Source organism: Seriola dumerili, unplaced genomic scaffold, assembly GCF_002260705.1.
Source record: "Seriola dumerili isolate Sdu_G_001 unplaced genomic scaffold, Sdu_1.0 BDQW01000111.1, whole genome shotgun sequence".
NCBI lineage: Eukaryota > Metazoa > Chordata > Actinopteri > Carangiformes > Carangidae > Seriola > Seriola dumerili.
Window position 1 is genome coordinate 2,626,569 of NW_019174366.1, and position 72,089 is coordinate 2,698,657.

At 40.5% G+C, this 72,089-nt stretch overlaps 2 protein-coding genes across 4 annotated transcripts in view; one reads left to right on the plus strand and one right to left on the minus strand.

Annotated features, from left to right (window-relative positions):
- Window positions 1–30,545: 30,545 nt before the first annotated feature.
- Window positions 30,546–58,587, minus strand: nat16 (N-acetyltransferase 16 (putative)). Of its 3 annotated transcripts, XM_022747784.1 has the most exons (5): window positions 58,459–58,587; window positions 33,527–33,752; window positions 31,475–31,699; window positions 30,972–31,315; window positions 30,546–30,798 (listed from the first exon to the last, which is right to left on the minus strand). In XM_022747784.1, the coding sequence occupies exons 2-5, from the start codon at window positions 33,740–33,742 to the stop codon at window positions 30,570–30,572; spliced, it is 1,014 nt and encodes a 337-aa protein (XP_022603505.1). In that variant the 5' UTR covers window positions 33,743–33,752; window positions 58,459–58,587; the 3' UTR covers window positions 30,546–30,569. The 3 variants fall into 3 exon arrangements, 1 of the variants encoding a protein (XP_022603505.1); XR_002665179.1 differs by lacking the exons at window positions 30,546–30,798; window positions 30,972–31,315; window positions 31,475–31,699; window positions 33,527–33,752 and adding exons at window positions 46,460–46,621; window positions 46,725–46,827; window positions 46,916–47,138; XR_002665180.1 differs by lacking the exons at window positions 30,546–30,798; window positions 30,972–31,315; window positions 31,475–31,699; window positions 33,527–33,752 and adding exons at window positions 46,460–46,621; window positions 46,725–46,827; window positions 46,909–47,138.
- A 7,101-nt stretch (window positions 58,588–65,688) lies between these two features.
- The window catches only part of mtm1 (myotubularin 1), an 18,124-nt gene continuing 11,723 nt past the window's right edge, over window positions 65,689–72,089 (plus strand). The window contains exons 1-2 of the mRNA XM_022747793.1: window positions 65,689–65,755; window positions 71,053–71,134. Of these exons, the coding sequence (XP_022603514.1) occupies window positions 71,078–71,134 (57 nt within the window). The 5' untranslated portion in view covers window positions 65,689–65,755; window positions 71,053–71,077. The remainder of the gene's footprint in view (window positions 65,756–71,052; window positions 71,135–72,089) is intronic.

Genomic DNA, 72,089 nt, shown 5'->3' on the forward strand with positions numbered 1-72,089 from the left:
AGCGGGAAGTTGGCAGATCAGTAATATCGCAAACGCTTGCAGAGATCAAAAACTAGGCGGAATTGAATTGTACCGGGGCACCGGAGGAGAGAGTAGCAGCTTGGCGCGACATGTAGGGTATACCGTGGGAGCATCTGGAGAACGCGAAGGGCGGCGCGAGCGAGTCAGATTTTATGGCAGGTGTTGAGAGAGCTGACTCCGGTACGCCGCGGCCTGATACCATTTCGGCAGGACCATTCAAGACGTTTTGGTACATTCGTAATAAGTGGGTACTGGGGAACATGGAAAAAGACTATAGTTTTATTCTCCCAAGAGCAACCCCTAACAACAGATTAACAACGACCTGAGGAGGTTGAAATGGCTGTGTTCCTGAAAGAGTAATGTGGGTTGGGTTAGTTAAGTCAAGGATAAAAAAAATACCATTTAGTATACTAGTTTGTAAGTAGGTTAAACTTTATGTGAGTAATTCCATTTTGTGTAGACCTTCATACTTTACATTTCAGAGGAAATATTGTCCTTTTTACTGCACTAACATGAACCTAACAGCTGTAGTAATCTTTCAAGACTAACGTTGTTACATTGCAAATATAATAAGATTGCACTCTGGAGTTTGAACCAGTGGTGTGATGGTGAAATGTGTAGGCTCAAAAGATCATTTATTTTATATGCACTCAGTATGCAACTCTTCTTGTACATTAAATCTCTCTCTGTTGCTCGATTTGTAAGTGATGCTTTGTCATAGGCTTGATAAGGTGATGATTGCCTCCAGGGAGGGGGACATGAAACAAGACTGACTCATTTGTTGTATTTTAAGTAAGACAAGCACGAGTTGTGTTTCCTTTTTTTTTTTTTTTTCCTCTCTTAATGGAAACTCTCTTCACCTTTCACTTTCTTGCTTTCGTAGTAAATAGATCAAGTACAAGCAGCGGTTGAGTGAGGGCGTGGCTAGCCTAGCTTAGCAATAAAGACTAAGATAAACATGGGGGGAGTAAAAGCTATGCCCTGTCTCTGTCAAAAGTGGCATACAACACCCAGAGTTCAACTGTTTTAACTAGCTTGTTTTAACTGCACGAAACAAAAGTGTAGAAATGACCAAGGTAGGTAATCCAGCTGTAAATCTGATAGCTAGTGAGCACAGGGTTGTTGCTTCTCTGTACAGGTGGGACTTGTCAATTTCAGTTCCAGCCAAAATGTAATACCACAGACATTACATTTATGTGTTTCTGTACGAATCATTGGCTTACATAAAGATGAACGACGTCACATTTCCCCAAAGTGAAGCCCAAACATCCTTGATTGCCACCTGGTGGCTGGCTACAGTATAGGTCATAACGGCTGCCTCTATGTTAGCAGAATGGGACATGGGCCAACTAGAAAAACTGTCTATGTCGCTGATGTTTAATTAGTTTTTTTGATGCCAAGGAACAGGAAGTGTGATTTGTGATTGACGTTTGTGATTGACTCGCAATTGGGTCGAGCAGCGTTGTATGGGGCGGGACTCATCCCAGAGGCGATACTACTGCACAGACTGCTGGCTTCAAATGACGTCAACCAGTGTCGTCCAATCTTTATAAACAATCTTGGTACAATTAAACAAACCATGAACATGGTAGTCAGATGAGCTAGAGGTGTTGGTGTATTTAAGTTGTTTTCCCCTGCTTTATGCTAAGCTAAGCTTAACCTTGTCTTGACTTTATCCCAGACTCACGTCAGAAAGACGGTGGATAACTATATTTCTATTTCTTTAAAGTAAAAGAGTCTGGAGTGAGGACTTGGTTAGCCTTAGCTTAGCAATAAAGTCTGGGATCAGTAGCTGGCTCTGACCAAGTGAGGGTTGAACACACAGCAGATATGTGGAGAATAAGATTTTACTGTAAACACATTATTATAATGGAACAGCTGAAACTCCATAGTACTGACCTCTGACATTTCACTACATTCCCACTTTAAATACTTATATTTTTATTTACATGAAAGTCTGAAAGCAGTATTATATATTGTGGTACTGATAGCTTTAAACTTAAATAAGATCTACAGTCATTTCCCATTACCGTTTTCGTCAGTCATTCTAGGGGGGCCTACATATAAAAACCCAAAAAATCATCTGTAGTAATTCTTTAAGTTGAAATATGAAAGTATTTTCATTGCACTTGGTAAGTTGGATATTTTGTACAAATATTCTTGTATGGACATAATAACATTGTGAAGAGGAAACTGGTTCTCAGATCAATGATCCTTCAATCTGTTCTATGAAAGTAGAGCAAATATATTCCCACAGTTCATCTCAGCAGGATATAATTAGAGAATAACAAAAAATTTTGCTGTAGTATACATCGTGGCGAACTGTGAGTGATAGTCCTTCCACCATAAAAATCAAAATGTGATTGGTTTATTCCTGCCACTGCTTAAACAAACACATGCAAGCTGTGGGGGCTTCTGCAGAATTTATATACGTAGACACCATATTGGTCGCTTCAGCTGTTCTTGCGATATGTCAAACAGTTGCGCCATATTGGACAGGAAGACATGGTCTGTAAACAAACGATAAATTCGGCGGGCTGTGGTTTTTCTGGATAAAAATCTCTATAACGTTTTATATTTCCCCTCAGCCAAAGTTCAATGAGTCGTTTTTATATTCAAGTTTATTTGATCTACTTATGAAGTAAAAATAGAAGAGTTTTGTCTCCAGTTACTTACAGTTGTGACTAGTTTGGCTTTAATCAGCTGTTTTCCATAAACGGAGGAGTGTGGTATTAATATGTTTTACATGATGAAATGAATTAATTATATGGTCGGAAAATATTATGTGTCATGAAGAATTGTTGAATGACTTGTGTAAAAATAAATGAAATATAATAAATAAAAATAAGCTAGTGAGCACACTATGGCAGTCAGTCTGCTTTCCCTATATTTTATCAGTGAAATGATATCACATGTTTATTGATTCCAGATGGAAACTCAAGTGTCTAAAGCAGATAACATATTAACATGATAAGCTATCTAAAAAAAAAAAATAAAAAAATTATAGTAACGATATTTTCAGTGAGGAGGAAAACAGTGGCGAGCGCGCACAGCTGTCAAGTAAGCTAAACTCTGTAGGGTGGCACGCCGTGGCTGAGTAATATGTAAGAATGCTGGCACTCCATGGAATGGTATTATATTTTAATATAGGCAAACAACGAACATATACATACCTGAACGTACCAAGCTCTAAGAGCATTCTACTAGACTTTCAAAAGCAGTCTGAGCTTTTTTGTTGTTATGACTATTGAGAAATACTCTGTTTTTCCCTTATGAATTAAAATATCATGTCATTTATTTGATGGTGATGGATTACTAACCCTAGGCAATCGCCTCCTGATCTTTGAAGGATACTCGCAACATTTGGACATGAAAGTCAGTCACCTGATGCTCCATCACTCAGCCTGTGAAAACATTTTTATTATGCGATGTCCTGTGAGGCTCCGGAGGCGCTCGTGTTCAACATCTGAAGAAGTAAGAGATGTTAATGATTGTCAATACGAAAGTTCATCAGGGTTCACTTGGGTTGGATTGGAGACTTTGTTAGCCTGTGTTTATAAAACTGTGAGGTGAGGAGTTGAAAAAGCTCTAATTATATTATTATTGGCTCAGTTAGATGGGAACAAGAGATCCAGTATCAGGTGTCTCTGGATCTTCTGTCTAGATCTTCTGGCTTTGTTTATGAACATATAAGTTTATAAACTGAAAAAGCCAGTTGATGCTAGAGTGCAACTGTATTCTGGGAGCAAATTAATTGAAGGCCATGTGAAGGAAAAGTGAGGTCAAGCTGAGGCTATGAATGGTCAAGCAGCTGGATGGAATCCTGGGTGAAAGGATCAGTAGACATGATATGCCAGTGAGGCTGTCAAAAGCTCTCATTCTAGTCTGCATCCATGGAAATCGCACTATCAGCTGATGTAGACATTAGATGACATCATTCTCACTACCTCCCTCGGTGAGAAGAGAGGCTCTCTAGGGTAACAATGGAGGAAAAGGAATGGAGAGGACTGCTCGATCTTTTTACAAGGAATAGGTTCCTCACTTCCTACCCCCGAAGAACAACATGGAAGCCTTGCCAGCAACGACAATGGCTCATTTAAAACATCTCTACATCAGCAGAGCACCCTATATATGTACTTTCAGCACTTGTACAGCACTGTATAACACACTGGTCACCTACCCAGAGGCCTGTCTCTCAGGGAAGTTCAACATACCAGGAAACCTTTTCTGTTATCTGGCTAAACTGAACCGTAAATTCTTTCCGTTCCTGGATTAACCTGTTCAACTGAAGATGGTAGTCATGTTCGAGTGCATTCGTGTAAAAGCGGCCAGAGGTGGTTAGTTATAAAAGCACATAGAACCATTAAAAATGTAAAGTAACTTCAATATTATATGAGCAAGAAAGGCTACAGTCCACAGTGTAATTGAATTCAGATTTAACCTAAACCAGCTAGAGAGAAAGCGGTGGATGACTCCCTACTCTGAAGAGGAACGTTGAAGTCGTCTGTCGTCCCATTATTATATTCTTTAGTCCGTAAGAGTCCACAAATCAGAAAGAACATCAATAGGGTCTTTCCATTAAAGTGTTCAGGTTGTGAATATTGTATGTAAGAGTCCATTAAGACTGGGACTGACTGACAGACTGAAGTCCTGAAGTCTAGCGCTTAAATCCCTGGACGGAGACCCCATGTAATAGACTCTAAGTCTTGACCGCATTAGGCTTCTGGAAAGCGGTTGTGAAGGCTCAGAGGGAGCTTTTTCAACTTTCGCTCATTCTTGAAAGTACCTGACTCTGGCCCCTAACTACCGCTGTCCAAAAATAGGTAAAGAAGTGGGCATGGGTGGACCTGCCCAGTTTAGTAACTTGTAGCAAGCTCCCTCTTGTTAGCACGTGAGCACAGTGTGGGCCTCTTGCGCGACAGGCTAACCCAAGCTAATTCCATCTTGCTGGGTAATTAGCTAGTTAACAAGCTCACTAACAAGGAAGGTAATGACTAGTCGCAGACAGTGATTTCTGCTAGGTGCTCATGGCTGAACTATAAATAAATATACAAGAAGAACAGAATTTCAACTCGCTCACTCAGATGTTTCATGTTCTGCTGAGATCGACCACGTTCATCAAGCCTGCTTCCAGTGCAGTTTTGCAGCAAACTAGAAGGTATTTTTCCAGAAAAGTCAAGCAAAACACAATAGTGAATGTCTAGTAGTTCCATTGAGTGATGCTATTGAATAAAGCTTGGGTTTTCTCCTCTAATGATATCATTCTGAATTACTGAAAACGATTTACAGTGTTCTGATCTCTGTTGGAACTAAGGTCCTGGGGCCTGATATGACAGGAGCCACGACTTGAAAGGTGAACAAAAGTATTTTCCATTTCAATTTTGCAAATATTACTTTTGTCGATATTCTTAAACACCCATTATGTGAGCCGATTTATTCTTTTGTGACATTTGAGTTTTTATCGAAAAATTCACGTGGTTTTCCAAAATTACTCTTTTTTAAGTTCACAAATTCAATTGTGCATTATGAATGCACCTATTGACTTGAATTAAGCTGAGTTGACAGCTCGAGACAGACAGCGTAGCAGCTAGATGACTGAGGAGCTAGCCAATGGTGATAGAACCACCAGTCACTCAAGTGGCCACGGCCTCCTTAGATAGCAGTGTAAAGTCAGTTTGTATAGTTATATAAAAAAGGCCTAAGGGCAGTGATTTTTGGTCTCATCCACTATTAATCTAAATGTGTTTGGTTTAATTCAACTCTGACTGCACCTATGGGAGCGTCCAGGCACTTTTTGCTCCAGTTATGAAGTCCTAACCAAAGAATGAAACCAGCTAACTTTTTCTCTGCCTGTGATTGACAGGACTCAAAACATGAATGATTGAGTTATTTTAACAGAATTATTCCCATTAATTTTAATATGAATTACAAGCACATCTTGGCAAGCTTCTCCTGTTTATGTGGTGATGTTGCATTAGCTGATGACTTTAAAGCTGTATGGTCCTTGGTTACATCATTGGTGAAAACTGCTGTGACACTGTTGGTGAAAAGGTCATCAGTGCGCTGAAGCTGAGCAAGAATCAGCTCTTGTGGTTTTTATGTGTATGGAAAAATATCTGAGAAAGAGGAGGAGGAGAGTGTGGATATAAATATATGCAACTGCCATTTCATGCTACAGATTCAACAGTCACATTGTGAGACGGTCATCCTTTCTGACACTGACTATCTTTGAACCTCTCTCACACGTGATGTAGAACCACCATGACCAAAGATATCACACGTTTTCTGTTTGGTTGGTCGTCATGGTTTGGGACAGCCCAGAATCACACATTATGTACATGGCTTTAAATAATTAACTATTATATTCAAAGTAGTTATATAAGTAAATTATTTAATATGTGTATATAATGCATCAAGACACATCCGCCTTTCAATACGTATGATCATTCTTTACACAAATCTTACAATGTCGATATTAGTAACTAGCAGTGGGACTAGTGGAGATGATAACGAGCGGATTATTGATGGACCACTGAGGCACAGCACTCCTGATGAAACTGCCTCTGCAGCATCATTTAACATGTCATTCACCCAGTGTTTGATAACTGTACATCACCTACAGTAAAACAACAATTTTCAGAGTCATTAAACTACATCTATTATGATACAATTTACATTCGTCATGTAAAAATCACACTTTCTCTTCAAGATTCCCTGATACAGGCTGAAGAAGGTATAAGATTAGAGTGTGTTGTTTTGTATAAATGTACTGTGAAAAAAAAACAAAAAAAGTTAAAAAAAAAAAAATTGTGAATGTGTACATAAAAATTGTGCAAACAATAATCAACGGCAGGTAGACGAGAATACACGCACACACATTCCATGTTACAAGAACAATTTGTGTCCAGTGTTCAGTGTCGTAATTTCAGCACACAACAGTGGAGGAGCTTGATGTCTTACCCACATCTCCCTGTAGAGACCAGGGATGTCACAGGAAAAAGTAATACAGCATTTCTTAATTTCATATTTTAATAGGCATTAGGAATTGTGAAAAGAATTCATAATGAACTTAATAATCCATCAATAAATACGTCAGATTTAAAAATGGCCGCGGGATGTATAAGCTCTCTGATTGGTTGGAGAGCTAACCAGTGGGTTTTACCAGAGAGGCTAAAAGGAGAGCCTAAATGAAAGGAAAGAGCTGGAAAACAGGAAATGGAAATTAAGATGGAATCCAGGAATTTTATTCCCATTTTCAAATGCCGTTTTTTCCCAAGAGTTTTTTTTCAAATCTACAATTTATTCGTGATTAATAAATATATTTATATAATGGTTTATTAATGAGTTTTTATGCCTGTTTATTGTAAATTCCATTTTTATATCTGAAGTATTTATATTGATGAATTAATTGTTTATTTAAAGATTTATATTCATATTCATATATTCATTTAATTTCAATTCCTATTATCTCCAAGCTGGTAAAAAAATGAATTCAAGGAAATGCTTATTACGTTTTCCGAGTCCCTGCTGCTGTAAAAACAACATTATTGATTATGAAGAATAAAAAAAGGATCCTGACTGTCAGTGACTGAACACACATTACAGCTGAAATCAAGGGCTTAGTGTGTGTTTATCACTGGAAGGAAGAATCAAAGTGTTTGAGGATCAGAAATGCTCTGTGAGGTCATGTGGTGTAGGTAACTACATCAGAGCTGCGCAGGCTCTTCTTCACATACACAATCATATACAAAAGAACAGCTGTAAAATACAAGGGTGACAACCATTGATATGACTCTGTTACATCAGATAAACATTAAAAAAGGTCTACAGAGGCCACATCAGAGAAATTATTTTTGAGCCATCATGTGTGCAGCTGAAACTTCTCCTTGAAATGACGTAATCGATTAATTGATAATAAAATAGTTGCTGATTAGTATTCTGTCAATTGAGTGATCAACTAATTGATTAATAGTTTCAGCTCTAAACTGAACAGAGTTTCTAAGCTGTCTCATCAGCACATGGCAACAAGCTAAATTAGCTAAATATGCTAAGCTTCTTGATTGTGTGCAGGTGTGTTATTAGTCCCCTTTATAATAAACACAATGACAGGTTTAACAACTAAGAACAATCCCATTTCGTGTGTGTGACACTGTTTTGGCAAAAAGTAGTGAAACACACGGAAGGGTATTTTCATGTGTTCGCTCAGTTTCTGACGTGATGCAGAGAACTGTCGGACCGGATCCCTGGTTCTCCTGCAGAGATTCTGCGTTCTAGAGTTTTGGACGCAGGGATCCAACCGCAGGTTTGTCTGAGCAGAACTCTTTCCACCAAGGAGCGATGGTCTCAGACATGGCTGCCCTGCATCACCGTCGGACCACAGTTCTTTGTACAGCTGAGAACAAACAGGGGAGAGTCACAGAGAAGGTTTTTAAGTGGATCCAGTCTGTTATTTCAGGATCCAGCCAGTGACACTGGGGAACAGCTACAGCTATAGCTCATTCATGGCCATGTTAGTTTTATGAGGCTAAAAGATGGAGCTTCTTTCCCACCCTCAGTTTTTTACTCAAAGAACCTAAAGAAAAGAAGAGTTCAGTTCATCTTGCACTGGTCGTGTGTATTTTGTGTGTTTTTTAATGTCTACTCTTTGTGCCCTTTAAATTGCCCCTGGGGACAAATAAAGTTTCTTGAATTGAATGAAAGTTTTTGTGGTCCTCACCTGTCCAATCAGCATAGCCAAACAGGTGAGTTGAGCATGAAGTCAGTGGGTGCAAGAAACATCCACCAGTGAGACAGCATCATCTTTTAGCTGCGGGAGAACAGACGGAGACAGAGACGGATCAGATGAACCGCTGCATCACTCAGCTTCATGAAGACAGAGAGACCGTGTGGACGGACACAAGGAGGGGAGCGGATACCACAAGATAGTCTCACTAATAAACAAGCACAGGCTGACTGCCATTATCTACATCCATAATACTTCATTTAACCTACTACATTTTGTGGCTTGAAGTAAAAAAAATAATTAAGTAATAATAAGTAAGTAAACACTGATCAGTTCAGGTGATTTAAGCTCAGATGGTCAGTCTGAAGACTTCATGAGTCTCACTCAAGTCAGAAGCTGTGTGGGTGAAAGCACTGGAATGAAATCCGGGTTCATTCATGTACGAGACACTGAATTAAACGTGGACAGAGCCGCCCAAGTGTTTCTACTTCAAAATCATTGCTTGAGTTCGGTGAATGACCGATGTTGCTGGCATCGCGTAAAGTAGCTGAAGCCGCAGGTGTCTTCGACCTTGACTCGTCACGGGATGTGAAGCTCGTTTGCACTATTTGGATGAAGTCATTAGATATATTCTGTTGTGTCCTCCAAGAGGCTACGTCTCAAGACGACCACTTTAAGGCATGCAAGGATCTTGACTGGTGAATGGCCGGGGACAATCTGGAGGCTCGTGTACAATATCAAGACTTACTGCGGACACAGAGGAGGTGAGAGTGGATCAGTGAGCAGACAAACAAGTCAGTCATACGTCAGCATGGTGAGAATGTCGTATTTCAGATGAACACCATAACTCCATGTTGTCCATGTCAACAGGTTTTATACTTTGTAGATTCACGTCACCAAAAAAAAAAAACACACATTAACTAACCAGGCAGCAGCCACAGTGATTTCAAATAGAAACTGCTATAGCTAGCTAACGTCACCAGCCTTAGATTATTAGATGTTAATACTGATGCATCAGTGGATTAGCAGCATTTTCCTGATTAGCTGGTCGAAGCGAGAGCTGGTTTTAAAAGTGAAATCAAGGGGGAAGGTGAAGTGCAGCACAGGTAGATCTACTGAATATAAACATGTTTGAATGAGGATGAAAAAAATGCAAAAATATTTCTCTTTTAAGTGAATTATTTCCTCTAATCTTTGATCTGTTACTGTGATAGTTTTATTTAAATGTAAATTCAGTTGACAGCATTAAAATGTCCTCTTTGTTTTGGAGGGGTTGTTCAAACCTACACCCTTGGAAAATGAAATGGGCATGGACTGAGACTGAGACGATGTGAGGACAGAGACAGATGTTCTGTACCTGTGAGCAGAGAGAGAGAATGGACATCTGGACAGCTCCGCAGGTTCCCGCCCACTAGTAATTACCTGGAAAGAACCAGTGCAATGTTACAAATACCAGCACAAAGCCTGAGTGCTCACTACCTGTGTGTATCATACAGAGAACAGTACAGACCTGGTACAGTGTGGCCATGTGGCTGCTGAGGCTCCACAGACCATACAGGGCACACAGCTTCCTGAGCACTGGTCTGAGACCAGCTGGTGTGTCCTCATCTGTCGTCTGCTCATGGACCTCCGGAGGCAGTCGTGTTCGATGTACGGCGATGGCCAGGGACCGCAGTAGTACACTGAACACAAATGTTGTGAGGTTTGCCATGTTTGCCCTTTGATCTACTCTCAATAATCCAAGATAACAAAGTGTAAAACAGTTTTCACAAAATGTTAGGTAAATAAAAATGGAACTAAAATCTCTAATCTATCTCTCAGCTGTTTCCTGTTTTTCTTTAGTGAGCCTTGACATCAGTCTAGAACCTCACTGGAGTCCACCTGTGGAGAACTGGACTGATTGGACAACCTGTGTATATGAGAGGTCCCACAATTCATCCTGCCGGCCAGGACTAAAATTGAAACATCAAGTCCAGTGAACTCCTGCGTTGACTTTTTGTTGTGAAATGAAAACAGGTTGTCGTGGGACCATGACTGTTTGTCTGAATGTGTTTTTACACGTGGACGTGTGAGGAGAGACACGTGACTGACAAATCAAAACTGTTGAAGTGTTACAGTGTGTGTGTGTGTGTGTGTGTGTGTGTGTTGTGTGTGTGTTGTGTCTCACCTGGCTGTTGTGCGAGCTCAAACTCCTCCTTGCCTGAGGCTCTCTGCTGCTGGCAGCTCTTCTGACTCTCACCAACAGAAACACACCAGCCACTTATAGAGCTGCAGAGGCCTGGGGATGGACACACACACACACACACACCCACACACAACACACACACACATACAAAGGATACAGCTGATCAGCAGAGTTTATATCAGTGGGAAGAAAAGGAGCAGTTGTGATCTGTCCAAACACTGGAGCAGTTAGCAGTGTCCATCGTCATGGGCATTAAAGAAGCATTGCACAATTAACAGCACAAAAATGTTGTGGGAGGTTGATTGTGTTTTCCCATGGATTCATTAAGATATGGTCGTTAGCAGTGATCAGCTGTGCGTGGAAAACTTTCGACAGGATTTACATGATTATTCTACAGACACTAGACCATTGACCACAGCACTTAAAGATATACAGTTTTCACAACAAAAAGTCAACGCAGAGAGTTCACTGGACTTGATGGTTCAATTTTAGTCCTGGCCGGCAGGATGAATTGTGGGACCTCATATACACAGGTGTGTCCAATCAGTCCAGTTCTCCACAGGTGGACTCCAGTGAGGTTCTAGACTGATGTCAAGGCTCACTAAAGAAAACAGGAAACAGCTGAGAGATAGATGAGAGATTTTAGTTTCCATTTTTATTACCTAACATTTGTGAAAACATGTTTTCACTTTGTNCTTCACAACAAAGAGTCAACGCAGAGAGTTCACTGGACTTGATGGTTTAATTTTAGTCCTGACCGGCAGGATGAGTTGTGGGACTTGTGTCTCCAATCAGTCCAGTTCTCCACAAGTGGACTCCAGTGAGGTTCTAGACTGATGTCAAGGCTCACTAAAGAAAACAGGAAGCAGCTGAGAGATAGATGAGAGATTTTAGTNTTCCTGTTGGTGGAGAGTCAGAAGAGGCTGCAGCAGCAGAGAGCCTCAGGCAAGGAGGAGTTTGAGGCTCGCAACAACAGCCAGGTGAGACACACACACACACACACACACACACACACACACACACACACACTGTAACACTTCAACAGTTTTGATTTGTCAGTCACGTGTCTCTCCTCACACGTCCACGTTAAAACACATCAGACAAACAGTCATGGTCCCACGACAACCTGTTTTCACTTCACAACAAAGAGTCAACGCAGAGAGTTCACTGGACTTGATGGTTTAATTTTAGTCCTGACCGGCAGGATGAGTTGTGGGACTTGTGTCTCCAATCAGTCCAGTTCTCCACAAGTGGACTCCAGTGAGGTTCTAGACTGATGTCAAGGCTCACTAAAGAAAACAGGAAGCAGCTGAGAGATAGATGAGAGATTTTAGTTTCCATTTTTATTACCTAACATTTGTGAAAACATGTTTTCACTTTGTTATCTTGGATTATTGAGAGTAGATCAAAGGGCAAACATGGCAACCTCACAACATGTTGTGTTCAGGTGTACTACTGCCGGTCCCTGGCCATCGCCTACATCGAACACGACTGCCTCCGGAGGTTCCATGAGCAGACGACAGATGAGGACACACCAGCTGGTCTCAGACCAGTGCTCAGGAAGCTGTGTGCCCTGTATGGTCTGTGGAGCCTCAGCAGCCACATGGCCACACTGTACCAGGGTCTGTACTGTTCTCTGTATGATACACACAGGTGTAGAGCACTCAGGCTTTGTGCTGGTATTTGTAACATTACACTGGTTCTTTCCAGGTAATTACCTGAGTGGGCGGGAACCTGCGGAGCTGGTCCAGATGTCCATTCTCTCTCTCTGCTCACAGGTACAGGAACATCTGTCTCTGTCCTCACATCTGTCTCAGTCTCAGTCCATGTCCATCTCATTTCCAAGGGTGTAGGTTTGAACAACCCCTCCAAAACAAAGAGGACATTTTAATGCTGTCAACTGAATTTACATTTAAATAAAACTATCACAGTAACAGATCAAAGATTAGAGGAAAGTAATTCACTTAAAAGAGAAAATATTTTTGCATTTTTTTCATCCATCATCAACATGTTTATATTCAGTAGATCTACCTGTGCTGCACTTCACCTTCCCCCTTGATTTCACTTTTAAAACCAGCTCCGCTTCGACCAGCTACATCAGGAAAATGCTGCTAATCCACTGATGCATCAGTATTAACGATCTAATAATCTAAGGCTGGTGACGTTAGCTAGCTATAGCAGGTTTTCATTTGAAATCACTGTGGCTGCTGCCTGGTTAGTTAATGTGTGTTTTTTTTTTTGGTGACGTGATATCTACAAAGTATAAAACCTGTTGACATGGACAACATGGAGTTATGGGTGTCATCTGAAATACGACATTCTCACCCATGCTGACGTATGACTGACTGTTGTCTGCTCACTGATCCACTCTCACCTCCTCTGTGTCCGGCAGTAAGTCTGATATTTGTACACGAGCCTCCAGATAGTCCCCGCCCATTCAGCCAGTCAAATCCTTGCATGCCTAAAGTGGTCGTCTTGGAGACGTAGCCTCTTGGAGGACACAACAGAATTATCTAATGACTTCATTCCAAATAGTGCAAACGAGTTCACCGTATGCAAACCTACGCACACGCTCATTTCCCGAACTCAAAGCAATGATTTTGAAGTAGAAACACTGGGCGGCTCTGTCCACGTTTAATTCAGTGTCTCGTACATGAATGAACCCGGATTTCATTCCAGTGCTTTCACCCACACAGCTCTGACTTGAGTGAGACTCATGAAGTCTTCAGACTGGACCATCTGAGCTTAAATCACCTGAACTGATCAGTGTTTACTTACTTATTATTACTTAATTATTTTTTTTACTTCAAGCCACAAAATGTAGTAGTTAAATGAAGTATTATGGATGTAGATAATGGCAGTCAGCCTGTGCTTGTTTATTAGTGAGACTATCTTGTGGTATCCGCTCCCTCCTTGTGTCCGTCCACACGGTCTCTCTGTCTTCATGAAGCTGAGTGATGCAGCGGTTCATCTGATCCGTCTCTGTCTCCGTCTGTTCTCCCGCAGCTAAAAGATGATGCTGTCTCACTGGTGGATGTTCTTGCACCCACTGACTTCATGCTCAACTCACCTGTTGGCTATGCTGATGGACAGGTGAGGACACACAAAACTTTCATTCAATTCAAGAAACTTTATTTGTCCCCAGGGGGCAATTTAAAGGGCACAAAGAGTAGACATTAAAAAACACACAAAATACACACGACCAGTGCAAGATGAACTGAACTCTTCTTTTCTTTAGGTTCTTTGAGTAAAAACTGAGGGTGGGAAAGAAGCTCCATCTTTTAGCCTCATAAAACTACATGGCCATGAATGAGCTATAGCTGTAGCTGTTCCCCAGGTCACTGGCTGGATCCTGAATAACAGACTGGATCCACTTAAAACCTTCTCTGTGACTCTCCCTGTTTGTTCTCAGCTGTACAAGAACCTGTGGTCGACGGTGATGCAGGGCAGCCAGGTGCTGGACCGGCCCTCCTGGTGGAAAGAGTTCTGCTCAGACAAACCTGCGGTTGGATCCCTGCGTCCAAAACTCTAGAACGCAGAATCTCTGCAGGAGAACCAGGATCCGGGTCCACAGTCTCTGCATCACGTCAGAAACTGAGCGAACACATGAAAATACCACTTCCATGTGTTCACTACTTTTTGCCAAAACAGTGTCACACTACAGAATGGTGATTGTTCTTAGTTGTTAAACCCTGTCATGTGTTTATTATAAAGGGACTAATAACACACCTGCACACAATCAAGAAGCTTAGCATATTTAGCTAATTAGCTTGTTGCCATGTGCTGATGAGCAGCTTAGAAACTCTGTTCAGTTTAGAGCTGAAACTATTAATCAATTAGTTGATCACTCAATTGACAGAATACTAATCAGCAACTATTTTTATTATCAATTAATCGATTACGTCATTTTTCAAGGAGAAGTTTCAGCTGCACACATGACTGGCTCAAAAATAATTTTCTGATGTGGCCTCTGTAGACCTTTTTTAATGTTTATCTGATGTAACAGAGTCATATCAGATGGTTGTCACCCTTGTAGTTTTACAGCTGGTTCTTTTGTAATGATTGTGTATGTGAAGAAGAGCCTGCAGCTCTGACTGTAGTTACTACACCAACATGACCTCACAGAGACATTTCTGATCCTCAAACACTTTGATTCTTCCTTCCAGTGATAAACACACACTAAGCCCTTGATTTCAGCTGTAATGTGTGTCAGTCACTGACAGTCAGGATCCTTTTTTTATTCTTCATAATCAATAATGTTGTTTTACAGCAGCAGGGACTCGGAAAAGTAATAAAGCATTTCCTTGATTTCATTTTTTTTTACCAGGCTTGAGAAATAGGAATTTGAAATAAATGAATATATGAATATGAATATAAATCTTTAAATAAACAATTAATTCATCAATAAATACTTCAGATATAAAAATGGATTTACATAAACAGCATAAAACTCATTAAATAAACCATTTATAAATATATTTATTAATTCACGAATAAATTGTAGAATTTGAAAAACTGTGAAAAGGCATTTTGAAAATGGGAATAAATTCCTGGATTCCATCTTTAATTTCCATTTCCTTTTTCCAGCTCTTTCCTTTCATTTAGCTTCTCCTTTTAGCCTCTCTGGTAAAACCCACTGGTTAGCTCTCCAACCAATCAGAGAGCTTATTACATCCCGCGGCCATTTTAAAATCTGACGTATTTATTGATGGATTAATTGTTCATTTATGAATTCTTTTCACAATTCCTAATGCCTATTAAAATATGAAATTAAGGAAATGCTGTATTACTTTTCCTGTGACATCCCTGGTCCTCTACAGGGAGATGTGGGTAAGACATCAGCTCCTCCACTGTGTGGTGCTGAAGTTACACACCTGAACACTGGGACACAAATTGTTCTTGTAACATGAATGTGTGTGTGTGTATTTCTCAGTCTGACCCTGCCGTTGATTTATTGTTTGCACAATTTTTATGTACACATTCACATTTTTTTTTTTTTTTTTAACTTTTTTTGTTTTTTTTTCACAGGTACATTTATACAAACACACACTCTAATCTTATACCTTCTTCAGCCTGTATCAGGGAATCTGAAGAGAAAGTGTGATTTTTAGATGACGAATGTGAAATGTATCATAATAGATGTAGTTTAATGACTCTGAAAATTGTGTTTTACTGTAGGTGATGTACAGTTATCAAACACTGGGTGAATGACATGTTAAATGATGCTGCAGAGGCAGTTTCATCAGAGTGCTGTGGCCTCAGTGGTCCATCAATAATCCCCGTTTATCATCTCCACTAGTCCCACTGCTAGTTACTAATTATCCGAACATTTGTAAGATTTGTGTAAAGAATGATCATACGTATTGAAAGGCGGTGTCTTGATGCAGTTATAATACACATATTAAATAGATTTACTTATATAACTACTTTAATAATAATAGTAATTATTTTAAAGCCATGTACACAATGTGTGATTCTGGGCTGTCCCAAACCATGACGACCAACCAAACAGAAACGTGGTGATATCTTTGGTCATGGTGGTTCTACATCACGCTGTGAGAGAGGTTCAAAGATAGTCAGTGTCAGAAAGGATGACCGTCTCACAATGTGACTGTTGAATGTAGCATGAAATGACAGTTGCATATATTTATATCCACACTCTCCTCCTCCTCTTCTTCAGATATTTTTCCATACACATAAAAACCACCAAGAGCGTGATTCTTGCTCAGCTTCAGCGCACTGATGACCTTTTTCACCACAGTGTCACAGCAGTTTCACCAATGATGTAACCAAGACCATACAGCTTTAAAGTCATCAGCTAATGCAACATCACCACATAAACAGGAGGAAGCTGCCAGATGTGCTTGTATTCAGTATTAAAATTAATTGGAATAATTCTGTTAAAAAGCTCAATATTCATGTTTTGAGTCTGTCAATCACAGGCAGAGAAAAGGTTAGCTGGTTCATTCTTTGGTTAGGACTTCATAACTGGGACAAAAGGCCTGGAGCTTCCATAGGTGCAGTCAGAGTTGAATTAACCAAACACATTTAGATTAATAGTGGATGAGACCAAAAATCACTGCCCTAGGCCTTTTTATATAACTCATACAACTGACTTTACATGTATAATTGAGGGCGTGGCCACTTTGAGTGACTGGTGGGTTCTATCACAGTTGGCTAGCTCCTCAGTGTCTAGCTGCTAGCTGTCTGCTCAGCGTCAACTCAGCTAATTCAAGTCAATAGGTGCATTTCTATTAATGCACAATTTGAAACTGTGAACTTAAAAAAGAGTAATGAAAACACGTGAATTTTCGAAAAACTCAAATGTCACAAAAGAATTAATCGGCTCACATAAGGTGTTTTACAGAATATTCGACAAAGTAATATTTTGCAAAATTGAAATGGAAATACTTTTTTCACATTCAAGTCGTGGCTCCTGTCATATCAGGCCCCAGGGACCTAGTTCCAACAGAGAGTCAGACTGCTGGAAATCTGTTGTCATGTTTAATTAGAATGATATCATTAGAGGAGAAAACCCAGCTTTATTCACATAGCATCACTCAATGGAAACACAGACCATTCACTATTGTGTTTTGTTGACTTTTCTGGAAAAATCGCTTCTATTTTGTGCAAAACTGCACTGGAAAGCAGGCTGATGAAGTGGTCTCTCAGCAGAACATGAAGAAGTCTGAGTGAGCGAGTGAAATTCTGTTCTTCTTGTATTATTTTATTTATGTTAGCACTAGCACTAGCAGATATCAGTGTCTGCACTAGTCATACCTGTCTTGTTAGTTGAGCTTGTTAACTAGCTAATTAGCCAGCAAATGAATTAGCCTTGGGTTAGCCTTCGGGCAAGAGGCCCACCTGTGCTCATGGTGCTAACAAGAGTGTATGCTTGCTACAGTTACTAAACTGGCAGTCCACCCATGCCCCACCTCTTTACCTATTTTTGGATCAGCTGGGAGTTAGGGGCAGAGTCAGGTACTGTCAAGATGGCGATAGTGAAACAGCTCACTCTGAGCTTCACAACCGCTTTCCAGAAGCCTATGGGTCAAGACTAGAGTTATTACATGGGGTTTCCCTTCTTCTGTCCAGGGATTTAAGCAGCAGATCAGGACTTCAGTCTGTCAGTCTGTCAGTCTGTAATGGACTCTACATGACAATATTCACAACCTGGAACACTTTAATGAAAAACCCTATGATTCTTTTGATTTGTGGACTCTTACGGACTAAAAGAATATAAATAATGGGGAACAGACAGACGACTTCAAACTTCCTCTTCAGAGGTAGGGAGTCACCACCGCTTCTTCTCTAGCTGGTTTAGGTTAAATCTGAATTAATTACACTGTTGGACTGTAGCCTTTCTTCTCATATAATATTAAGTACTTTATTTATGGTTCTCATGTTGCTTATAACTAACACCTCTGCCTCTTTTACACGAATGCACTCGAACCAGTTGATAACCATCTTCATTGAACAGGTTATCCAGAACGGAAAATGTTAGGTTCAGTTTAGCCAGATAACAGAAAGGTATCCTGGGTATGTTGAACTTGCCTCTAAGTACAGGCCTCTGGGTAGGTGACCAGTGTGTTTACAGTGTGTACAAGTGCTTATAAGTACATATATATGGTGGCTCTTGTAGAATGGTTTAATGAGCCATTGTGTTGCTGGAAGGCTCCATGTTGTTCTTCGGGGGTAGGAAGTGAGAACCTATCCTTGTAAAAAGATCGAGCAGGTCCTCTCCATCCTTTTCCTCCATTGTACCCTAGAGAGCCTTCTCTCACCAGGAGGGAGGTAGTTGAGAAATGATGTCATCTAATGTCTACATCAGCTGAGTCATTTCCATGGATGCAGACTAAATGAGAGCCTTTGACAGCCTCACTGGCACATCATGGTCTACTGATCCTTTCACCCAGATCCATCCAGCTGCTGACCATTCAGCCTCAGCCTTGGACCTCACTTTCCCCTTCACATGGTTCAATAATTTGCTCCCAGAATGCAGTGCACTCTAGCATCAATGGCTTTTTCATTTATAAAGTTATATTCATAAACAAAGCCAGAAGATCTAGACCTAGAAGATCAGAGACACCTGATACTGGATCCTCTATTTCCCATAATGACAATAATAATTATAATAGAGCTTCTTTCAAACTCCTCACCTCCAGTTTATAACACAGGCTAACAAAGTCTCCAATCCCAAACCAAGTGAACCCTGATGACTTCAGTATGACATCATACATCTTTACTTCTTCAGATGTGACAGAGCGCCTCCGGAGCCTCACAGGACATCATAAAAATGTTTTCACAGGCTGAGTGATGGAGCATCAGGTGACTGACTTTCATGTCCAGAACTGTTGGAGTATCCCTTCAAAAGATCAGGATGGCATGCCTAGGTTATGTAATCCATCACATCAAATAAATGATGAATATAATCATAGAAAAAACAGAGTATTTCTCATAGTCATACAACAAAAAGCTCAGACTGCTTTGAAAAGTCTTAGAATGTCTAGAGCGGTACATTCAGGATGTATATGTTCGTTGTTTGCCCTATATTAAAATATAAGTACCATTCCAGTGGAAGTGCCAGCATTTCCTTTACCATGTACTCAGCCACGTCCGTGCACCCTACAGAGTTACTTACTTTGACAGCTGTGCGCGCTGCCACTGTTTTCCTCCTCACTGTAAAATATGGTTACTATTTTTTTTATTTTTTTTTTTAATAGCTTATCATGTTAATATGTTATCCTGCTTTAACACTTGGATTTCTCATCTGGAATCAATAAACATGTATATCATTTCACTGATAAAAATATAGAAAGCAGACTGACTGCCATAGTGTCTCACTAGCTTATTTTATTTATTATATTTCATTTATTTTACTCACAAGTTTCAACAATTCCTTATGACAATTAATTATTTTCCACCATATAATTAATTCAGTTCATCATGTAAACCCAATATTAATACACACTCCTCCTTATGGAAAACAGTGATTAAAGCCAAACTATCACCACTGTAAGTAACTGGAGACAAAACTTTTATTTTTACTTCAAGTAGATCATAAACCTTGAATATAAAAACGACTCATTGAACTTGGTTGAGAAATATAAACGTTATAGAGATTTTTATCCAGAAAAACACAGCTCCTGAATTTATTCCTGTTTGTTTACAGACCAGTCTTGCCTGGTCCAATATGGCGGCAATGTTGACATATCGCAGCAACAGGCTGAAGCGACCAATATGGTGTCTACGTATATATGTCTGCAGAAGCCCCCACAGCTGCATGTGTTTGTTTAGACAGTGGCAGGTGAATAAACCAATCACATTTTGATTTTTTATGGTGGAAGACTATCACTCACAGTTCGCCACTGATGTATATACAGCAAATATTTTGTTGTTATTCTCTAAATATATCCTGCTGAGATGAACTGTGGGAATATATTTGCTCTACATTCATACTGGAACAGTTGAAGGATATGATCTGAGAACCAGTTTCCTCCTCAAATGTATTGATGTCCATACAAGAAAATTTTGTACAAATATCCAACTTACCAAGTGCAATGAAAATACTTTCATATTCAACTTAAAGAATTACTACAGATTATTGTATGTAGCCCTAGAATGACTGACAGAAAACGGTAATGGGAAATGACTGAGATCCTTTATTTAAGTAAAGCTATCAGTACCACAATAATATAATACTGCTTTCAGACTTTTATGTAAATAAAATATAAGTATTTAAAGTGGAATGTAGTGAAATGTCAGAGGTACATGTACTCATGGAGGTTTTCACTGTTCCATTAGAACTAATGTGTTTTACAGTAAATATCTTATTCTCCACATACTGCTGGTGTTCAACCCTTCACTTGGTCAGAGCCAGGCTACTGACCCAGACTTTATGCTAAGCTAGGCTAACCAAGTCCTCACTCCAGACTCTTTACTTTAAAGAATAGAAATATAGTTATCCACCGTCTTTCATGAGTGAGCTCTGGGATACCAAACTCATGTCTGTGTGTTGAGGACAGAGCTGGAGTCAAGACAAGGTTAGCTTAGCTTAGCATAAAAGCAGGGGAAACAACTAAATACACCAACACCTCTGAAGCTCACTGACTACCATGTTGCATCTGGTTTGTTTAATTTGTACCAATGACTGTTTATAAAGATGGACGACACTGGTGACGTCATTTGAAGCCAGAGTCTGTGCAGTAGTGATCGCTCTGGGATGAGGTCCCGCCCCATACACCTGCTCGACCCAATTGCGAGTCAATCACAACTGTCAATCACAACATCACACTCCTGTTTCCTTGCATCAAAAAACTAATTAAACATCAGCGACATAAGACATGTTTTCTAGTTTGGCCCATGTCCCATCTGCTAACATAGAGGGAGCCCGGTTTATGACCTATACTGTAGCCAGCCACCAGGTGGCAATCAAGATGTTTGGGCTTCACTTTTGGGGAGATGTGACGTCGTTCATCTTTATGTACAGCCAATGATTCGTACAGAAACATAAATGTAATGTTGTGGTTTTACATTTTGTGCTGGAACTGAATTGACAATCCCACCTGTACAGAGAAGCAACACCTGTGCTCACTAGCTATCTGAGATACAGCTGGATACACCTGGTCATTTCTACACTTTTGTTTCTGTGCAGGTTAAACAAGCTAGTTTTTAAAACAGTGAACTCTGGGGGTGTTGGTATGCCACTTTGGACAGAGACAGGCTAGCTTTTACCCCATGTTTGTAGTCTTTATGCTAAGCTAGGCTAGGCACGCCCTCACTCCAGCTGTGTACCTGATCTATTTACTACGAAAGCAAAGAAAGGTTGAAGAGTTGAAGAGAGTTCCATTAAGAGGAGGAAAAAAAAAAAAAAAGGAAACACAGACTCGTTGCTTGTCTTTACTTAAAATACAACAAATGAGTCAGGTTTGTTCATGTCCCCCCTCCTGGAGGTCCAAGGCATCACCTATCAAGCCATGACAAAGCAGTCACTACAAATCGAGCACAGAGAGAGATTTAATGTACAGAGAAGAAGGTTTGCATCACTGAGTGCATATTAAAATAAAATGATCTTTGCAGCCTACACATTTCTACCATCACACCAACTGGTTCAAACTCCAGCAGTGCATCTTATTTATATTTTGCATGTAACAACGTTAGTCTTGAAAATTACTACAGCTGTTAGGTTCATGTAGTGGAGTAAAAAGGACAATATTTCCCTCTGAAATGTAAAAGTATGAGGTCTCACAAAATGGAATTACTCACATAAAGTTTAACTACTTACAAACTAGTATACTAAATGTATTTTTTTTATCTCTTGACTTAACTAACCCAACCCACATTACTCTTTCAGAACACAGCCATTTCAACCTCTCAGTGTGTTAATCTTATAGTTGTTAGTCTGCTCTGAGAATAAAATATAGTCTTCATTTCAGTACCACTGTATACGAATGTACAAACGTCTTTACATGTCTTCTGTGAAATGGTTCAGCACTGAAGAAACAGAGAAAAGCGTCTCTCACATGGAACTGTATGATTGTTTCTGGACATCGAGATGAGCGACAAGAACATTTGTTTCCACTGAAGTCGATGCTACTGTACAGTAGATAGGAGCATATCTATTATTGCCAAAGACAACTAAAGTGCATGCTGCTTTACCCACTAACTCAATGGCTTGTACAGTAAGTCATAAAACATACAATAATATAATACTTAACCCTGTAGGAGGGTTTGCAGCACAATGTGTTAGCAGTTTATTCACCTGTATACAAAGTATACCATCATCACATGTTTTAAACAAAGTGCTATAAATAACCAAATAAAAAAACGTTCAGTGTCACATTCAACCACTGATGACATCACCTCCGACCTCAGTCTGTGTGCTACAGGGTTCTTCTCTAGAGACATTTAACTCATAGATCAGTGTTCAACTAAAACTCATGTTCAGTAATTAAAAACTGTAATTTTTTTGGAGCTAATTGACAAATCTAGTTTAAGTTTTCAGTCATGAAATTTGGCACATCTCTGAGTTCCCTTTAAACACACACTGCATCCACATCCAGTGAAGAAATACTGTGCATAAAAGTATCTGCTGAAAATACTGCGCAGTGTATCTGTTCACTATTAAGTGTGACGTAAACTCGGGCACAGAGCTCTCGGAGAGACTGCACCTGATTCGCTGGGACTGAGGGCGCTGCTGGGCCAATCTGCCAATCTTTAAAGTTTTTAATATCTAATGTTTTTGTTTTCCTCCTCATCAAACACATCCTGTGTGAAGGTGTCCCTGACCTGTGCATGTTGTTGATGTGCCCATAAAAGCTGTACAGCATCATAGACCCTTTTTCTAAAGGGTTACTTTATAAGATTAGTGCCAAGTTTTGTGTGTTATAACTAATGGCTTTGTTAATGGTTAATAAACTATTTGTACTAATTATCAGGTTGTGAAAAAAACATCCCTAAGGATCCAAAACTGTCCTCCCATTAAAATGACATATGTTGTTCAAATACTACATTTAACTGGCAAGGACCTCTACTGACTGTATGAATTATGTAGCAAAGACAGCCATTGCTATAACATTATAGGTTTTAAAATCTCAGAGGTCATGGTGGAGGATACGTTTCTTTAAACCATGACCCTTCCCTTTATTGACAAAATAGTTGTTTTTAACCCAAATTACAATCTTAAACACTAACCCAGTAGTTTTAGTGATTAAACTTCACCAAACCTTAAAGGGCCTGAATGTAAATGTTTCAGTTTAAAACCTTCAAACATGAAATAAGATTATGCAGCAGAATGTGAAGAAATAACAGTTTGGACGTCTGTGTATTGTGTTGCACAGATATCTAAACTGTCGTCATCAGTCTGACAATAAACCATAATCAGATTTAAAGGTAAGGCTGTTATTCAACAGCTGCCCTCTGCTGAGGTTAGAATTATTTCAGATAACGTCATCCTAACCTGAGGGTGAGGGTTGACCCTTGGTTGGGATTGGCCAGTGAGCCCAGACCTAGATAAAGGATGAATGGATTTTTTGATGACCACCGGGATTTGTCCTGGTGTGTTTGATTCAACAGATCTGTTTCAAAACACAAAACATATTCCTGTTCATCAGATGTGTTTCTCTGAATCTTGTGACATAAATGTCCCTTCGACTGACGTCTAAAGCGCGTTAATAAATGATTCATCAACATTAATAAACCTATTAGTTTTAAACATGACATTAAAAAGTGTTAATGCCAGACCTCTGCAGGCCTGTGTTCAGCTGTCATACAAAACCAAATAAATTTTGTTCTTATGATTATTTATATCTATAAACAAATGATTCATTAACATTAATAAAGCCATTATTACAATTTGTCACCATTTAAAAATCATACCTAATGTGAAAATGGTTAAATTCCGTTGGGCTACATGTTTGAACGTCTTCTTCTTTTCTTTCTTTACAGTATGTAAAAGTGTTTTTGGTCAAATTTAGAATGGTGGCCACTAACATTGATCTACAACATTTTTCTGGATTGATCTCAGTCTGCAGAAACTCTTTTTCAGTAAGTGAAGCACTAAACATTATAAACCACAGATGTTTCTAATAATCTCTTCACCTTTGGTGTTACAGGGAATTATTAACCAAGCTGCCAACACTTCTATGTAATGGGCAGGGCTCATTAACACGGCAAAAAAATGCAGAAACACGACTTATTGATTAATTTGCATGTTAATGCCAAATAGTTTGGAATGTCAAAATAAAAACGTCCAAAAGATGCTTTCTCTCACATGTGATGATGACTGGGTCAACTCCAAATGAACTGTTTAAAATGAAAAGTCTCATAGTAAAGTTGTAGGTCAAAGATTTCGACTGATGGAACCCAGAGGATTATTGTTAATCTGCACATGCGGGTGAAGAAGACAAGCCTCCCTTTCTTCTGACAGGGTGTAATAAAGGAACACCAAAGATGCTTTGTTTTGCATATGGTTAAGATTAATTCAGGTTTGTGGGAGAGGCAGCTGAAACTCAAAATGGCCGCTCTCATTCATTAGAACTGACCAGGCAGATTTATTGAAGCTGTGAAGACCCAAGAGGTAAAAAGAAGTTTACAGGTCAAAACTGAACCTTAAGGCCTGAGTATGCTTAAAGAAAGTACTTTGCAGCAGGTGATTATGACCCATAGTTACGTTTTGTTGCTGGGCGACATCTAGTGGTGGCAGTAATGATGACAGGAGCAAAGGGTAAAGTGACGTAGTATAAAGAGAGACAAAGTCCATGTCAGGAGGAGGTTGTGGTGGATGGATGAATATGACACAGGAGAGCGGTGTTCGGTTCCCATGTGAAACTAGCTGTTTACGTTGTTTCTATTGTCCATGACCATTCTACTGGTCATTGTTACTATTGTAACCATGACAAAAAAGATCATCTAATGTTGAGGAAGTACTTATTTTAACCCAAACCACGATCTTTCCCTAAATCGAAAGCGGCCATGACTGTTATTATGGTAGCCATGGCAACGCAGGTCTGGTACATTTGCTGTTGTAGGGGCACTTTCAGGAGACACTCCTATGGGTCGTATCCGAGGGTTGGAACAAATGATCTATAAAGTTGTTCAGGTTGGAGGAGTTGTTGTGTTATTTCTAGATGTTGTTGGACAAACTGTTGTACATACATAGCCTACTTCATTTAAAGCATACTGAGGCCTCCAGATGGATGACAAACCTAATTTGATTGGAGGATGGGAAGAAAACGCGTTTAAAAAGAAAGTGGCCAGAAATCTTAAGACCTGAGGTTAGTGGACAAATAACACATCTAATTTCTTTTGCCTGCTGTGAGGCTGAGAAGACCGGGACCATGTGGAAACGCTGCACCAGAGCACATGAGTGAACATCGCAAGTAGAAAGTTTTATTTTAAAAAAAGTAAGACGATCAATGAAAGGTTGACAGGTTTTGTGAGATATACAACTGGCCTCTGTTTGTTTCCTCAGAGTGAAGCTCTCATCAGGTTTTAGGCCATTCAAGTGTTAACATTAAGTCTTCATTCTGGCATCACACAAGCTCCAGTAGCTGTTCAGCACAATGTACAATATTTACATGGATCACATGTTATTATGACAAGACAACAAAAAATAAGTTAATGAGTATATTTAACATGACCTTGTGAAGGATTCCCTACTTGCTATGTTAGGTTAGGGTTAAACTTAACAGAGGGTGTATTTGATTGTGAGGAAAATCTCAAGCTAATTGTACAAAGTATGTTTCAAAGATTACCCAGCTAGTTAGAGTTGACTATACTAAATGGTAGCGTGTGTGTTTTGGGGTGGGGAGGGGCTACATATGTACACTTCTTCATCACTGGACAAAGGCTTTTAAAATCTTCATCTTCCTAGACATCATCTTCACACAGAGGTTATAAGATGGTTGTTGTCGTTGTGTTTAAGTTATCTCGTAGTTTTGAAATTAACAAGCTTTGTTTTCTTGTGATCACAAACTTAACACAAACCAAACTGACTTCTCATGATCATTAGTCAAAAATGGACAAAGTCCATGGTGCTCTTGTGGAAAATGGTGGATTCATATCTCAGCATTGGGAGTGAGTAGCTGCCAACATCCCAGAGTATCTTGGGGTGCTGCCTACAACTGAGGGTACGACAGAAAGCGAGATCAGCAGGTGGGTTGGTGCAACGTCAGCAGTCATGCAGGTGCTGCACCAAACTGTTGTGGTGAAGAGGGATCTTAGCACTGGATTTACCAGTTAATATACAATCCATGAATCAAAAGAACAAGATTGCAGATACATGGTTGGGGCATCAGTTCAGGGTGCCTTCTGGATGTCTCCCTTTAAAGGGTTTCTAGGCATGTCCAACTGGGAGGATACTGAATGGCAGGCCCAGAACATGCTGACGAGATTACACACCCCATTAATCCAGGGACTGTCAGGAAGATCTAGGATCGGCTAATTGTAATTAAATTTGGGCTACCTTACGTAGCCAGCTGCCACTGCGACCAGGACCAGGATAAGATGGGAATGATCTATGACCAGCTGACACAAAGTCACTATACAGTAAACCAACTTTTGCCTACTACAATAGACCTATGGTATCTCTTACACCCTGATGGACTTCCAAAAGTCCCAGTGTGTGGTGAGTGGTTTGTGTTGAGTAATTACGACTTTTTGGGATTACCAGACTGTGAGCTATGCATCAACTGACAACGGTGGGCCCTGCTTCATTACTGAATCCCGAGTTCCTGTCTTGAAGTGGGTTCCCAATATATAGTTTAATTGCAATGGCCATGTCTTACTCCAGCATAGGAATACCATGCACAATGCATGGTAAGTGGGAGGATCGAGGTGGGCAGTGGGGGGGGTCAGATCCTCTTTGATATCGAGGACCATGTCAGGATCATGAGAACACAGTTTGGGTTATGCTCTGCCAAGATAAGAAAATAATGATCAAGTGAAAACAGCTCGTATAAATAATTGCACCCATGGCCTCTCCAACCTTGCATATTTTCACCTTCACTCTAGGCAGCAAGTAATAGGGCATCACTTTAGATGAGTGGTGACTTTCTTTGGTTAGAAACAATAGGGTAACAATGGCCTCCTCTTTAGTTACACTCCCTGGAATAAGTCGAGGATTGTGGCCAGACAAAAAATTAATCATTAAAAGAAAGATGTCGGTTTAATAATTTATTTCCCTTGTGTAAAACTTTTAAAGACTGACTCATAATTGATCTTTCTTCAAAGAAAATAGGCCCAGTCATCCTCACTCCTAGAAAATTGCATACCAGAAGAAGAAGGTGGTCAGGTCAGGATAAAAGCTGGTCAAGGCAGTGGGAAGGTCAAATAGTTCTCTACAAACTGAGGTGTTTTTTCAATAAAATATTCATGTTTGGTTCTGACTAATGGTCCCGTGGTACACACTCTATATGGACATTTAAAGGGAGAGTGTGTGTGCAGTGCTGTGGATGCTCCTATGATGTCATTTTGATGTCACAGCGTTAATTAATCATTAGAGAAGATTTAGAAACATTTTTAGATCTGCTCTGATGCCTCTATTAGAGGCTGAATACGTAGGCGATAATGGACTACAGGTAGACGTAGGAGTTCATGATTGTGAATATGGAGACATCAGTGTCTGGTATTGTGCTTATACCATGGCCACTTACCAAAGAAACAAGTCTACAGCAGTGCTAGCAGCTTCGCCAGGCTGCACTTAGGCACAGTGCTTTGAGCTAAATGCTAATCAACATTTGCTAATCAGCACTAAAAATGGGAATGTCATTAGTTTTGCAGGTATTTGGTCATAAACCAAAGTGTTAGACAAACTGAAACATTGACCTGACGATGGCACTGGATGAAAAGTCAGAGGATCACCAGTGTTATCTCAGTATATCCTGAGGGGAACATGAATGTGTCTGTTCTTAATTCTGGGCAAATCGCTGTTAAACAGAAATCTTAAAACTACTGGTTGCGCTATGAAAAGTCAGGGGATTACCAGAGTCACTAGGATTCATCCTCTGGGTACCTTGAATGTCTGCATGAAATGTCATGACGATACAGCTAATAGATTTCACCATATTTCAGTCTGGACAAAAATGGAGCACCAACACTGCCATCCCTAAAACCATGATTACTGTTAAAATGGTTGCTTCCATTTTCATCTCCAGACAATTAACAAACTAAAGGAAAAATTAAAGTTAACAATACAGAGCACCACGGCTCACTGAACTGTTTGATGGGTATGAAAGTGATGTGAATCACCTGCTACGACCTTCACAGTCTCCAGATCTCAACTCAACTGAAATGGGAGATTTTGGAGCAGTGTCTTAGACAGCGCTCTCAACCACCATCATTAGCAAAACACCAGATATTGTTTATCCCTCCAGCACTGCTCGTTGCTCCATGATAAGGAGCCCTGAAGCTGCTCTGGAGGCTCATGGTGCATCAGCACCTCACAGGTTAAACTCTCTCAGGTGTCATGATTTGCAAGGTGTGCAGAATGAGTCTATGGCCATGGTATAATGAACAATCTTCTTCTAGACTATAAACTAGAGATTAGTTTGCTCTAACATGGCTGAACCTTCTCTTAACACTGCTCTTGTATAGTCACAGAGGGAACACTATTATTTAGCCAGCTAATATTAGTGATGGTTAAATATATAACATTATATTTCTGTTAATTCTAACACAGTTATTTTCGTTCTACTCCTTCTCCCTGCGTTAGCTGAAGCTGTTAGTAAACTGCAGTAGTCTGTTAAACATTTTCAAGCATTAGCTTCTTGTTTGGCTTTATGCTAGCAATTTACACAAGTAAGCCTAGATTATACCTTACAGCTTCAGAAGTTAATCATCTCTGTTAACATTTTATTGCAGCATTTAAGTAAAACATTAAATTAGTAACTTAATAATAATAATAATGATAATAAACAAAAAAGACAAAAGCTAAGACATAACCATAACGAAGGGTAAATTGAAAAGACTGAGCATGTTCATGTCACTAACAGGCTTTGTTTGTTGTTTCTGCAGAGATTTGTTGTTGCTGTTCTAAAGTCATGCTAGTTAACAGATGCACCCATCAGCGTTAGAGTGATGGCATCTGTAAATTACCCCTATTTGATCCTGAACTATTCCTTTTCATTCTAACTTCGACACAACCTGTCTGTGTAGTTTTAATAAAGTGCCCTCAGAGTTGTGCAGATTTTAGTAATCCAACTCAGCTTGTGTACATATTTAGAAGTTTCATATTTACAGAAAGAACTGAGATGAAAGATTTGAGATGCCCTGAGGGTACTTCATTATTTCCCTCAGAGAATATCATTTGCATGTTGACTGTTTTAGGGTTTTATGTTTCAGTACTGCTACCGTGTGAGAAAGCTTCCCCAGGCTCATCACTCTAGTCACACCTTTCCATGTCATGAGACATGGGGGTGAACATAAAATCAAAAACACCTGCAATCAACTTCAAATTCACGCTAAGCTAATAAGATGATGATTCAACTCAGTGGTCATTTTTGAGGCTATAGTTTGTAGCGTTGTTGTATTGGACAGCAACTGCAATTTGCACTGTCCACCTGTTGCAGACCACTGTGACAAGTTAACCCAGTGCCCTGGGCATCTATTCAGCTGGGTTTGACTGCCTTTAGGCTCCTTCCAGATAAGGCCAATTTTTTTCACAATCCAATTGTCAACATTGGGTTTAAGTATATTTCCCATGGGTTCAATTTGGATCCAGTCCAAAATTTTTGACCCATGAAAACCTCAACCAAAACTTGTTTTATACTATTAAGTCCCCTATCTTTGTATATAGTGGGGGCACAAAATATTAGTAACTACAAAACTACAGCCTTAAAAATGGTACTTAAATGAATTAATGGTTGTATCAACACATTGAATTTAGACCTGTTGTAGCTGATTACATGATGTGTTTGTGATTTTATGTCCGTGCTGTGTATTTGTTATTCGAACGCACTGCTTTCTTAGAAGTTTTGTTTTGTAGAAACGACATTTTGTTTGCTTGGTTTCTGTCTCAGTACAGAGGGTTGTGTTTTTCTGTTAAGTGTAATTGAGTTGTGTCCATTCATTGTTGTCTAGACCCTTGTCTTTCTTCCTTTCTGGTTTCTTCATCTTCCATTCCCCTCCATCCACCTTCTGTAACTAGGCGACGTCTGACTCGACCACGCACTGCTCGGTGTACTCCTTCACCAGCTCCACGCTCAAGGTGTTGCGGCAGAATTCGACCATGGGCTTCCAGAGCGGTGGGTCCAGGAACATCTGGCACATCACATGACCCTTCAGGGTGGCGGTGTGGCGCTGCAGGTGGCACAAGAACTGCTGCCGAACCAGGTCAAGCTCTTTACCGAACATGTCAATATTCAGGTAATACCTGGTTCAAAAACAGTGTGTCAGATGACTGAGTTAAAAGAATGAAAAGATACTATGGTAGACAGCAGTGCATGCCACTATACTGTTGTACACTTGCTTCTGGACAGTAAGTGTGCCTGACTTAACTAGAAACATCTGCTTGGCATTATGAGTAAGTAAAGAAGGGACACTTACCAGTCATCTCCAATGGGCACCCTGAAAGGGAAGGTACAGAGGCTGGCCACGGTAGGGTTGGACCCATCATCCACCATCCAGTCAATGTCCTTCTTCAGCAGGATGGCCATGTTACTGGGCAACGGCTTGAATGGCTGCCAGTCTTGAATGATGGTAGAATTAGGAAGGACCCCCTGCATCAGATCAGTGGTCAGATACAGCCGGTGGATAGCTGTATGGTCGAGACGCACAGGAGTAGAGTTAGAGGAAGGGGTGGACACAGAGGATTGGATGTCTCCACCCAGACCAAGCTCAGACAGACGGAGCTTGAGATCTTCAGCTCTGAAGCGCACCAGCAGAATACCCTGTCAAAGAAAGCCAACATGTGAACTGACAAAGAACTACAAGAGTAAACACACTGACTAAAAGCATCATAACAGAAATTTGAATGAAGCATGTTGGTCATTACCAACAAGCACAGCTCAAGACAAAGACAGAGGTTTTATTGTTATTTTTTTTTTTACCTGCTTGGTTATAATGCGGTACTTCTGGAAGTCCTTGGGTCCAAGCTGATCATCACGGGTCAGGCGGGTTACTTTAACCTCTGGGAACTTGGATTTCACCAGTTCGGAGCAAAATCGCAGCAGAACTCCTGCCACACCTTTGCCCCTTTCTTGAGGGGCAACGCGGAGACCTTCCACCAGCATGGTCTCCCCACCATCAATCACACACACTGACTCCAGAGCAATCTGTCAATCATCACAGAAGAAGAAGGAAGACAAAAAATGACAAACGATCACACTGACATTGTCCTTTTTAGAACTTTACACCATTCCTATAGCTCAAGCAGAGCAACATGACCAAAAAAGAAAAAAGAAAAACAATTTCTCTCTGCTGTTTGGGAGATTTGGAAAACAAGGACACATCAGTTGGAACATTGAGCATGAGCCTCCTACATCTATCCGTCTAGCCACTTTTTTAAAAAACCTGAAATATCACACAAGAATTCAGACCTTTAACTCAGTATTTACTTGAAAGACCTCTGGCAGTGAATACAGCCCCCAGTCTTAGGGTATGCTGTGACAACCTTTGGACTCTGGATCTTCTCTGCAGATCCTCTCAGACTCTGTCAGGTTGGATGGGGACGTCAGTGGACAGACATGTTCGGGTCCAGAAATGTTGGATTTGGTTCAGGCTCAGGACTCTGGCTTGTCTACTCAGGGACATTCACAGAGTCCTTTCTAAGCCTCTCCTGTGTTGTCTTGGCTGTGTGAACCTTCAGCCCAGTCTGAGGTCCTGAGCTCTGGACCAGGTTTTCATTAAAGATCTCTCTGTACTTTACTCCGTTCAGCTTTCCCTCAGCCCAACCAGTCTCCTTGTCCCCCCCATTGCCTGATGCTGCACTGTTGGGATGGCGTTGTTCACATGATGAGCAGTGACATGACTCTTAGAACTGAGACCAAACAGTTCAGTCCTGGTCTCATCAGACCAGAGAGTCTGGTTTCTCTCAGTCTCAGAGTGCTTTAGCTGCTTTTATACAAACTGACCCTGAGGAGAGGCTTCGTCTGGACTCTGAGATAAAACCCAGATCAGTGGAGAGCTGCAGTGATGGTTGTTCTTCTGGAAGTTTCTCCATCTCCACACAGGATCTCTGGAGCTCAGAGTGACCATCAGGTTCTTGGTCTCCTCTCTTACCACAAACCTCCCCCCTGATGTCTCAGTTAGTCCAGGTCCAGCTCTAGAAGAGTCCTCGTGGTTCCAGACCACTGTTCTTCAATAAAGGAGAAATGCTTTTGATCCTCGACACAATCCTGTCTCTGAGCTCTTCAGCAGTTCCTTCTTCCTCATGGTTTCTGCTCTGATCTTCATTGTCAGCTGTGAGACCTGATATAGACAGGTGTGTGTCTTTACACATCATGTCTGAAAGCCGAGTTTACCACAGGTGGACTCCAGTCAAAGTGTATAAGCATCTCAGAGATGATGCAGAGAAACGGAGGAACCTGAGCTAAATTTGCACAGTCAAAGCAAAGGGTCAGTCAATGAGGAATCGCCAACTGTCGACTGGCCAACCAATGGTGTAATCTTATCACTCAGTCACTCAGTGACATCTCATGTTTATAGGGCTGGTCCCGTTATTGCTGTCCAGCCAGAAAGTAAAAGTCTGAATACTTCCTGAATGCGCTGTACCTTGGGATACCACAGGAGGAGCTGGAGGACATGGCTGTAGAGGACACCTGGGCCAAACCTGCTGCCACTGCACGCCTCATACAGCTTTCCAAAAAACTTAAAAAAAACAAATTTCATCTGAACACTTCAAACTCAAACACAGAAAGTAGGTTCGTTAAATCGCTGTAGTAGTTAACTTCATAAAAATTACCAGTTGACTTAAAGGCTCCATGAGTAGTGTGAGGGATTACAATTTTAAATTAAACAATTAAATTCAAAATTAAAATAGGTAAAAAGAGTTTTATCTCCCCTGATCATGCATACTGGTTTGTTTACATCAGTGTGTGGCGGTGGCTTCCATTCAGCTCATATATAAAGATCAGGATTTTCATACTGTTCATTGGACTTACCACTTTTCCCTGTTTGCGGGCCAGTATGACTGTGCGGTTGGTCTCCTGCAGCCAGTTGGTGTACCTAGTGGGCAAGTAGTCAAGGCCTCCATAGATGTCCTGGCTCATAGCCATGATCTCGTCGAAGTCCTCCTCAGTGGCCACAGCGAACTGTAGGCCTGCCTGGGACAGGGACTCTGGGAGCTGGGGCATAGTCAGGCTGGTGTCAATCTTCATCTCGACACAACTGATGAGATACAAAGTGGAGGAGAGGTTATTGTGGATGGTATTTATCAAGTGTTTCAGAGCAGGATGTCATTCTCAACCAGTCAAAGATGACCAGTAGAAAGTGACACCTGACTGGTCCCAGTATAAAAGCACTTTCTTAAATCAGGACTTAGGAGAACTCAGGAGCCGTCCTAACCTGGGAGATCCTGACAGGTTCTGGGTGGTGTAGAAAAACAGAATGTCCATCTTTTGATTGGAGGCAACAACAAGCTTCAGAGATATGTCTTCTTGGATAACAGCTGTTTGTATCTGATGTTGTTCATGATGTAATCACTCCAACAACAAAAAAACAACTCTGTCCACTCCACACAAGATGAACATCTTCATCAAATATATCACAGTCAAACATTCCTCTGCCAATTAAAGTGAGATAATGATATAAAGAATAATCGTATTAGTGGCTCTAGGCATAAAGGAAAAAACACAAAGTACATCCCTACCAATTGTCAGTCACAACATCAGCAGCAACAACACACTCATCACAGCAGCCTACACTACCTGCTCTGTATTAGAGGCTGAGGGATGGAAGACACTGAGAAGTCAGGACTGAGACTTGGGTGAGAGTTTGGGAGGAATCTGTTTTTGACGTCCAACGTAAATTTAGAAAATCATTTCACAAATGACAAATAACAGACTAATGACATTGAATCTAGGAGCTTCAGCATGAACCCATCAGTAAGCTTTGTAATAGTCAACATTTACTTGGAACAGCACCACACGATCTATGACATCATCTCCCTCTGAACTACCACAACTACTGACTAACACACTCTGAAACATAGTCCCAAAGCACTGACAAAAGGGGAACCAAACACATGACTGCTGGGACAGATAAGTGCCAGGTAGATGAAGTAGATACTTGGAAAGGTGGATGAATGGACCAGAGGAGCCAAAAACAATAACACAGGTTGAAGAAAAAGAAACAGACAGAAAGATGACAACAGACACAGGAAGTGAAGACTGGAACCTTTTTTGATCACTATGTCTTTTCCCATAAATCCTGTAAATCCATACCCTCACCCCCCCCTAATCTGTACACTAATACTCCCTGATACCCACTCCATTACAAGCATGGGTATTTGTCCATAGCTTAGCTAAGACTCCACAGAATTAAATACACAAGATGTAATGGAGAAATATAGGAACAGAACTGTTTCATCACAAGGTTATGAGTTGCCATGTTGCCCAGATTACTGCTACTGTACTCAGATGGGGTCATTGGATTGTTCTGGCAATAGTATCATGTACTGGTAACATAATTTTTGCCAGTATCATTAGAGCGAACAGGTGCCAGGTGTTCCTAGTCTCAGGAAAACAAAAACAAGAGGCTCTTAAGAATTTTGCATTTAATTAGGTTCAAATACATAAACACATGGTGCAGTGTGGCGTGATCAAACACAATAAAACAAGCGTGTGCAAAAAGAAATCATGCAACATATGAATCCATACAAAACAGGAGTGATACAATATGATAAAATATAACAAAATATAAGTATATGATAACATAGAGTAACATATGGCTAGGGCCAGGTATTGAATATTAATAGTTTTTGAATTGTGTTCATAGTTTCAAAAGCTGTCTAGTTGCACCTACTGATCAGATATTTCTCTTTGCAAATGTTCCCTGTTTTCCCGCTTTTTCTTACAGTCCTTGTCCATCGTCAAACATCAACTCCATCTACAGCTAATGTCCAGGAGCTTCTTCTCCAGGAGGGAATAACATAAGATATTCACCTCAACTGGACCCTGTCCCAGGCAGGCCTACAGCCAAAGGTCTGCAGTAATACACTGATGACAAATTCAAACAATACCCGGCCCCAACTATGGGTGGCACTATGTGGTCAATACTTGTCAATAAAAGTATGATAACCAGGAGACCAACAGAGTCTGACTTCTCATGGCTACTGAAGCAATACAATTGAAAGTTCCACAGCCACCAGGCTGAACAAACAGTATGTGTCAGTACATGAAGGAAATGACCGAAGCACCAGATAACAACTAACACAACAGTCACTTAGGGCTGTAAGAACAAGTACACAAATCTGAGTACTGCAAGGACTGACAACATGAGGTCAACACAACAGAAATCCATCCCTGAATACCTGGCACTCTAGAGGACATGGTCTTGTCTGAATCTCAATACCAGAACCATCACATATATAGGACCCACCATAGAACGTGACCATGGTCACCTCCTCGACACAGACATTTTGGTACCAGGGAAACAATTCAACAAAAAGAGTCTTGATTTATGCTCTATGAGGCATCAAGGCAACTGAAGAACAACAGTCAGCCTCCTAAGAGACCATCAAGTGTGGCTGTTCTGCATGCGCTTCAGCCTTACCATGTGGTCCCCCTCTGTGTGGACCACATCTGCCCCATTGAGGACGGATGGCTGTAAAGAGTGAGGATTAATGGAACTGAAGGGGCTGAACTAACAGATGGCCACACAGACAAAGAGGGCAGCTTTATTCTGAAGGGTTTCACAATCACATGGAGCTGTGAAGCAACAAAGACACAAGAAAGAACAGGACTGAACTGAAGTGCCGCTTCATCCAAGTCATGGAAGAAGATAGAAGAAAGACCAGTCATCACATGTCCATTTGTACAGTAAGGTGGCTAAGGTGCAACATGGCCACTGCTAACATCAAGACACGAACAGAGGTGCACTGTCAGGAGAGGCAAACCAGGCAAATGTTTGGGGCACCAAAGGGCAAATGGACCCCCAATGGCCCCTTATATTAGTACTTTTTGCAATGACAACTATAAACCCCCTTAAACCTCCCATAAAGACTCTATACAGTGCACTGCTGCTGCCCCAAACCCCCCTAAGTGGGGCCCCTGATGATGGTGCTGTAGCTGGTGTCGACCCATTGTTGGCATTTGAGGCATTCAAGGAATGTCTGTAAATTGTAGTCTCTGCCAATAGGGAGGCGGGGGTTGTTTGATGGGTTTCGATGGGCCTCTTTGCCTGGGGCCCCTCAAAGTCTAGGATCGCCACTGGACCTAAAAACTCCCAACAAATCAAGAAGAAAGGATTGCACCTCAAGTCCAGACCCCAGAGACTGTGCAACCGCAGAGAGAGGAGTGTTATCAGTGCAGCAGGTAGGGACTAAAGAAGAACAAAGGAGTGATGGGTCTAGAATATTCCACTGGCAGATAGAAGAAGTGGCTGACTACCAGGGGCAGGATAAGGCCTGGTCACCACAAAGATAATAAAGTCAAAGTTATCCCCTCCAGGCACAAGAGTGGAAGGAGAGGTTGAGAATGCTCGCACAATAACGAGTGATATCACCATCAACAAGATATGTATGAGTGGTTTGACAAATACAAGGAATGGTGATGGAAGGAGTGTTCAGGACTGTTCCCAAACAAGTAACAGAGACTCCAGATTCCAGGAACCAGGTGACGAAACTTCAGAAAACCTTAAGAACTGTAAAGGTGTTGCATGGATTCTTCACGTACCAATACTTCAGTTGAGAATTCAAGCTTGGAGAAGATGTACACGAGTCATTTGTGATACTATAAAACTGAACTGAATCATTCTAACAATGGTCTGAATACAACCTCTCATCCTCACTCCCTTCCTCTCTCATGAAACTCTCCCATTCAACATGCACTAAATTTCCAGAGGTGATGGTAGAGAAGAATCATGGTGCTGGTCTTCTGAGTCCCCTAAACTCAACAGTACCAACCCTGCAGAACCCAAAGAGCAGAGGGATCACTTTGTGGAAAATACCACAAAATACAAAAGGAGTTCCTGTCTGACCTGGCCATGGTTAAAGTAGGGGTGGGCGATCTGATGATCTTACATCGTGGACGATCTTACTTTGGTATATGATCTACTTTCAGATTAATCATACAGATTGCGTCATTAAAACATTCTATATTTAGATATTTAATTTTAAAAGTTCAGTCGCAGCTGACCAGACCATGTTAGCAGCTGGAGACAGCAGTCACTGTTCTGCTCTGCAGCCTCGAAGAACTTGGTGAAGCTCCACATGTACCTGTTCTCCATATATCACCTCATGAATGAATAAGAGCGCTGTCCAAACGAATACTCCATATGAACTAAGCAAAAAGTGAGATTGGTTGTGACAAAACTCGTAAACAGAAAACAGCATTGAGGGCGAAGAAAAGTGGCGAGCGAACAAACATCTGAAAGACACGTTAAAGTGGCAGAAAGATACGAATCACAACTTCCAGTCAGGACTTTCAGATTAAAATCACAGTAGAAATGGGATTCAGATAGTGGTTGAGATCGTCAATTGAGATTCTATCCAAAAAGAGTGTCATATGATCTTTTGGCCAGATTGCCCACCCCTAGGTCAAAATACTATTTTCCCCCCAAGTCACAAAACTCTGAGAGACAACGAGCTCAAATCCAAGTGCTGTGTGTGAGGTTGTTCACACGGAGAGGATAGATAGGTTCTCTTTTCAACAAACTGTTTCAGGCCATGACAAAAATCAAACTGATATACAATTATCTATTGTTAGAAAGCATATTAAAAGCATATCGTTTAGATCTGCTGATCCCAAAAAAGTGACAAAATAATGAAAGGTTTTGAAAAGGGCATTTATTTAAAGATCTATCATCCTTTACATGTCAAAGCACAGCTTTTACGTCCTGTCTGTGAATACATGAGACACATCTACAGGCCACTGCTATGCTACAGAAGCAAGATTAGTGCTGCTGCGGGTGGTCTCACTGAGCAGGTTCGGCAGTCAGCAAGTCAAACAGCCTGTCCACGCCCAACACATTTCTGTCATGTTTTACAGGTGTCTACACCTGCGTGCTAGTCACTTGTGATTTCAACCATAGGTGAGAGGCAAACCAGGCAGATGTTTGGAGCCCCCGAGGAAAAAGTGGCCCCTTGATGGCCCCTCATATTGGTATATTTTACAATGACAACTATAAACCACTTCAAACTCCCTAAAAGGCACTATACAGTGCACCGCTGCTGTCCCAAACCCCATAAGTGGTGAATCTGATGAGGCGTTTAGGGGACATCTATAAATTGCAGCCTCTGCCAATAGTCTGCATGTGGGGGCTTCTTGGGCTACGTCCACACTACTACATTTTGTTTTTAAAATGCATCACTTAAACTACATTTTCACCTGCCATTAACACAACTCCTGAGTTTTCAAGCCTCTAAAACAAAGAGTTTTGAAAATACTGCTGGATCGTTTGATAACTCGGGGGTTGTGTTTTATTGTGGAGGGGCAGAAACTGAGATCTTTTTGGAAACGACGATGAAGACACCCACCTCACCTGATTGGGTCTCATCAGCCTCGCCTGCCAGTGGTGGGAGCAACGTGGATAATGAATGTTACTGACCTTGTTGTTATTACTAGCGGCTGTTGTTCAGTTAGATTCTGTATTTTAATGCTACAACTGTCTTTGTTGTTCCTCATTTGTAGTATTTCTTTTTACAACTAACCAACTGCAGAGTAGAAAATCTACTTCCTGGCTCGCACATAACTTTAAAATGAAAATGTAGCAGTGTGGACGTAGCCTTAGATGGGATTCGATGGGCCTCTTTGCCTGGAGCCTGGCAGAGTCTCGGATTGCCACTGCTTTCAACATAAATGTAACTAGTTTGATGGCGTACAACAGAGAATAAAATGGACGCACATCTCTTCCTGAAAGTTATGGCAGAAACGTGTGTGGTGTAGACAGAGTGTGACTGTCAGACAAACCCCTCTACACTCTTCACAGGGATGTTCAGTGCTCCTGGATAAACACAGTGTCTATGGAGAACATCATTCTGTGTCGTCTGTTTGTTGAAGCACTGTCTTTTGACACTATCATGTCCTCTGATGTCGTCCATGTCATGGGTGAGGTGTAAAAATACCATTAAGAGAGGGGATTGGATAGGGGGTGGGGGTGCAGTCAGTCCCTGAGGGGAGTTGTTGGTTTGCAGAGGCTAACACAGAAATGCTAGACATGTTCCAATAATCTATCAATCAGCCATGTGAACTGTGAGGGTATTTGTAGTGCAAACACTGTCTGGTCACAGCAGACACACACACAGACACATGGTGGACACTGGTACTTTTCCATCATGCTTTGGTGCTGGGCTGGGAAGTCCAGTCCTGCCAATGAGAGCGGTGCTGTTTTGTTTTGGAGTTTCTATCTCCCGCTCTCTCTCTCACATACACTCATTGATTCACTCTTCCCCTGCACACTCTCACGCTCTCGCTGTCTTCCTGTCGCCGGCTGGCAGTATACTCCAAACTAAATGGAATTTGGCACGTTTGCAAAGACTGAGGAGCTGTGCCGCTGTGAGCAAATGCCAGTATATGCTCCCTGCATATCGGGGTCTGGTCACTGAATGATGCCAAGGCCACATGGGGGAGCTGTGGAGCAGGAGTGTGAAAGAATACAGGATGCACACGAAAAAACTCCATCACATGATTTCGTTGGTGAACTGACCGAGTCATGGGGAACGAGGGCGATGGTCAACAAAGTTGAGGGAATATTTTAGCTCTAAGGAAAGCATTCTGCATTTGGCTCACATGAACAGCATGAGACTACTTCAGTTACCTAAAGCTGAGAAACAGCTACACACTTGGCACAAAATGATTCCACAATGGCCACAGATAAGAGCTAAGAGTCTGTGATAGACGGATGAGGTTAATCAATATTCACATTGTGAGAAAACCTCTAAAAGGTAATTAATCTGATGATTTATTATAAAGAGCAGAACTCAGCAGGTGAAGAGAGGTCGACACACTGGCACATATTCCTCATTTAGTCTTTGTTAACACTCCAGCTGTGATTTATTTGGAGTATGCTGCCAGCTTTCCTCTTTGCCTTCCCCACACCTCCACACAGAACAGATAAGACCATCATACTGAAAATAACAGGAGCCCCTGAATAATACAAAACTCAAAGGAACACACCATGTCTTCAGTAGATTATCCTGTTGGTCAAGTGATGAGAACATGGACACCAAAATCATTCATGTCTCCTGGGTAGATCCTTGGCTCCAGTGCTTCATGCCAGTAGGCTCCATGCTGACGCAAACACATAAGCATACCACCCTGTTGTGCGATAGCAGGCTCCATGTCATTTTTCCCACGCAGCCCCGCCTATACATGAAACAAACCAGTGACACACAGGCACCAGAAAATGATTAGTTGTTCAATCTGTCCATCATCACTCTGTGCTTGTTGCCATGACAATAAGACAACTGTGCGACATTGTCACCTACGCTGGTTCTGTGTAGGGTTATTATGCTTTAAGAAAATGCTGCAAATTCACCTGCGTCTATGTATCATACTCCAAAATACTGCAGTGACCATTAACAGGCTTTTTGACTTTTGTACATTATAGTTTGAAGCATTTGCTTTAATTACCATAATTATCATACATTTTGCTGAAATTATTAACTGAAGTTCTGGCCTGTTACCAGCAGAGGACACACAGCTGACCCACAGCTCATTATTACAGCATCAAACCCAGTGTACATTTGAAAAACATATTTGTGTTTTATCTACATTTCTCAAATCCTAGAATCTGCATGATTCTTATTTATCAATGTTATCAATAAAAAGGTTGACACAATCAATTTAAAGGGGCTATTTGTAAGTTTTCAGCAGCAGCATGCAGCTACGTCTTCAGGACAGACTGGAGGCTACAGTGAGTCGCTATCGGAAAGTGACGAGATGCGCTGGATCCTAGCTGGTTAGCATGCTAACGATAAGGGCAAGAGTTAACATTGGCATTGCTTTCCACCTCTAGAGACAGAGATCTGCTGGTGAGTAAAGGAATGAAGTTTGATGCTGAACTTACGACATTTCCTCTAGACTAAACAGCTGCTAATGCTAACATAAACTATGTAGCATTAGCAGCAACTTACAAATAGCTCCTTTAACGACTTCTAGCATCTACTGTATGTCCAGATCTGAGATGAGATGGACTTGACATCACAGATACAACATTCTGCTAAACCAGAGGGCACTAGTAGGTGGTAGTAGTCCAGATTCGGACCCAGACGCCGTCCTATCTAGACCCAGACCTTCAACCTATGAATTATTGAGAATTGTTACATTTTGATGGTGCGTTTCTATTTTAAGCAGCACAGATTTTCTCGCCTATACGACACTGGTCATGTGACGCTACTCAGCCAATCATTGGACTCAAGTCAGTGAGTGAGATACACACACACGACATTGTAGAATTAAGTTTGGAAAGTGGATATAAATAATAATACGAGGGAAAGAAAGAAAAGGACATGTTAAAGTTCAGTTGTTAAGTTGTGTTGAGTTTTTGTTTATTATAAAACTGGTTGAGACAGTTGGTTAACTGGTTAACTGTTGGAGTTAACCATAAAGTACAGAAAGTCAAGCTACACTTTTTAATTCATTTTGGAAAATTATGCATTTAATAATTTTTCTAAAGCCTTCTGTTATGTCGTTATTAATACTTGATGAAATGGTAAAATAACAGAGGTATTATTATATATAAATATATATATATATAGAGAGAGAGGGTATATTATAATTCTAGCATAATTATATATATTTTATGTTATATTATCATAATTACCCACACCCCCACCCCTTGACCACTGTTCTGAACCTTCGCTTGAGGATTTTTGTCTGACTGGACCTGCTAACTGACCTTCAGACCTTCAGGACCTTCAGGTCCACACTGTCTCAGCATGTGACTGTAAATCAAGAAGACTGACTCTAACCCCTAGAACGCCCTTGTGGAATGACACACATGAGAAACTTTAACCTTCACATTGCAGAGTGTGAGGCGGACATCCATTACAGTGATATGGATGACTCCGTCTCTTGTCATCATCAAGACAGAGGTCATGGTTAATGTCAGCCTGGAGATTTACTGCTATTAACAGAGTCCCTCTCTCTCCTGGATGTGACACATCATCGTTACTAGATTTCTACTGAAGAGAAACTTACTTCATTTTAATCTTAATAAAATGAAGCTCTGCGGTCCGAATGAATGACTTCTAGATGTTCAAATTTGTACATATTGAGTCACTGACATTAACTGAGGGGATTCTATTACAAGAAAAGGATTAGCTTTAGTATATTAAATTGCATTAACTCTAACCTGTGTTTTTCATTGCACTGAATTTTTGTGATACCTATTCACATGAATAGATGCAGTTAAACCTAACCCTCATCCAAAAGAGTGTGGATATGATCATATGCCGTTAATATAAATCCCAATGACCTCAATGTACCATCTAAAGATCAATACCCTCCATGTTGATAGAGGCGTGTCAGCCAATACTGGCTCCCTCTCTGCACAGACTGTTTAATAGGTCAAAGTGTGGAGAGTCTCTGCAAATGGTGGAAATGAAATCTAATAAAGACAGATAAAATCATTCCTTCATCTAAATGACAATGTACTTCCTCTTTCAGTCGAACTCCATTTAAAAGACACAGTTTTTTTATTAAATTTTTATCTGATGATGAGAACTTTGAACCTTGTTTCCATTATTCGTCATTGTTGATGGGGGGACTATGATAGAAAAACATCTGGCTGAACGTCAGTCACTGAAATATTTCTGTATTATTTCAGTAGTTTTTTTCTTTAGTTCAGAAACATTGAACATTTTATTAAAAATATTCTGCTTTTACAAAATTGGCTCATTTGAATTTATTTCTGAATTACATATTTGAAATTCAGGTGTCAATGATTTGAAGCAGGACTGAGGAGCACTCACCCTGCTGTCATCAGTACTGTATGAACAGGAAACCGGAGCTGCTGTTTGTCTGAGAAGTGACTTTCAGATTAAATAAACCATTTGTACTTTTATTCCTGCACTTCAAATTTATGAATAAAAGCTCTGTATCATATTTATTCTGACTTGTGTATGTATACACACCGTGTATATGCTGAAATTAAAGCTGCAAACCCACCGACCCTGCCCACCCCAGCTCCTCACCCCACAACTGCGGTACGAGCATGTCAGCACGAGTCTGCCTGGGTCTTCTCTGTCTTTTCTCAGACTACATGACAGTATCAGACAGATAAAACTGACTCCACATTTAGGATGCCTCAGAAGACGCTAACACATCAGAGTTTTTCTTTACAGGGTCATGGACAGGCCAGATCCTAGAGGTCTGACTGTGGCTCCTGCAGGTCCACTGTCAATGACAAGCAGTTAGTGAGGCGTTACCATTTTGATGCTTATGTGACGTAGTTTGAGATATAACATCTCCACCTACTCTGCAGAATAATGCAGCTGTTGACCACCACCTTTAGCCAGTGGGAAAACACAGTTGGGTAGTGTGGATGAAGTATCAACAAGGTGTCGCCAACACAATCAATTTCCAACAGATCCATGTGTTGTAGTTGTGTTGTAGGTTTGTAGAATTTCAGTCTGCATCAACACACAGTGGTGTTTGGTGCAGAACGTCAGGTTTGGTGGGAGTCAGGTGACTTCAACTCACCCACGGCTCCCACATCCACTTTGAAGATCTATCCAGGCTAACAAGCTGGCTAACTGCTAGCTGCTAATTAGCCAGCTTGTTAGCTGACAGGACGGTAACTCCACACATGTCATCCATAAGAAACATTTGTCTCTATCTGTAAACCAGAGTTTTATACTCCAACTATACTCCAGCTGAGAGCTACATCCATTTTGGACTTCCTGTTTCTTCAGTACGATTAAAACTGTTTGCTGATGGTCAATGGTGCAAAAAACATATCAAAGTTGACTGGAGTTGTGTTTGTACAGATTTACCTCGGCAGCTCAACTCACTTAAGGTTTTGCAACTTCAGATGAGTTTGTTTATTTAAGAGGAACCCCAAGATGTCATCTCCTTGGTAACAGAGGATGTCACCAATGGCGATGGCTTCTTATACCGTCCTCAGGACCATAGCTGGGAGCCTCATTATAATCACAGGACTGCCCCCCACCCCCATCCCTGCAAACCCCAGGTGATAACAACGATAATGTTGATACAATTACCGCTCAAAGGTTTCAGAACACCTCCATTTTCAGTTGTAGTTTAATCTGAGTTTCTGAGATTAAAAAAAAAAGAATCACTGAATCTTCTCGTTGAACTACACTGAACGTAAATGTTTTTAAATCCCTGCAGTACAGGGTTGTCCTGATGATGATCTGAGTAACTGTTCGCACATAGGGTTTGTCAGTCATCAACCTGGAGGAATTGTTTGCATTAGGAAAAGTTAGTTTATTTATATAGAAACCATTCAGATACAAGACAAGACAAAGATCTTTACAGAGGTATGGAAATACATTAAAATAAGACATTACATTTACATTTAAAGAACAATAAAATAAGACAATTCAAAGTGTTTTTCAGAAGTGTAGAATAATTAAAAACATTTAAGATAAAACAATAAGAAGACGATAAATTAAACATTAAAAAAAATGAAAATAGAAGCAAAAACAAGAAAATAACTAGTTAAAGACTGAAAAGAGTGAGCCTCAGTTTTAAGCCCTGATTTAAATGAGCTGAAAGTTTCAGCAGATGTCAGGTGTTCAGGAAGCTGGTTGCTGCTTCACCTTGCCTGGGTTCTGATCCTGGGAACACTGAATGAACCTGTCCCAGGTGAACCTGAGGGGTCCGGATTGGGGGTTATTTGATGTGGAGTTGTATGAGGTACTTACATTATCTTTAGTTTGGTTCAATGATGGCTGCTGTTGTTTTCATTTAAAGTCTCAGTTAGAAACATAGCATCGTGAATTAATAATAAGTATCTAACTGAGGGCTGATATTAAATAAAGTTCAGTTTAGTTGTGTGACGCACAACTGGAGTCAGATTAGATAAAGTATCCTTGAGGACAAGTTGTTCATCCGGATGCTGGTTAAAGCAGGACTGACTGATACTGGAGCTTCAACAGCACTGGGTCCAGATCCTGTACGCAAGGGGTGGGGGTGGGGTGAGGGGTGGGGGGGTGAAGGACCCAGTCGGTCCTCGATGTCAGTGTGCCCTGTAATGCAGAGAGACTGTCCTTGCTTTGTTCAGATAACAGGGAACCTTTGGTGCCACATTATATTTATCTGCAGCCTTGTTATCTCTGTCGTGCTGGGTAGAAAACAGTGATCTTCTCCTCGACTTAAAGTGTGGATTAGACACTGTGGGGTCAAACACAGGTCTTTGGTTCCGGTTTAGCCAGTAGCACATATCCAGATCTGATGTGGTGTTGGTCTCAAATTGATTCTACATGGTCTACAGCTGCTTTGTAACAAGTTTCATGTCCCTACATCTGATCGTTGTGGACCATGATGTTTTCCGTCCTCTCATGTTTGGTAGCGTTGAGCTCTCTGTGATTTTCTGTCTGGGTTTGGTCCAGCTGGATCAGAGAGAGGAGGCGTCCGGTTCCCACAAGACCGTCTGCAGCAGGACTCTGAAAAATCCCAGTTTCCAGAGGGAAAACTTTGACATTCATGCGTTTCAACTAAAGATGTTTTCGTTAGCGCCATTGTAACCGGTGATGGTTCTCTTTGGGAGAATATTTAGGAAATGAGAAAATGTAAGAAAATGTTCAGTTAAAAAGTCTGTTTTCTAAAAGAGTTTCTGGTACCTACACTTTTAGAGCTGTTTAAATGTCAATAAAAACTGAGCAAATGGAGGTGATCTAATTTTTGACCTGCGGTGTCATCAGTCAGAAAAGTCTCCACGACAACAGGCCGAACCAGCAGCATAAGAAAGACCCAGAAACATTTTATATTTTATTTCTTTATTTTTAGAGCACAGTGACTCTCACATGCACAGAGTCACACAGTTCCTCTTCCTGCTCTTCCTCCATGCCTCTGGGTTCAGTGTTGATGGGAGAAATGATGAAGAGTGAGGATGAGTCAGAGCCATTTCTCCTGGAAATAAACAAATAGGTTTTATTCTATGGATTTTAACATTTGTATTTAATTTGATTTAACTCTTAAATTCAAAATAATAATTTATTCATGTTGTTGTTACCTGATAAAGAGCTCTGGTCTCCGTCAGCTGCCATCAGAGAAACCACTCACTGAACCACTTCAGCACATGTTGCTTAATGGTTTTAATGGTTTCAAACCAGCACCTGTACAATGCAGCACTGGTCATGAATAATGTGTTAACTGAGGCAGGATGTATAATTCAGAGGAGGACAGTGTAGGCTTACCACTTACTGTCTTGTTGGCTGTAATCCTCTGATGAGGTTTTGACACAGTGTTGATACACTCAGTCAACACAACAGTAACAGTGTTGTTTTCAGTTTCTCTGTCTCCTCCTCTTCACAGTGTGTTTGTAGGTTTTCTCTTTTGTTGTGTCATTAAAATAAAATCAGATGTGACACAGACTTTATGTCTTCTCTCTGACAGATACTCAGGTCGGAAATGTTCAAAATTCTTCCTGTAAAGAACGAACAACATCATTAAGTGTATGTTAAATCCTCATCTCTAAACAGCTGAGCAGTGACCACATGTTTGTTTTTTTTTGCAGAAGTGTTATCCGTCATAAATTAACACTAGAGCTTTTTTTAGACTGACTGAAATAAAAGTCTGTTCTCTCCTTTGAAAGAAAAGGTCAGAAAGGTGCACAGCTAACGTCAGGCTAGGTGGCTAATCAGCTAATCAGCTGTAACACAGTGAACAGCTTCAGTCAATATCAGAAGACCTTTTTCTCTTCCTGTCAGTGATGAAACAAACCAACAAAAAACACTTTGACAGTGACTAAAAACATTTTAGTCTTGTTTAGTCCTTGTTTTACTCCTACACACATCTGCATTCTCTGCTTTCTGCTAATTTTTTTACTTAGTTTACTGTTTAAAGGAGCTATTTGTAAGTTTAACTATTGCTAGATAGATAGATAGATAGATAGATAGATAGATAGATAGATAGATAGATAGATACTTTATTTATCCCCTAGGGGATTTTCATGTAATTTCCCCTAGGGGATAAAAAATAACCCCATATAGTCAGTGTTAGCGTTAACAGTTGTTTACTTACTAGTCTTGTAAAGAGCTTCAACCATTGTCGCAGTTATAGTACAAGAGGTTATAATACGTCCTCTGATCAGTGCTACTTCTTAAGGCCAGCCGGGACGCCACAGTGACTCTGTAGTGGAAAGTGATGAGATGGGCCAGAGCTAGCTGGTTAGCATGCTAACTTCAGTAGAAGAAAAGAAGTGATAGAAATAGACACATTAGTGTTTGTTTCTACCTATGGCGACAACTCTTGGTGAGTGTAGGAATGAAGCTTGATGTTGAACTTATAATGTTTCTTTTAGACTGGTAAGTAAACAGCTGTTAATGCTAATGTTAGCTATGTAGCAATACCAAAACTTTTAAATAGCTCCTTTAACTAAAACTGACTGTCTTGTGAACACGAGTGTGATCTATCAGGCTCCAATCAGTCACAGTCTGAAGTGTAATTCTCTGGACTTGGAGACATCCTGATCTCAGATCACTGGTCTGATCTGGGATCAGGTTCAGGCAGATTTCTCAGCCCTGTTGATGTGCAGCAGCTCTCAGTTATTAAAACAATAAATCTTCACAAAACATGCAATATAATCAGAGCAGCTCTATTTAAAGGAATAGTTCAACATCTTATTGAGACTTACAGGAAAAGATTTATATCACTGTGACATCCTTTTAATGTGAAACTACAGCCAGTAGCTTGTTAGCTTAGCATATCACATTGACTGTTAACAGGATAAACAGCCTGGCTCTGTCCACCAGCACCTCTACAGCTCTTTAATCAACACTTTATATCTGGTTTTTTTGAATCTGTATAAATCTGTAGATTTTATGTGTCTGACTGTTTCCTGAATCCTAAACTAAGCTGCTAGCTCCTTTGGCATCAGTCTGCTCATCTAAATCCCAGAGAGAAAGTGAATTTCCCTACATTTTGAACTAAAAAAATATATACAGTATATTCCACTCTGTACAAACTGTATGTTGGTGACAAACATATTGTAATGGCCCTGATCAAAATAGTTTGTTTATATCATGTTTATGGAAACCAATAAATTATCAGACTGTCAAATATCAATATTGGTATTGGCCAAGCATCCATGGTTCCTATCAGGTGGCTACAGTCATGAATAGCTTCTTTTTTTTCATTTACATCTTAAATCAGCTGCTCACTGTAGTTTTAACAAATGTGTTTGTTGGGGACTATTTTCAGCAACAGACTAATCCACATTTGCTGTTGTACTGAGTATTTGCAGCAGAAGGACGGTTTGTCTTTGTGGGACTAAAGTAAGAGTCTTAATAAGCTAAAGTGTGTGTTCATGGTGATGAAGGAACATGTCACCCATTGTGACAAAGTTGGCAGTTGTATGACAGATGTACCGCCCCTCCCCCCAATAAGCCAATCGTCTGCTTTATAACAGCTCAACAGGAAACATATTGAGCCAATCGTGTTGCACCGACACTAGTGAAAGCAGAACATGTGTAAATACAACGTGAAGATAAAAATTGTTGAAAAACTTCAAAGTCACTAAACTTTAAAACATTTTTTTTTTTTAATCAGATTTGATGATTCTTTACATGTAGTTTTTATTTCTCTCATTTAGATGTAGCCTGGACTTGTTAGCCTGGGGACGTTGCCAAGATGGCTGCCAAGTGGTGAGACCTTCCTATAGGGACTTTGATAAGATGCACCTGGCTCTGGATACACAGGACCAGTCTGTTATGTGGCTCTGCACATGGGATCTGTTGACAGTGAAGATACTGAATGATCTAGTTACATTCCGATTCAGCTGAATCAGACGGAATTACTTTGATTACAGTGACTGATGTTTCATCCTCCTGCTCTGTTGTTTGTCCTGAATCATCATCAGGATAGAACACACAGTAAAAACACAGTTTAAAGGCCTTTTCGGTATAACTGTAGAAACCAGATCAGAGATGTGTAAACCAGGTCCTCTTAAAACCAGGTCTGCTGGTTTACATGACGTCATCTGGATTCTGACACAGGACACGTGCCTGTAGACACAGTGACTGCTCGTGACCCAAACTGCTACTGCTATATAATGAGTTGGGGGTCAGGGGGGGAGGGTGTGGGGGATGGGTGAGGATCACGTGTGTGACACCCACAGACAGCTGCAGGTGTAATATGATGAAACAGAGGAGGGGAGGAGTGAGGGGATGGCAGAGGGCTGTGTGTTTTGTGTTTAAGTGACAGTGAGCGAGGCAATGCATCACCCGACACACACACACACACACACACACACATGCACACACACACACACACACACACACACGCACATGTTATCCCCTGTTTGACTTTGCAGTGGCTCATTGAGGTAATAAAACTGCTCAGGCAGTTATTCTCCTCACATCCTCCTGGTCTCCTCCTCACCTCTCACCTCTTCCTTGCCTCCTTCTATTTTAATCTCAATCCTAATTTCCTCCTAACCTCATTCACTAACTCCTCTGAGCCTCCCCCTCCCCCCTCCTCCTCCCATCCTCCCAGCCTCTCTACCATCCCCCTCCTCCTGCTTCTCTCTCCTCCTCTCCTAAATCTGTTCCTCCCTCTTTTCTCTCTCTTGCCCCCCCTACCCCCACCCCAACCCCGCACTGCAGCACCTATACAGTCATTAATCTCCAAGGTCCTTTCAGTGCTACACACAGTTTGTGTGTGTGTGTGTGTGTGTGTGTGTGTGTGTGTGTGTGTGTGTGTATCACAATGTCACACTTAACCCTGAGAAATCACATGTGCTACTAAAGGCAGATTTATACTTTGCACATTAAAGGTGCTGTATGTAAGTTTTGCTATTGCTAGATAGCTAATGTTAGCATTAACAGCATTAACAGTTGTTTACCCGTGTTGTACGTTCAGCATCAAATTTCATTCCTTTACTCACCAACAGCTGTCTCCAGAGGTGGAAACAAACACCAATGTAAACTCTTGTCTCTATCACATCTTTTCTTCTACTAAAGTTAGCGTGCTAACCAGCTAGCCCCGATCCAGCAGGCCCATATTATCACCGTTATACCATGTCCAGTCTGAAGATGTAGCTGCTCAGAGGATGTACTATAACCTCTTGTCTTTTCATGGCTGAAGCTCTTGGCTAAACTGGTAAGTAAACAGCTGTTAATGCTAGCGTTAGCTATATAGCAAAACTTATAAATGGCACCTTTAATGTTTGCATCCTCCTGCAGGACATAAAGTTGTTTGCTGCTCAAATTCTGCACAATAAACACAGATTTGTAGCATTTCCCAAGTTGTTGTCCAGGAGCCCATTTCACTAAATCTGCAACATGCAAACTGTGATGTGGACCTTGGTTTTCTCTGATGCTAATGTTTCACATGTTTCTCAACCTTATGATCCATGCATGAGCATTTGAGAGACCAGCAGAAATGTATGTAAAACATGACGCTGCCACCATTCATCACAAAGTCCTCATTCGTCCATTACAGTTGGACACACATCTCATGTCAGTGCAGTTTGTCATCCTCTCCTGTCAGAGTCTTTTCCTCTAACTGTCTCATTCCTCAGCTCCTCATCTCCACATCACTGACACTCGTCATTCAGTCAGCTTGACAGATGATTCTGTCACTCGTCTGTTTTTTTGTGGTTAAAGATGTTTTGACCTGTTTTCACTTGTCCACTGTCAGCCCAGTGTTCACTTGAGTGACACTGGGCTGACAAACAGTAAAAGACAAACTGAATAACCTGAGGACAGCTGCTGCCTTAACAACACAAAGAGGCTGCAAACAACTCACAATGCAACACTCTCTGTAGGAGCTTGAACTTTAATGTCTAGTCCTTGAATATAATACAACCCCAATTTTTCTTATGTGTAATTCCCCAAAAACATACGCTCTTACATTCAGACTGACTGTTGCAGATCAATACAGACAAATGTGACTGTGACTTTTTCATTTATTTGTTTTGTTTTAATGTTGGTTCTCATCCTACAAACTGAGAAAAGACATGTGTCTTCTACAGCTATCAGCATTTTAATTAGGAAATAAGATAAGGTACCATTTATAAAGGCTTTGTAAGCTGTAATTAAAGGCTGTAGTAATGGTTTACTAACTGTTTATTAATGTGTTACAGATCAGTTATAAGCCACACATGGCCACAGTTCACCATCTTCTTATGGCTCCTTCCAGCAGGATAATGCTCCATGTCTCACACACTGGTCTCATCTGCATGACAGTGAGTCCAGTGAACCTCAGTGACCCCCCCCCAGTCTCCAGACCTGAATCCAGTAGAACAACTTTGGGACTTGGTGGTACAGAAGGTTGGCAGCGTGAATGAAATGATGTGATGCATCATGTCAACATGTTGCAGAGTCTCAGAGGAAAGTTTCAACATCTGGTGGATCCATGACATGAAGAGTCAGAGTTAGTGTGCGGTTCCTAATAAAGTGCTCACTGAATGTTTATCACCTGCAGATTGAGCCTTTAGCTGAAATCATGGAGGAACCCAAACTTCTTCGTATCAACAAGCTTTTTGTAATTAAGCCACTAGTTCTACACGGATACAACGCATAACAAACTGCACTGACTACAGTACAACACGTACAGAGCTGTGTGTCCGTCCTGTCTTCAAAGACCGCCAGTCATCCTGCTGGTGTTTGCATGAGACAGAGACACAGAGACGGAGACAGAGACAGGGAGACTGGACTGTGTGAGTAAATGCGTTGACAACAGTGTAAAGACCAGGATCTCAATGTTGTGTTTTCCTATTTTTTCTCTCCCTTCCATAATTAATACAATAATGCCTCCACGCTTTCAATCCCAAATACCAAACTGTCAGAAGACATCAGATCACATCCACACCTCTCTCTCGCTCGCTCACTCACTCACTCACTCTCTCTCTCTCTCTCTCTCCCACAGCTATAAGACCAAGCATGACAATAGAAAGCGTCCATGATTCACCATGGAAAAGAAAGATGCATGTAAGTAATAGTGCGAGAATGATGATGATGATGATGCCTCCTTCCATCATTATTTAAAGCAGCACTCATCAATACTTTTATATGAGCAGTGGACCTGATGACTGTGTATAATGTGACAGGAGTTGTTTGTAGTGACATGGCGGTTTCACTGTGATGTCATCAGCATCGTGTCCAGCAGCAGCAGCAGACAGATGTTAGTGACCAGCTGGTGAACAGGTGTTTATAATGCTTTATATAAAACTGGGATGTATTTGTGAAGCTGTAAGAGGCTCACGCAGTTTGATCCACTACACACTGTGTTTCTACACGTGTGTTTGCCAGATTTGGAAACGAATCATGAGCCACACTCAGAATTCAGCTTTAAATTCAGCATGTAGCTGAGTGTCTGCTAGATGTGCAAACAGGACACTACAGCTCCCAGCATCCTCCTACAGCTACAAACTGAATCGAAAGGCTTGTAATGATACCCCGACATTAATGTCACATCAGGTCCTGTTAACAACATCACTTTAGTTTAATCTAGGTCTGCACAATGAATCAAAATATAATCAAAAACTAGAGCTGAACAATATGCAAAAAAATTATACTGTGATTATTTTGGCAGACGTTGCGATTTCAGTTGGAATAGTTGTCTTTGTATTTTTTTTTTTCAATAATGATGATGTGATTTTTGTTGTTGTCTTGTACCAAACAAACATGTTCCCTTATGTCTGGAGAGTATGATTCATAGGCCGGGGCGTCTCACCAAGCACAACAATGTTGTGACACATTTTATCTTTATCAAAAAAATTGCAGCTCCTACGATTTGGATATGGCACTTGGACATGTTGTGATTTCAATTATATTTCGATTAATTGTGCAGCCCTGTGGAAATCAGGTATGGCCCAGTGCAATATTCAAATCGCAGGAGCTGCAATGTTATTGATAAAGATAAAATGTGTCACATTGTTGTGCAGTGTTAGCACCATAAGCGCCGCAGCCTACAAATCATATTCTCCAGAAATAAAGGAAGAAGACCAAACAAAAATCACATCATCATTTAAAATAATTTTTAAAATTAAATGGAAAAACAACCATTCCGACTGGAATCACAATCGCTATATCAAAATAATCACAATATGATTTTTTTGCATATCACGCAGCCCTAGTTTAATCTTAATAAAAGTAAAGCAAATAAACCCTTGAGTCTCTTACCTGTGTCTCTACACTTGTCTATAGAGATGATAAAGACGGAAACAGCTCCATTGTGATAAACTAGGTACACTTAACGTTTGTTGTCAACATTAAGAATCATCCACAAACAATCTGCCCTTGGCCCTGTCCAACCCTATCTCATAGACATGACATTCATACACAACTAATCTGCAGCAACCAGTTTAAATCATTTTCTTTTAATGTAATGAGGAAATTCATGGTTCTGTTCAGACTCTCGCAGCTCTGGATTCAGTGCAGAGAAAGATCCTGGTCTGGTTTCATAAAGAAAAGGTTCACAGTGACTTCAGACATTTAATCTAAGCCTCCATCTTTCACTGACCTGAACCAAAGAGCTGCTGTTGTCTAAACCACAGACAGCACTCTGGATGTGAACCTGGTCTCTGGATCTGTACACCTGCCATCCACCCCAACCACCATGTGCATTTTCAAATCGAGTGAGAGAAGAATTTTCCTAGAGTGCATGGAGCTATGGTTGTGGCCATGTTTCAGGATGAGAACACGTTAACCTGATTACCATGATCGTAATGTGATTCCTTCACAGGGTAGATTCATACTTCAGTTTCCTATAACTGTCACAGGATGTTTACAAAGGGCAGAAAAGAGAAAGAAAACTGACTCTTTGCATTTTAAAGGAACATATTGATAATTTTGATAATTGATAATGAGTTGTCGCTTCATTTTCATGTTATTCTGATACAAAAACGAACAATACCCGTAACTGATAAGTTTCAAATGTAGCATGAAGATCTTCATATTATGTAAAACATGTAAAATCAGATGGAGTATATTACACACATGCCGTGACTTACACTGTCACACTGTTATGTTACTGATTCTTCATGATGAGTGCCTGACAGTTGCTGCATTATGTCAGCAGGGGAAACCATGGATGCACTGGCCTCTTCATCACTCTTCAGTCTCCTACTCTAGTTTCTGTTGCCCACTACTACAACTGGCTCCCAATTCATTGACCCCACTGGCCCTTATAGCCACCCAGTCAAGAGCACTTTGAGACCAATGATAGAGTTACAGTAGAAGTAATGAGATAGGACCCACGTCTGTTAATTTCACATGAGTCTCATTTATCTACTTACATTCTCAGTATAAGGTGAGGCTGTACAGGCTATAGTCATATGTTGCAGAAACATGTGTCTAAAACAATAAGTTTAAGAGCATATTTCCTCTGTTTGTAAAGCTCAGGAGGTTCTTACATGCCACACATATGCAGGTGCGACTAGTGCTAATACTTCTACCAACACTTTAGCTAGTCCTGTGCATTATTGCCATTGTGGTGGTGGCGTGGTTTTATGGATGGCAGACTTTGTGGGCAGGACAAAATCTGTTCCAGAGTGAATTATTTCAAACTGTTGATCGGACTGACATGAATGTTCATGGTCCTCAGAGGATGAATCCTAATGATAATGATTTCCTTCTGTCCTCTCAGTTTCTGATGTAGCTTTGACATAATGCTAACATAGCAAGTTCATATGTTAACTTTAGCATGTTAAGAAACTGTATAGCCTATATTTTATGCTAAATTGTACATTTAGGGTGTTAACAACTCACATTTGGAAATTAAATGATTAATCATTTTGAAATGAATGAATTAATATACTAAATGTTGTACCTACATTAGCATGTTGACATGTTGTTCAAAGTGATGTTGACACACAAACGTTAGCATGCTAAATGCTAAATATTACATGCTAAACATTATCATGTATTAGCATGTATGTTAGCATGCTAAGTGTAGACATTATAACATGCTAATGGTAGCATAGCACAGTAACATTAGCATGCTAATGTACTAAATATTACACGCTAAATATTATCATGTATACATGTATGTTAACATGCTAAGTGTAAATACTATAAGATGCTAATGCTAGCATAGCACAGTATTAATGACCTGTCTGATCCCAGTCTGGGAGGTCCAAAAGGATCTGGTACAAATCAAGTCCTGGTGTCTGTGGCTGACTGGTTTTATAAAAAAAAAACCCAAATATCTAAATACAGAAACATCCCAGACTGCATCCATCCTGTTTGTTTTGTTTTCCAAATTAAGTACAGCAATGCATACCTTAGAGATTTGGAGCTGATAAATAGTTTTATCCTAAAAATGTACAAAGAGCATAAACCTGTTTGATTCTGCCCACCCCTGGTATTTCTGTCCCTGTTAGCGGTACAGCTCTAAGTATAGAAAAGTTGTGATTCCATTTTTAATCCTTCCAGCAAATTTGGTTTCAGTGTGTAATGAAAATTTCAGCCTCACTGGATAATAGATTTTTCATCCTGTTTTATCCAAGATGGGACTGGGTTTAGATTTCTACCCAGTGTGCTCATTTTATTTGACGACTCTTCTACAGAAAGCTATCGTCGATAGGTGGTTCAATTAAAAAAAAGTCAGTATGGGTCTGAAAAGTCCTGAAATCTAGTGAAAAGGGTGCTAAGTTAGCAGCACTGCCTGTGAACAGCCCCTGCAGAGCATAACCAATGGGGAAACTTCAACACTCGGCCGATCAAGCAGACCAATCATGTAACTTCATCACTCAGTCAGTCAGCGAAAGACGTTTGTGTTTATGCGGCTGCCCCCTCTGTTGTGGTCCAGCCTAAAATATAGACCACTTTATCAACTTGTCTTTATTCCAAATAACAGCTGTAAGCAGTGTACACTATAAATATCTAAAGGTCAGTCAGAGCCCATACAGGTCAATGGACACTGGTTATATGTGCACATGAGGACAGTCTAGTGTCAGTGCGAGATAGCTGACTGACATTAGATACTTCAGAATGCATATTTATACTAAGAGGAAGTGCCAAGTCCAACAGAATAAGTAAGTAAGTAGTGTGTTTCTGGCTGACTGGTTTAACAGGAACAAAACCTGAAGACTTGAAGATGCTGATACCTCATCGTTACTGGTAATCTATTTCTGTTCATTTGTCCAAATAAACACAAAATATGATCAAATTCAAACTAGAGCCTCAATACAAACCTGACTGACCCAAAAAATGTAGCAAAAACTAAATTTTATGAACTAGGAGTTGTCTACAGCTTGATACAATTAATAAATTAGTCAATTAATCAGTTAGTCAATCAACAGAACAACAGCAAGAATGAGACAGAGCTGCAAAATGTTTCTCCAGCAGGTCACAGTCCTAGTCTGGGATGATCTGATTCTGGACTGGGTTAAATCCCAGTGAGTAGTTTGTAAATGAGAGCGAAATTATTCCATGTAGCTGCAGACTACAATAACAGCTGATGTTGTACACTATATTCATCTGTATTTGCTCCATGTTTCCCATTCACCTTTATTAAGCTGGTTCCAGCTTTTCCAACATGAGGATTTAGTGCTTTTCTCGACACATTTGAAAACATCTAATTCGTTTTTTTTAAAAGTTATGTTGGACACTTTTCACTAGTTATTGCCATTTTGTAGACCAGGTGATCAGTCAAATAGTAATCAACAGATTAACTGAAAATAACCTTTTAAACAGCCACAGCTCTGATCTAAGGAAACGCTCAACCCTGAAACTGTGTTGATCTGAGATGATCTGAATCAGGATAAAACCCACCTGACTGGTTTATAAATATCCCAAACAACTGCAGACTGCATCCCTGTACCCTTACCTGACAGTCCTGTTATTTTTGTCCAAATGAACAGACACACAGGAGACTGTCAACACAAACCTCAAAGACACATCTGTGATTTAAACGCAGCTTTTCAACTGAGAGGATCTGCTGCTGCTTTCCCGTGTTTTACATCACTGGACTAAAGAAATGTTCACATTTCCACCACTCTCTGCATTAATATGACACATAATCAACACATTAACAGAGCTGCAACTAATGATTATATTGATTATATCTTTTCATTTTGAACAGAAGACTGAGAGAAATGCCGTTAAAATGTCTCTGAGTCCAGGAACCTCGATTTGTCCACGTTAGTTTATGATGGTATTCAACACAACAGAAAATACATTGAGTTGAAAAGTGACTTTAAAAAGCTGCTGATATCACACCACAGCACCAATGCACACCTCTGTGACACAGTCATAATCAATAGGAAAGATTGGTATAAATAATAGGTTATCAATAAATATATTAATATTGAACCCTGATGTTTGCATCATATTACAGGTGTTATATTGTGTTTTATATGTGTTTGGAGCTGAAGCAGCTGATGCAGTAAACTGTATTATGACCTTTCTCTTGTATGTTTAACAGGGAGGATCATGTATGATGCTCTATGGATCTTTCACGGTTGAGGCTTCAGCGGTGCGTGACGTCATCAGTGATACCACCGTGATAACAGAGCACAGAAGATGGACACGAGCCGAAATAATCCAACAAGGTCAGTGAGCTGTCATCACCGAGGAGCCCGCATCACATTTTCACAGGGTTACGTAACAGCAGAGCAGATTAAATCAAACAATACCATCAATACGTCACAATGAACCCCGCGGGCCTGCTAAGCACCGCACGCGCTCCGCAGCCCATACAGTGATGTTATAGGCTGCTGGTCTCCCCCTCACCCTATAGGACGGCACGGAGCTGCCCGTTATCTAACCACCTCCAGCCGTGTGCTGAGCGGGTCTTACCGCGGATGATGGCCGGCGGCGGTGTCCTTGGTGTCGGTGTTCGGAGGAGACAGGATGGAGAGCGGAGCGGCGGTTGGTGTAGGCGCTGCACAGTTCCGGTGATGAATGAGAGACAGACAGACCGGCTCTGTCGGTGATCCACTGGACACTCGATACGGACCACAAGCCCCGCCCCTCCCAGTCCCTACGTCAAACCTCCGTACTGGACTCACTGGAGCGGCTCAGCATCACTGCAGCCCTCCCCCCTCCGCTATCTCTCGTGTGTGTGTGTGTGTGTGTGTGTGTGTGTGTGTGTGTGTGCGTGCGTGTGGACGTGCAGAGACTTCTAAGGAGCAGTTGTGTAATAATATTACACGGTGTGGTATCAAACACACTGTGGCTCCCTGTGCGCGTTTTTTTTTTTTTTTTTTTTTTGCCGTTAAAAAACTAGGCGCACAGGACTGCGCAAACTGCAGCAATGCGTTATTTTTACTAAGCGCTAAACATCGGCAGCTGTCAGAGCCTCTTAAAAGCTGTAGTGAGAGGAAAATAGATGTTTCATTATGACTGGAGAGACTCTTCATGAAGTCATGAAGTCAGGAGAATCGGCTGTTTGACTCCTGGCTTCATCACTCAGTCATATTTACTCATCTTTAGACTCACTGGACTTTTCTTGTTTTTTTAATTATCATATTCAGTCTCCAATCACAGTTTGGTGCAGTTTATCTTATATTTTCTTCTTCTTACTATGTGTATTATGTTGCAGCAAAACACCAAAGCTAATTTCTCCTATGTGAAAACCTACTTGGCAATAAACCTGATTCTGAATCTAGCAATGAAAGGTTGGGTTTAGATAGGATTTGAATTCAAACACCTTTTCACCACATGAACCGGAGGATTGTGTATGTTCACCTTCTTCCTCTTCCTGCATGTCCACTGAGCTTCACTATTATCTGTGTGTTACTGTGATGTTGTAATGATGAAGACTGCAGACTGAGCAGGTGCTGGTGTCTCTGTGCAGACATGAATTATAGTAAAATCCTTTCACTTTCTTCAACACAAGATTGAATATTGATTGGATATTGGATATGACCTTATCATGTGTTCTCAGTCTCCTCCATTAATTCTTACCATATAGGTTATTATTCATCACTTGTTAGTTATCTTAGCCATAACCCTCTGCTCAAACAACCCCAGTTAGCATTTGTAGTAATATATAAACACTTAATAGATGGTTTATAACACTATTATGACATACTTGAATCTTTAGTATTTATTAATGTATTTGTAATGTGAAACATCTGTAACAGATGACTGACACAGTAAAGCGTCACTTTGGTCTCTCTTCTCTCAGGTCACACACACACAAACACACGCACATCTACGTGGATGTGTACAAACAGCTGATCTATGAGGATGTGTGTAGTCACTGTGGGTGTGGTCACACACAGCTGTGAGACAGGTAGGGACTCGATATCCATGTCGGTATATTAGGTTTATAATTATTATTTTGCCCCTTAGTGGAGGTGGTGGGATAACTGGGATGGTTTTTAGATGGAGAAGGGTAACCATGGTGATAGTCAGGGTGGTTTTACAGTGTGATTTATGTTGTTTTTGTCAGCGTAAATCACTGTGTGTTCATTTATTCAAGACAGATGTATTTGTACAGCACATTATGTATCATACACAGAGGTCTTTCAATGTGCTAGAAGTAAAAAGCACAATCAGAAAACAGCATGAAAACACATATTTTAAAAGGAGTATAATAAGATGGATTGAAGACAGTGGAGAACAGAGCAGTCTTTAGCTTCTCTTTAAAGACAGTTACAGTTTGGGCAGATTTGATCTCCACTGGGAGCTGGTTTCAGCAGCGAGCAGCATGGCACTGACAGATAGATTCATAATTAATCCCAAGGGAAATTCAGTAGTTTACACGACACATATAAAACACACTACCCACCACATGTAATAGAAACAAAAAAACACAATATTATACACTGGAGTTCAAACGAAACATAAAGAAATAACTGAAAAGAAAAGATGGGTTTTATTGATCTCCGGCAAAGAAATCAAAGTGAAAGTGAGAAATCAAGAAAGTAAAAGAAGAAGAACAGAGTCAGGGTCTAAAACAGAACTAAACCAATCTACTATAATGTTCTGATCTGACATAAAGCCGAAGCACAAGTATTTTACACACCACATTTAGTGTATTGTTGAAAACCCAAAAAACCCAAATAAACTCAAATGAGGTAAATATAAAATATAAATACAAAACCTTTAGATCTGATGCTAAGACCAAGTTCAGGACTTTTAGAATTTTGGATAATTAATCAAAAAAAATGTAATAACTTTCTAATTAATTTTAAACTTTTAGTATATTAAAACGTGACCTTTAGGCCAACAGACAAATTACATATATGAATTTAACATGAATCCAGCTTATAAACACCATCTACAGCCACATGTTGGAAAAAGAAAACACTATATAAACTGATCTGGACTGACACCTGAAACTGTGAGTTTTTAGTGTTTCATTAGATTTCATTAATGAAGTGATCCTTTACATTAATTATAAATAAAATAAAATACTTCATATAAATTTAAAGTACTTAAAGTACTTACTAAAGTAATTAAAAACAGAGTCAATACATGTATCAATAATAATAATGTTAATATTATAATTTTACATCTTTAGCCTAGATATAGCCTAATAAAATTTGATGATATAATAATAATCATTAGAGTTGCAAATTAATGTTTTTGTTTTCCTCATTCTATTTTTAATTGATAGAAATGTAAGATTGACCAGCTGTTGACCTCTGACCCTGCCACCTGTTCCGGCTCAAAGCAGAGGGCGACAGCTGGCCAATCAGAGATCAGCTGGTCAGAGCTCGTTTCATTTCTCTGCCCCGCAAACACAACTTTAAATTTAACTCCGATGAAATGGAAACGTGAGATGGTACAGCTGTACAGACGAATGAAGTGAGAGACAGGAAGTGACAGACACACACGTTTTAAATTAACTGTGTGATTAATTAAAAAAAAATATTATTCATACTTAGAGGAGATGAATTTGTATTTGTCACATTTAAAAATATTTTGAGTCAAGTGTCACTGTTTAATTAATCATAATATATAGATACAATAATATAGATATCACACTGTAATATCCTGTATATTAAAAATACATCAGTCAGAAAATGACACATACAGTACACGTGTGGAAGAGGGTTTGTCACTTACCTGCAAACAGGAAATGGAAGAAGCATCATTCCATAATCCATAAGACTGGTTTATCACATTAAATAACATGTTCCATTTAAATGAACTTTATTATTCATCTGATGAGTCTTCATGTCAGCTCCAACCATATATATCTTGTTGGAGGGTCAGGGCCCGTTCATGAGCTCGTACTGAGTTATTCAAGTTTTCAGTTGTGTATTTATACTTTTGATCCTCTTTCAGATCAAGTTCATCTGTTTAAGATAATGAAAACCCGCACACAGAGTGGAGAGCAGCAGCCTGTGTCCGTCTCAGTGCAGGTGAATCTGGTCACAGGTATCACCTTGAAATAAGTGTTTTCTGTGGAACAGCAGCAACACACAAGATCTTCACCTCAGACACCACACACCTTTAATGTGGTCCAAACACGACACAAGGCTGACACAGTGACAAACCAGCTGCACAGAACAGAACACGAACATTAGGAACACGAGGAGCATGGGAGAACATGACCAGGAGCAAGAACAGACGATCTGACAGAGGCTGGGGACAAAGGGCTGGGATAAGATGAGAGCAGGGAACAGGTGGGGGGAGATCAGGTGACTGCAGGGCTGACTGGGGAAGTGAGAACAGGAGAACAGGTGTGTGGATGGGCGGGGCCAACAGGTGAGCGGGCACAAGGAGAAGAGTCTGAAGGGAGAAACAGAGGCAGGCAGGAGACGAGGTGGGGTGCAGGGTTGGGGGTGGAGGGCGGGGGGGGGGGTGCTGGAGCAGAGCTGAGGACATTCACCCAGTTTGAACTGATGTATTTACATGGAGACATGTCCTCATGTGGAGTCAGTGTCTCTGCAGCTCTGATGAGGTCACATTGATTATTAAGTAATGAAGTTAACTGGTGGGCTGCATGGGTCGGTTAAAAACGGTGATGTTCTTCAGACTGTTCACATCTCACTGATGTCAAGCCTCAACATTCATGTGTGTATCTATACTAATACTCAGGCATAAAACTACACCAGCACCAGACCACATGGACTTACAACACACCACAGATCCAGAAAGCTGCTGATCCATTTAATGTTAATACAAAAAAATTCCAAAAATAAAGATCAACTCAATCAGATCGTCAGACCTTCACTGTGTACAATAATCGCTCAAAACATTTACTATATACAACAAGAGAAACCAGAGAGTTAGAGTTCATCTTCCATCTTCAGGGATTTCAATTACATTTTAAATTTACATTCTTAAAACATCATAATCAGTGTGCAAATTATACAATGACAATCGGGGGGGGTACACATGGATTTTGATATTGTTCTGATATTGTTCATGGCCCAAAATGTATCTCTACAACAATTAACCCTCAATTGTCTCACTGCTCATGACTGAACACCAGTGTTTGCTAACATTAGATCATACCATTCTATATCGCTAATGAAATGATAAGCTAACACTGGAAATGAAAGGGTGCACTATCAGCTAGCTAACATTAGTTTGCTAAACTATAACTTATGGATAAGTTAGAAACTAGCTAACATTAGCGTTCATCCGTAGATACTTGACACAAACTAATTTAGAAATTCTGAAGGTAAGAAAGTAGATAAAGAGTATTAAACAAGCTAGATAGTTAGCTACTGCACTTAGATCTACCTACAGTGACCCAATGTGCTTGTGCGACACACATGGGCAGAGACTTGAGGACGGAGCCACTGACAGAGTGAGGCAGGCAGACGAGATGTTAGAAATGGTATGGTCCACTTTAGGAGTATCTGAAATCGTATCACAAGATTCCTCCAGGCATCAGTATGGGAAATATATTGTAATAGTTACAGTTAAAGGTAAATCCACCTCTTTTGCGGGGGTCCAAGTCTTAAGCAGGAGTGTCAGACCCCCCTCATAATTCAAACCCTGATAATTTATACAGTCCAAAAAAAAGGGACCAAAACACAACTCACTCAATCTGTTATAGAATATGTGTTTATGAATCTTCAGTGGCCAGAGGAGAACTAGTTCTCAGCTGTGCAGCTATATATCCTTTATTGCTAGATAGTGATTTCTAGATTTATTTCTAGAAATGTGATTCATGATCAGGCCTCTCTGTAATATGCTCCCATTCATATTTTTTTTTTCAAACTCAGTCAGCAGCTGAAACTCTACATCGATCAGGTCCCTCTCTCTGTAGTTTATCTGGAGGTTTCCTCTGCTCGTGTGCAAACTGGACCGTGGTGAACTCCTTTGATTTTCATTATTGGAGAATGACGTGTGTTATATCATGATCAAGACGTCTAATGTCACTGAGCTGGTGAGTGAACTTCATTGCCATTACAACAAACATCATTAGGAACTTTATGAGCCTGCACAGTAAGTGAGTACAGATGTGACAGTGCTAGTGGCTTCCCTCTGCTGGCTCATTTACAGTTGAACCACTATTCAAACACCATCTGAGCTCTACTGCTATCTACTGATAGAGATGAGAACTGCAGTTACAGGTGTAAAGTCATCACATGATGATACTGAATAATGTTACAGCCTAGAAATGAAGTCACTAACAAACACACTGAGGCTGTGAGAAGATTTAATCTGTGTGTAGTCTTAGTTAGCTTAGCTTGCTAATGTTATTGATGTTATTATTCATTCATGTTGGTGTTAGCTGTCTCTCTCTATGGAGCCAGATGTGATGACAGCAGAGAACCTGGTTAACTGATTGAGAGGTGAAATTACAAACTATTTCTAGTGGACAGACAGAATATATCACCTGGTTTTTCTACATTGATTGGTTAGAAAATATTATCTGATCTTCATCTAACTGACAAATATAGACAAACACAGTTTCACTGAGCTGATATCGCACTAACAGTCTGCTTTCACTGACTGGACTCCAGGTCTGATAACTCCTGACTCCAGTGAGCTTCATATACACGCTATCACCAGCGACACAGGTGGCAGAACAGGCAGAACAGGTGAACCACAAACAGGTAGGAACAGACACAGATGAACAGGTGACAGCGGCAGGTATGTTGTATGTGATGAGGCAGCTGGGCTCAGGTGTGTGAGTGGGTGGGGAAACACAGGTGATGGCGGTGATTGAAGACAGAAAATGGGGAAAGAGTCTCGGGACATCTTGTGGACAGATGGAGGATTGCAGCCTCTGTTCCTTTATGAGAGGGATGAAGGGAGTAGAGGCTGCAAACATGTTTTTTCTCACCACTGTATTATGTAATTAGTGAGTAGTTACATCATCAGTCAGAGACAAACTTCAAGCTGGAAGAACATAACTGTAAACTGTCAGTGTCAGTGTGAATAATGAAATGTATGCTTTTTGTAATAACAGTTTTAACCAAGTTATTGATTTCATATGTACATGGGTTGTTATTAGAGTTTTTTTTATTATTATTATTTTTCACACCTGTTATTTTTTTCTCACCTGGATGTTGTAAGTTGAATAAACCTGTCAGAATAGAACAACATACATTTAAAAATTTTAAATGTTTATATATGTTTTTTTTTCTTATTCATTTCTCATTAATTTTAAATATCTCTATCTTCTCATTCTGGGAAAGTTGTCTCAGACTTTTGGAATCTACTGTTTATAATATCAACATATAGTGACAAACTTTACAACATTACACTACAGTAACATTTGCCTACAATATAAGCATAAATACATAAACATACATATTCTATGGGCTAGACATATATGTCAATATATGAAATTGTTCCAATTGTTTTATTTCATTGTGAAATTTAAATCTGTTTTTAATAGTATTTACTGCCTCAAATTCAGTTCTCTGTTTCTGTTTGTATGAAAACTTTATTTTATTTTATTTTATTATATAAAATAGGCATATAACAGTACGTTCTGTTGCCAAAAATGCGAATTCATTTGAAAATCTGACAAACATTTCGTGCCTAATATGACAAATGTGGAACATGGCAACCCTTTTGGAAACCACATCTCCCAACATTCTTTGCGCGCAGTAGTTTGACAACCAGCCAATCGGCGCCATGACAGGCCGGCACGTGACGAGAGTAAGTTCCTGCTGTGGCTTGAGGGAAACAGATCGACATTCAGCCGCGGGAGAATCGCACTTTGCGGGTAAGTAAAGACATTTGGCCGCGGTGAGTCCAGCTGCGTCCTCACTAAGTGTCCTCCGGAGGCGGTTGCCGGAGGTTTCTGAGCTCTGTGGCGGAGAAACAGCCTGAATTTCGGCTGGAGCGAGCCGCCGTACCGTCTAGGCCTCTGCTATTTCCTGGTCAACTCCACAGCTGTACCCGCTGGAGCGGCCAAGTTGGAAAAGTTCAGTTCAGGGGTGTTGGAGAACCTTTGTTCTCCCCCACCCTGCCGGTTCTGAGTGTTTAAAACCTGCTGTGAACAGAACCCGGGTCTGACCCTGATCTGCTGCCGATGGAGAGAAACACAGAGACACTGTGTTCAGGGCTCAGAGCTGCTGGACTGATCCTGAGCTGTCAGGTCCTGATAGTCTGTGGAAAATACCGGATAGAGCAGCCTGGGTTCCACCGTGGAACCAGTCTGTGAACTGGTCTAAATAAAATCAGTTCACTGTGGTTCAGCTGCTCTCTAGTCATCGTATCTCTCTGTGCTCGGATAGAATAAGCTGTTTTCAGTCTGTACATGTGGTGAAAGTGTTTTGGTGCTTTGTTGTAAAAGATGTTTGTCATCATCACTGATGCTCAGGTCAAAGGTCAGAGACTTCTGACACACAGCTGTGTGGGAGAGATGTTAATGAGGATATAATGAACACTGTATTCAGCTTGTGCATGTGTTTGTTTTGCTGCTGTGGCTGGAAAATTAATGAAAATATTAACAACAAAAAAAAAGATCGCTGGTAAAATGTGTCACAGTCTTTATAAATGAAGCACTGTGACCTCAGCCAACATCAACATCATGTTTATATTTTTTCAGTGAAAATGAAATTCTGATATTCCCACTGTAATCCTGACTCATATCCTAATATCTGTCAGAATGATAATAATAATAATAATAATAATAATAAAAATACATTTTATTTATAGGTGCCTTTCAAAGAACTCAAGTACTCCTTATAACACACAGTTAGAGAAATAAAATAGCAAGAATGAAATAAATTAGAATAAATATAACTGCATAAAACAAATATGGTCGCATTGAATGCCGGTGTTGGAGTTAAAGAGAACAGGCAGCTTTGAAGTTTGTGTTTTCAGGTGGGATTTAAAGATGGAAAGAGAATCAAAATCAGAATCATCACATCATGATTTTTTTTTTCTGTGAAACACTCTGACAGTGTGATTCTGTGCAGACTCTGCAGCCTGGTTCCTGCACCAGCTGCTGTTTCCTGGAGTGAGATCAATACATCAGCATAGTCAATATTATTGATTGATTTCAGTTTGTCACATATGTGTCAGCAGGGATCTGCTGCAGTACAGGAAACGCCTGATTCTGATTAATTAACGTTCGATTATTGTGTATAAGCGTTGTGTTTGCCAATTATCTTTTAAACAGTCTGAGGTGTCATCTTTAATGTGCAGTCACCATGGTTACAGGTGTCCCTGTCAGAACAGGTAGTGTTTACCTGTTCGCTGCTGTACTGATTTCCTTCCTCAGTACGAACTCACGAGCTCTGAAATAACCTGAGACACAGGAAGCTGTAATATGAAGCTCATGTTCATTTCGTACCAAACCAACATGAACCAGACTATAAATAGATGTGATGGTGAGGTCTTCACGCTGCTGTCAGAGGCTTTCACAGAATGAGGAAGCAGTACCTCCTGCCAAGTTTCATGTCTTTAATGTGAGTATTGATGCATCGCAGCAGGATGCTCAGTTCTCTCACAGCCTGTCGCTCAGCTGACCGTCTGCAGGTGATGCTGCGGCATCCTCCTCCATGCAGCACAGCTTCAGGGTCAGCTGGCGGTAGCAGCTACATCTCAATCCTCCACAGGACTGAGGAGATTCCCGTCTCAGCTGAGGCAGTGGGTCTCCATCCAAATGTAGAGCAGATTCTAGCTAAAAAAAAAACTATGATTTTTTTTTTTTTTACTTTTCCACCTCTCCCAAGTGAAAAACTTTTATGTGATATTTTATGTTTTATGCACAGAAAGAGGAATGAGCGTAAAAACATGTGGATGGAAACTCACCTGGTGACTGGTCTGGGATCAGTACAGCTGATGCGGTGTCGGTTTATATCCCCTCTTGGTAGCTTGAGCAGTAACACAAAGTCAGATTACCTGAGGTTAAGAGTGATGGTGCGTTTAAGTGCGTTCAGATCAGATCTGTCTGTGAAGGTCTCAGTCTCTCACTGTGTCAAACACAAACAACAACATTATAGAAAATAAACTGACTATAAAACAACCTCATGAATAATGATCAGAGTCAGTTATGACACAGTATGATGGATTAGTTTAAGAAAGAAGCTTAAATTAATTTTGTATTTCTTTCCCTCTTTTAACTACACTGTTCTCAGTTTATTAGGAACACCAACTAAAACTAGGGGTGAACAATATGCAAAAAAAAAAATGATTGTGAAAGGTTATATTTATGTCTCCACGGCAGCAACAGCCAGAGGCATATTGTTTCCGGGTTGTCTGTCCGTCCCATTCTCGTGGATGCAAAATTTTCAGTAACGCCTTGACTGAACTTCTTCAAATTTGGCACAAACATTCACTAGGACTTAACGATGAACTGATCAGATTTGGGTAGTTAAAAGTCAAAGGTAAAGGTCATGGTGACCTCACGAAACACATTTTGGCCATATCTCACAAATTCACGCACTGATTATGACACAATTTAACTCAAATGTCTATAACGATAAAATGAAGTGACAACATTTTATATCCAACTGGTCAAAGGTCAGCTTCACTGTGACATCATAATCAAATCAATAATCAAAAAACATGAGGTGGTAATTCTAGTTTCATTTGATTTTCACTGAAAATACATTTAAAAATGATGATGTGATTTTTTTTGGCGGTCTTGGTCCTCTACATCTTTACATTTGATTTGGAGGCCGGGGGGTCTCTGTAGCACCACAATCCTTCATTTATATGTATCTGCTGTTGTGACACATTTGACCATTTATCAAAAAACTGCAGCCTCTGCGATTTAGATATTGCACTTGGCCGTATTGAGATTTCAATAATATTTCAGTGAATTGTTGAGCCCTATCTAAAACTTATCCAACGGTCCTGCAGTAAATCCTGCTTCATGAAGGCTGTAATGTTCAGGTTTAATTGAAATTGATTTAAAGCGGTGTTGATTCAACTGTGTGCTTAGTTTGGAAGATGGAGTCTGAGCTGCTGCTGAACACAGAGGTGTTTCTCACTGATGTCATTGTGGTGGACAAAGTTATATTTTCATCCAGTTTTATTTTGGTAAATCTAAGAGGATAATTTTGTTGAGTGAAGTAAAAACTGACTTCTTCATTCTACCAAACAGACCAGGTAAAGAGATGTAACATGGGATTCATCATCAAACCCTATCCACTGACGTGCCACCTTCTTTAGACCTGAGTCAGTTTACCTGTCGCCAGGTAGAACATGACCCTGTGATGGACAGCTGTTTGATGTGGTCTTCAGCAGGTTTATCTCTGAGACTGAAGGAAAGCTTCTATTACACACTGGAGGGGTGACATTTGGAAGATGTGGACATTTAATAATAAACTACAACATGATTTATTCATGCAGCCCTTTTTTTTTTTTTTACAAAGTTACAAAAGAAATGACAGAAATAGTGAAAACAATAAATGAATCAGATCAAATAAACAGGAATAATCAGTATAAATAACCTAAATCAAAGATTTCTGAATTTAACACACAGGGAGGGTCTAATTCAAAGATGCAAGATGAGTTGCATTATGGGAGTTAGTGTATCTGGAGCTTGACTAATACCAGAGACTAACAGTCAGGGGGGTGTGGATCTTTGAGCTAAAGTTAAATCCTTGGTGTTAAACCGTGATGGTGTTAATAAATAGTTTTATATCACCCATCCCTACTTTCTTTAATCAGATATAATGAACCACAAACTGGTTCCACTGGTTTATAATTATCTGGCTCCGCTTTTTATTATCGTCACTTTACTGGAATCAGAGCCTGTGCATTCGAACACTCACTGAGCACTTTATTAGGAACACCTGTAATCCTGCAGATCCTGGGGCCAGTTTCACAGAGATATGTGAGACTGGTCTGTAGCGTTGGTCCAGTCTTCAGTTCACTCACAGATCAGTCTAATGTTAGACCGTTTCACAAAAATAAAGACTGACTCACTTTAAGCCAAAAACATTAGACACCTTACCCCCAGGCTGACTCAGGCCTAAGACCAATGTTACCGTGGTAACGATCAATTACATTTGCACTGAGCGGTGGCACCCAACCACAAAAAAACAGGAAAACATGGCTCATAATTTCTGGTTTGCTAACATTGTTATGGAGAGAGTGATGACAACAGAAAGAGTTTTTAGAGATCAAATCTGATGTTTATTGTTTCACTCTTCATGCACTCTTGTAACTGTTGATAAATTCCAAAAGACAAACATATGATACACATATTTTTTCTCCTACCAAAAAAAAAAAAACAATAAGTACCAATAAGAATACAGTTAAATTACCGGATTAATGAGCGGTATCGATAAAAGTAGTACTACCGTTAAAATCTTAATAATACCCATCCTTTACCACAACGGCAGACAACCACGTCAGGTTCCTCTTCCTGTCACCAAGAACAGAAACCTGGGGCTGTTTGCGAGCAGAGGACGGACTACCCAGTGTTAGTGTGCTGTTCCCGATGAAGTGCTCACTGAGTGCATGTCAGCTTTATGCTTGAGGTCATGTAGAAACAGAGTCGGGGTTTGCTTTTACACTGTAAAATGTCACAGTTAAATTAAATGTATTAACAAAATGAATTTATCCAAAGGTGATTGGTTTATATTGGAGAATAGATATCGGCTGATACTTTACTGAGATTTTAAGATCCTCAATATCGACATCAATGACCTGATGAATCCAGTATTGATCAGGTGACTTCAGTACTGTATTAGTTCTCATCAGGATCCTGCAGTAGAACAGCGAGCTGATTGGCCGGTAGGTTATTCACATGTTAACTGCCCTGGAGATGTGCAGCACGCCTTGTCATGTACTCCATTTAGAAGTGAACCAGCTTCGTTATACAGGAAGTCCAGAGTTAAGCCCAGAGTTAGCTGCTGATGTCACCTCATGAGGGGGGGTGGGTGGTTCAGCTGCTGCTCAGTGAACTTTGGTGTTGATGATGTTGTCACCATGTAAATAATTCATGGTAAATGAATAAATGAATCACTGTCTGTGAGTATGTGAATACTAAGTATGCTTCTGTTGGGTATAGCAGTCCTAACAGTCTCTCTCTCTCTCTCTCTCTCTGTCTCTCAGCCTGTGGAAGCCCCCTCCCTGAGCAATGGCCTCACCTGTCTCAGTCTACAACTCTAATGCCTTGGACACACACATCTCCAGTGTAAGTGGATTCACAGCAGCGTCAGAGAGAACTCACTCTCCTTCACTTCATTAGGTCATCCAGTTTTACATGGATTCATTTTTACCCATCAGTCTATAATCAGTAACTCATACTGACAAAGTGAAAACATGTTAGTAAAATCAAAACTTGAATCTCTCATTATTAAAAGTCTTCAGAGCCATGTCTCTAGATGATCCGGTCCCACAGTTCACCTGCAGGTCTGGACAGAGACCAGAGTCCAGTGAACCCTCTGTAGACCTCTGTGATAAACTGCGGTGAGACACAGATCAGGACAAGAAGCTCTGAGTGTTCTTCAAGAGAACTGTGAAGAGGAACAAGTCTGGAACCAGGACTCTTCTAGACCTGGTGTCCAGACAAACTGAGGAACCAGGTGAGAAGGACCTGGGTCCAGGGAGGAGACCAAGAACCCAACAGTCAGTGTAACAGCAGCAGGGACAGGGAGAGTGGTCAGATACAAAGAGGTCCCTGAAGAAAACCTGATCCAGAGTCCAGGAGACCTGAGACTGGAGAGCTGGTTCACCTTTCAGATCCACAGTGACCTGAAGCAAACACCAGCACTGCCGAGTCTTCAGGACCGGTCTCTGACTGTCCCTAGGTGTCCCAGACAAAGTCCACACCTAAACCTCATAGACCATCTGGGGAGAGACCTGAAGAGGAGAGTTCACACACACTTCCTGTCCAGTCTGAGTCTGAGAGGATCTGACAGGAAGAATCCAGGTCCTACGAAGAACTGGACTAAGGGTCTGAAGACTTTTGTGAATGTGTCTGAAGTCGGTGAAGTTGTGTTGACACACAGGAAATGAATGAAAAGCGAATAAACTAAGGATGAAGAGCGTGTTAATAACCTCATGGTGTTCTCTCCATCGTCTTCCATAAAAGGAACAGATCCATGTTTACAGTCTCATCTCAGTGGACACTGAATCTGACTCCGTCC

Coding starts and splice junctions, on each gene's coding strand:
- nat16 (XM_022747784.1), bottom strand. CDS start 33,742: ATGAAGATTGACACCAGCCTGACTATGCCCCAGCTCCCAGAGTCCCTG. Junction 31,700..33,526: donor CCCGCAAACAGGGAAAAGTG/GTAAGTCCAATG, acceptor GATGATTGACAG/ATTGCTCTGGAGTCAGTGTG. Junction 31,316..31,474: donor ACCGCATTATAACCAAGCAG/GTAAAAAAAAAA, acceptor TTTCTTTGACAG/GGTATTCTGCTGGTGCGCTT.